We start from the raw sequence: 72,089 nt of genomic DNA on the forward strand, positions 1-72,089 counted from the left end.
TGTGGGGAGTCCAAGCCATAGAAGGCCGCAGTCGAGAGGGACAGAAATTGGTCCGGCGGTGATTGGGTGGTGGTGGTGTCAGTAGTCACGGTCACGGTGGCATCGGGTATTGGGTCTTCCTCATTCTCGACAATCATCAGGAATTGGGGGGGGGGATTACACTTGTGTCCTGGGCTGTATTTGGCTGGGCATCTGAAACATAGCCCTTCTGCACGTCGCTTCTGGAGGGCGTCTTGTGATAGCCTGGTAAAGGGGAGGGTGGTTTGTGGTGGGGGCGTGGTGATGAGCGGGGAGGTAGTAGTGTTGTTCGGAGGGGGTGTTGATGAGGAAGTGGAAGTTGGGCTTGGGAACGAGTTGGAGTAGGACCTAGAAGTCGGAGAACAGAATTTGGATGTGAGTTTTTCTTCAATCAGTTTGGCGAGGCCATACGTTTAATGAAGAGAGGTGGGATGTTGGATGGCAATTTCGTTCTGAATATCCTGGCGAAGCCCGGAGATGAAACAGTTTCGAATGGCCTCGGGGGTTAAGCCATCCACTCGATTGCTGAGCTTTTCAAATTCGGCTTGGTAGGCTGCCACAATGGAGGTTTGCTTTAGTTTAAACAGGTTCGCTTGGTGGTTCTCATAGGAGGACGGACCAAAACGGAGTTCCAGAGCGCGACAAAAGTCCGACCAGGTGGTGAGTAATTGATTGCTTGCTAGATGTTTGTACCAACTGAGGGCTTCACCGGTAAAGTAAAACACAGCCAAGGGAAGTCTTTGATTATTTGGCATGTTATAGTAATCAAAATAATTGTTAGCTTGGAAGATCCAGTCTAACGGGTTGGAGCCATCGAAATTGGGGAGAGAGATTTTGGGGGGTCGAGGTTGGTGGTGTTGTGGCTGTAATGGCTGTGGGGGTTGGTTTTGAGCCTGATTGGTGAAGAGGGTTATGAGAGTGTTCATGTTGGTGGTCAGTGTATCAAGGCGATGGTTGGTGGCGGTGGTAAGGTGGATCAGGGCGGCAAGTTGTTCATTGGTAGTAAGGGGTTCGTCGGGTTTGTTTTCAGCTTTAGGAGGCATGATGAAAGCACCAAATTGATGTATGCCGTTTTGAGAAGGCAAATCTCCCAGAATTCAGATCAAGAAGTGGAGCAATTTTCGTTGTTTTTTTTCATACCTTCAAATGGAAATTACATTGAATTTAAATATGCAAACTACTAACTGAAAACTAGGAATTGAAATTGGTCATGGACCTTATGCTAACTACTCACGTGAGCTATAAACTAGCCACTAATACTAAAAAGTGGGAATGACTTAAACCACTTTTGACCTCTTCTTTTGCATGTCATCAGTCCAAGAATCGAGCAGCTTCCGGATGGTGCGTTTGGGCCTTTGGTGGTCATCTGTTGGGCTGGTGTGTATTAGGCTTGTCTCACCATGACTAGATGAAACGACTAGATGAAACGTGATATTTTATTAGCTGCACAAATTCTCTCTCTATCCACCCCTCCTCTTATTATAACACCGCTTGTTATAACACAAATTCTCTCTATCTCTCTCTTCTTAACAAGTGTTCTCTTGATTATAACACCGCCCTTTAAGTTGCCCATGTCTTCACAATTCTCCTCAGCCACAACCATCACGACCTCTCTTCTCTACCCCACACGAAGGCCGACTTAGCTCTGGGTTGCAATTTCAGCTTTCAAATACTTTAGCTGCTTCTTCATCGGATAGGTCATGGAGGAATGTTTCGTCTCCTATGCCATCTGAAAAGTTAAAATTGGTGGAATCAAAGGCTAAATCGGACAACTGGAAGGAACTATCAAACAAATGGAGGAGAAAATGATTCAATCGGCATCTCACCTACATTCCTATTATGCATTCGGCCAAATCGGAGGCCAAATCAGGAAAACTGGAGGCCAAATCGATGACGCCATCGTTTGAGGTCGGTGTTCTACTCCACTACCGGTGGCGAATTGTTCCTTGTCGGCGTTTCTAAATCCATAATCTCAACCTCCGAAACCCTAGAGAAAATATCTTAAATATCATCTCTCTCTTCACTAGCTTCCATCATCGACCACTCGATTGAAATCCAACACTTTTGTTGCATTGTTAATGTTCTTCATGATCTGTCTCATTTCCTTCTTATTCATCTGAAATTCGTTGATTTTTGTAACTGACGGTTTAAAATCTGAAGATCAAACCGATGTTGTTCTTCAATTGGAGGTAATTCAATTTCTGCTTTGTTCCTTTCTCTTCCCTAGTTTGGGTAATTTCAAATTATAAGGCCCTAAAAGTGATGTTCTACTCTGTTTTTAACATTTCAAGGATTCTTTCTCTCTTGTCCTGTGTAACAAATTTAACTTAGAAGACCATTTACCTTAATCTACTTTTGTTAGTGTTTCTTAGTATGAATTTGGTTTTGTTTGTTTTTGTTCAGCAAAACAAACAAGTTTTAATCGATGATGTTGTCCATGCTGCAAATGAAGATTATGCTGAAATGGCATATGATTTCACAAGACTTGGATTCCTTGCTAGAGGAACAGATGTCTCCCCCTATTATTAGCAGAATTCTATAGGAAAAGGACTTGCTGATTTTAATTATAGAAATGTTACAGGTAATTTTTTCCATCTCTTATATTAACGCACACCAACAGTTTTAGCTTGTGATTTCAGCAACCATAAGAACAGACAAGCAGTAGGTTGTATTACATATATGACTATTGTTATTCACCAAGTGCTTTTCCTTGAACAGAAGTTGGCAAAAACAAAACTTGTTAAAGAAACTCTTCATACAGGTCCAGTAAAAACACCACTCTCAGATTGCTTAGCATGCAGGTAACACTTCCTCATCTATCTTAGAAGTAACTCCCATTAGCCATTATACATCAAGTGATGAATTGAATTGGTAACATTGTTGTAATTTTCTATCTTTCACCTCAGTCAAGGGCTTTCATTGTTGTGCATTATTGTCCTTTTCCACTTCAGGTAAACTCCATTATATTACCACCCTTAAATTTTCTTTATCAATAAATATACAATGAGATACCTTTCTTAAATGATGGGAATATATGTTCATTTATGAATGTGTGTGTGTACATATATGAACATATGTTTATATATTAGCATATGTTTATGTTAATGTAAATATGATCTGGTGCATAAATTATTTGAAGTTCGATTGTCTTGAGTCAACCTAGCCGGTGGTTCTATAAATATAAAGAATATGAACTTATGTTCATTTATGAACATATGTTCATATATTAACATATATTTATGTTAATGAAAATATGATCTTGATGGGAATATGATTTTGATTTTAATTATAGGTATTTCTTCCAATTGCTAACGGAATGGAGCCATTAAAGATCGTTTGTCTTGAGTCAACCCTAGCCAGTGGTTATGTAAGTTGATGAATATGAACATATGTTCACTTATGAATATAAGTTCAAATATGAACATATATTTATGTTAATGTAAATATGAACTTAGTGGAATATGTTTTGATTTCATGATTCGTTGATATCTTCATAAATGAATTTCATCATCCACCTTTCTGTATGCTTATTTTAGATATGAACTTATGTTCAGATATGACATATGTTCATATATGAACACGGATTCGTATTATTGTATGAATTTTCTCTATCTTCCCATGTATGAATTATGTATATTAATGTAAATCTATACTATTTTCATGAGCTGTAAGTATGAAGTTTATGTAATATTAACATATGTTCATTTATGAACATGAATTGAAGCAAAATTAGAAAATGGATATGTTGTAGCGTCTGATTTAGTTTATTGTTATTTTTTTTTTACCATCGTACCTTTTTGCCTTAAATCTAATCTCATGGTCATGAAGGTGGTTGTGTGGTTAGGTGATGTAATTTGGTTATGTGTTTAACCTATCCCTTCCATCGATCTTATTTATTAATCAAATAAATAGTATGATATTTGAGGTATGATACAATTTTAAATGAATAACACGACAATGTTGACTTTGTTAACACTAAATAACAATTTGATTTGATAAAAATTACAATTCTACGAGTTATTTTAATCAAACATAAGATATTTTGACTAACGCGATCATGGTTTCATTGTCGTTCAACTTGGCATGGTTGATAAGCCCCAACTTTACTGGTTTATAGCATAGGGGTATTTCTGTCTTTTATCTATTTATTTTCCTATTAGTGAGTCTACAGCCAATTATGGCTGTTATTGGCTGTTTTGTTAGTGGGAACAACACCTGATTATGTTGGCTGTTATTCCCTTTTGCCTCGTCTCTAGTGGTAGTATATATAGTCCTTTTGTTTTAGAGAGTCAGTAGCTAAGAATTGATTTGTAAAGAACTTTATTCTTCTTTTGTAGAGTCCCTTCCTCTCGAATGAATGAGAATTCTATCCTAATTTTCTGGTATTGTTGAGTGTTTTGTTGCTGTGAATCTGTTACTTCATATCAAGAATATGGAGGGCGTATCAATGGTTTAACTACGATCACTTGATCTGGCGTTTCCCGTTCCGAGAGAATTGGAACGGAATACACAAAGTTTGTGTATGTAGCTGGATACAACTCTGTTGTGAAAAAAGTTAACCAATTTGTGACAATGTGTAAATCTTTGATGATTTCAATATTGTTATCATGTGACCACATGGTATACCAGAGTATTCACATTCACTACATGTATAGGTCTTATCTTGTATGTTGATGACACCATTCATCTTATAATCATATACATAGGTGGTGTTTTTGATGGTTTTCATTCATCTCTCAATTATACATCGATTTTTATGACCATCATCGTCTAGCCATGCACATTGAGTTGAATTTGCACTACATATTCTAACCAAAGTTTCTTGAAAATCATACATTTTGTATACATTACATGTCTCCAAATGTTTAAACTTGGTGTGAGTTTTTTGGTATTGTTTAAATTGTACAGGGTTGAAGTGAGCTTTTGTTTTCTAGGGAAAGGTTCCACCGGGTTTTACAATTTACTATGGTTCCACTACTTCCTGTGATATTTGGTTCATTCAATCATTGGCTGGCTTTTGTTTTGCGTGAATTTTACTCAATGAGTTGGAAAAATACTTTGTTTGTGTGTTTTTCAATTCTTGTGCACTAGGTGAAATTCTATTATGTTTCAGTTTGAGTGCAAAGTGGATTTGATATTTGCTTGAGGCCCTTTTATGATTCTTCATTTATAGATTTGACCATGGTGCGTTGCATGACTATCAGCTTTGCAATTCAAAATAAAAAGCAGCGGTTGCCTTATAAGAGAGCTTGTTTTGTGCTAATCTAAAGATTTGGAAAGACTTGAGATTCCAACACTAGCATGTACTATAAGTATGACTACCAGAAAGATCTTGTCATGTGCTAATGGAAATTTCTGGAAAAAGACTCTGATGCCCTTGCATCCAACTCTCCAATGGACAATTTCACAAAAACCAAAAAGAAGAGAATCAGAATGTAATGAACAAAAGAAGGTAAAGCTATATGGATACAAAACAGCAAAAACTTAATTTGAACCACCATGTCAAACTCATCATGCTGACAAAAGAGAATCTAGATGTAATGCACTAAAGAATGAATCCTGACATAAATCTAGTTAAGAAACATAACATGATCATGCAAAGTAGTTCTAATAAAAGAAAAATAAACAAAAGCTGATCATGTCTTTTCTTTTGAATCCCTTTTGAGCATTCACCATTCTACTAGCTGATGCCTCTTTTCAGATATGCAATCGAGAGATGATCTGGTGTCACATTCACCAGGTGCTACCCAAACAAGGCTGTCCACATAATCAACAACTTTAGCTACACCAAAAAATTTATAACCAGTAATCTTGAAGATTTTAACCTTTGCTGCATTTGGATCATATATACAAACCTAGATAATTTTTGTAAGCATCAAAAAGAAACTCGTTGTGTAATGTGAATCCATATGGATCAATATTACCCCTAAAGTGTGAAAAGACATGGTTTTTCACCCATGAGTCAGCCACCCCATACTCATCCATCACCCACACCTCACATTCACCATCTTCAACACATGACATCACACAAAGCTTTCCACCCAAAACTCCTAAAGCATTAAAGCGTTTATACAAGCTGAAATCCCGTACAAAATCTGGAACAGGAATTTCACAGAATGTCTCAAAACCCAAATCAAATGCCACTATTGTTTGTGCCTTGCTCTCATCAACATAACAAAGCCAATGAAGATGGCCATCATGTCCATCTACACAAACTTCATCTGTTCTTGTAATCCCTGTGATGTGTGATGGAAATCTTTGAGTGATTACTTTCCATGAACCTTTTCGCATGCTATAAACTTCAACTTGCAACCACTCTTTAACTACAAAAAAATTAGTACCTAGTATGGCTGCCACTATCGGGTCCATGAAGCTGGGTGGTTGAAGAAAGCTTGCAAGCTTAACAACTTTGTAGTCATCACTTTTGGGATCAAAACCAAACCGGAAAAGGATACGGATCGGATCATCACAAATGGAAGGCATAGAATATGGGGGGAGAGTTGACACAGCAGATATGGAAGGGTTCCAAATGTGAACAACAAAACGATTACGTAATCCGTAATACAAACAGATTAAGCCATTAACGGACCCAATAACATTGGCGCCTCTAGACTGGAGACTAGCTGGGAGTTTGATAAAATCAGGTAATTCCACATGGGGAGATGTAGATGGGTGTGCTGTAAATGGTTCAGAGTCTAAGTGTAATGCTTCACACTTCTCATAGAACAAGAGAAATTCATGATTGTTATGGACAGAACGATGGAGGTGGGATTTTATAAAAGAGGATTGAGATAAGAGAGCATTCCAAGATTTACAAACAGACCTCATTTGAGCAAGCTGTTTGCCCAATAATCTGATGAATATGTCTGATAAAACGTCGCTTGGAAGGTTCTCCATAGTCGCAAAGTGTTGTGTTGATGCCATTTTCGCGTTAAATGGGAGCAGCTCGTCGATCGTTAAAGCAGGAAATCAAAGGTCACACCCGTTAAATCCAATGCATTTGTATTAAATGCAATGATAATTGCGTTTATACTTGGTGCAAATATAATTGGTGGTTACCAAGACAAAGAACTGAGATTCCCCAAATTAAACATGGCTAACCTTTATTTTCCTCCAATAGTACTCCAAAGCCCCTAACTGACGCTTTGTTTGCCACTATTTTTTTCTTTTCTTTCAGAAACTTTACGTATAGTGTATATTAATTGGGTTTTTAAACATGATCTGTAAGAATTAAGATCACAGGCTTGGTTTAAAACTGGTTACAAAGTTACCGGATAAAAGATTAGATCATAAAGAAGACCATCCAACTTAAACAGGGCCATTTATGGCTTCCAATTCGGTGTAATCCCCTAATCTAATAAATAAGTACCAAATTGCCACGTGTCAATTTCTCAGCCTCCCCCAAGTTATTTTTCCCGCTCAAAATGTCTAAGTGATATTCCGAAATTGCCCTTTTGATCATTTCAACTCACAATGCATAAAATCAGGAACGTGATCTACCAAAAAAATTCAAACTCAATTAAAATCCCATTAAAATGGAAACTTGATTCGTCCACCCGTATTCTCTGCAAGTGCCTGATTTCTCTCGATATTTCTCAATTCCAAATAATTCTCTTCTTGATATTATAGCACACTCCTCCTCCTACTATCTCTCAAAATCCTTTCTCGCTCCATTTATCTCTCAAAACACTAATTGAAGACGAGAAGTCTTCAAGACGCTGTGATTCTCACATGTAAAGTTTGTTATGCACTCTTCTTCTTCTTATTCATCATTCAGTGAGATTAGGTGGAAATCATCATCGACCCTCCCGTTGATTCAACAATCGGTCACATCCTCTCTACGGTAATCACTCTTAATTCTTAGTTTTCATATTCCTAACGACCATCAATATTGTTAACATAATATATATTCAACTCTACTTGATATCGAGGTTGAAGGTCAGCGAGTGGCATAACCCTAAGCTTCAATTTTTTTCTCTTATTGATTCTTTTATTTCATTCCCTATATTCCTGTGTTGTCTTTTTTATTATTATTATTATTGCTTTGAGTTTATTTAATTGACTTATGTATGTATGTGTCTTTAACTTGATTCTAATTGACTAATAATTTGATTAGGATATATAAATTGAATGATAAATCGATCAGGAACAATCTTCCACATTTATATTTAGAATTGGCTTATTGAATGATATAGAAGTAATATGATGGAACAAAAAATGTGGTAATATGATTACCTGATATAGAATCCAATGCTAATAAATCATAATCTGATACAACCCCAACCTCTTCACACAATACAACTATAAGATGGAATAAAAAACTGTGGAAAAGAGGATAGTTCAAATGGGAATGCAATAATATTGGATGAAATTAAAATTGATATTGATACTGTTGCTGATAATAGCTTATTCAAATCGGGGAAACATTTGGTTGATTTTGTGGTTGAGAAACAACAAAAAATGGTAAAAAAACGAACTTGTGAGTTCTGAAATTGACCTGCAACTTTTTTTCAAAGATCCCTATTTACCATGCGGTTTTGAGCGATCGTTTTTTTTTTTTTTTTGTAAGTGTTATTTCAGCTTCATAGTGAGTAAGGGTTCAACAATTTATCTTGCAAAAATTTAAAGAATTTTTTTTACATAAAGTTTGAGTTATAGATCCAATGAATGTTTTATTTCAAATTTTGTTGGAAATTTTAATTTGTCGTTGGGTTCAGGTGTTAGAAGTGGCCGATTGTGGGTTATAGAGTGGTATCATTGAGGGTGTTTGTGACAATTTCTTCAAATGCATTGATTTTAAGGTCATCTTGATTGTATCTTTGGAGCAGCTATTGGAGGTATGTGTTTGTAAATTCACATTATTTACTATTTAATGTAGCTTTTATGTTGTTTATGAATTAAAATTACAATTTAAAAAAAAAAAGAATGAGCTCATCTGTTTTAGTTTTGTATGGAGTTTTCTTTTCAGCTCCTCATCTTATAAAACAGTCAATATATGGTCCTTCAAGGTATGCATCTTGATACATCAAAAACATTTTTAAACTAGATAATGTCAATCAAGGTTTTGGGAGCCACTTAAAGCATGCGACCTTCATACAAAAACATGTGAAGCTAAAAAATTGAACATCAAACTGACTTTTCAAGTAAAGAAAACCAAATTGAAAGAAATACATCAAACAATCAACATTTTGGAATAACTATGTGGATGGGTTGATTTATGCATTCCTAAATCAAAATAACAAATAAATTTGTAGCTATGTGTGGGTTTATAAATAAACTGTACGTTTTATCAAGGTTTTGGAATAACTATGTGGTTGTGGCAGGTAATAAATGTTGAAACGTGTCTTAAATACTTCAATTGTAAATCATGCACACATTATTCATCTACACGTATCATCCTTGTTTTGTTACTTGTGCATAAAAATAAAGATTTATAAATAAGAAGTGATATATGGCAACCAAAAGCAAGAAGAATAATATAATTTTTTTGATCTGATTCTTCTTTGTAGTGTGTAGAGACCGAACAAACACAAACTGATGCACCAAGAGATGAATATGACGACATGCTTCATGCCCTAAGTCCCTGGCATTAGAAAGGATCTGGATTTAGAAAGCCATGGGTTTTGCATTAGATAATACAGATACTGTTGGAGAGGTAAATATTCCAGTTTCTGTTTCGCATCTCATAGGGGTAAAAAGGTCATTTATATAAAATCAATGTTTTAATGTATTAGTGTTCCTTTATTTCTTAATCAACTTTATTAGTTAATGATGTATTTCCAAACAAGCATCAATAAATTAGATTTCCCTCTAAATACTTAATTTTTTTTTCTAACACCTAAAACATAAATTTATTTTGATGGGACAACATGAACACCTGGTGACCTTTTACCTTATAGAAATATAATAATATCAAAGAATAAAAATAAAAATGGTAAATATTTATTAAAAAGGGAAATATATTCATTATACTTGAATAGGAACCCAAATTTCTATAAATCCCTTAAACAATGACCAAAATGGAAACTTTTGGAGCTTTTTGATGTTGTTTGACTTCTTCTTGAAAAATAGACCAAGAACCAAAGTTAAAAGTGGTAAAAAAAAAATTTACAGCTTGCTTGAAGCTACTTATGTGTAACGCCCCGTTCGAAAAGTACTTATTTATGAACTTCCGAGATCAAGAGTAAGGGCGTTTCGGTCTTTTATGGGCAATGGGTTTTATTCGAGAAGGTTTCGGGTAGGGGTGTGTTGCTAGAAGCATAGGGCTTCTCGCCACCTTTTCGTGGATATAAAGTTCGTCGGAAGCGGACTTAGAATAAAGGAGTTATGACACTTTGAAGATAGTGTGAACAATGGTCCCTAAATGAAATATCTGGCAAAGGGGTCCTAGGCATGCATGGAGTGCATGTGTGTAATTGGCTGGGTACGCCCAGCGTAAGCTAGGTTACGCCCAGCGTAGAGTGGATAAATGAACGCGGGTGTTGGGGGCGTACGCCCTGCGTACAAGATGTACGCCCAGCGTACGTCCAGAGTCTTTAAACCCTAATTTGAGGGTGAGCCACTATATATAGAACATAATGGCTTCAACACTAGCCCCCCTATCAGCCTCCCTAACATCAGAAGAAACCCTAGAACGTTCCAACCTCCATTTTTAGAGATCTTGGCCTTGGAAAGCTCATCTTGGTGGTTTAAGCTTGGAAGAGGAAAAGAGGAAGTTGCCAAGGAAAGAGTTGGGTGGCTGGAGCTCGTAGATCTGGGAAGGCATCATCTTCTGGAGCCCTTTTGAGGTATAAAGTCTCTTGCTTGTCATCTATTTTGTGTAGATCTTGGTGTTATGAAGTTTTGACATCATTTCTTGTCCTAAAACCCCAAAGTGATGCATGATGTGAGTTGGTTGAGATTAGCTGTCCTTTCAGACCTTAGGAGAGGTCTTGAGTGAGAAAAATGAGGTCCCAATGGCTTTGGTTGTCTCATGTATGATGTAGGTGGGTCTTAATGGATTAAGACCTTGAGTTAAGAGCTTTATGGACGTCCCAAGTGATAAAGTTTGAGACTTTATGGATCCTAGGCATGTTTGGTCGATGGATCTGAAGTTTGGGCTTAAGAGCTTAAGTCATTAAGAACTTATGAGGACTTTTAGTTCAGCGAGTTTACCCCCCGCGTAAAGTGATGTACGCCCAGCGTACTCACCATTCTGCCTGTACGCTTAGCGTACATGGGGGTACGCCCCGCGTACTCTGTCTGTATGGATCGTGAGTTTTTGGGCCGTGGTTTGGGGCATGTTTGGGTATTTGGGCCTTAGTGGGCCATCAGAAATCATATTATATGGACCAAGGAATATATTTTGGGCTTAGGGTGAGGCCCATTAAGGGATTGGGCCCAATGTAGCAAATTGGGCCATTAGTGGGTCACTAGTGGGCTTGAGAAGCTTACCTAGTGTTGGGCCCTTCATATTATGGTGTTGGGCCTTAGTTATGGACCAGATTGGGTTAAGGGTAAAATGGTCAATTTACCCTTAGAAGGATATTGTTTTGGGCTAAGTGTTATTGTGGCGTTGATAGTTCGGGGAGCTAGAGGAGCAGCAGTGCGGGGATTGTCAGATAGCAGCCAGAAGGGTACCAGCAGTATTTCGGCAGTCGCAAGGTGAGTTATCCTCACTATATCGACAGGGTCTACGGCACCAAGGCCGGCCCTTTAACGGATGGAAATCCGGGTATTGATTGTTATGTGATTGTTTTGTTAGATCTGCATCCTGGTATTTAGGATGGTGTTATGTTAGTGACCTGGTTAAGGTCGGTACCCGGGATATAGGGTAATGTTATGCTAGTGACCAGTTAGGTCGGAATCCTGGTTAGGATGTTGATATGCTATGTGATATGTTAGACTGTTGTCTGGTTGAGGATTGTTATGTGATTATTTGTTTTATGTGCACATGGTTGTTTGACGGGGGTTGGGTTGAGGCGGGTCCTGCTTAGTGCTGTAGGCCAACATACTCAGGGCGGACCGGACATTCTGAAGGCCCAGCGAGCGGTCCGAATAGGCTGAAGGCCCCGAGAGGGCGGACCAGACGTGCCGAGGCTTGGAGAGTGGACCAGGCCGACTGAAGGCCCGATGTGGGCGGAACAGTCATACTGTAGACTTAGAGAGTGGATCAGGTGGATTGAAGGCCCGGTGCGGGCGGACCAATCACACCGTAGACTCGATGTACATGGCTAGACTCGGAGGGTGGACCAGGTGGACTGAAGGCCCGGTGCGGGCGGACCAGTCACACAGCAGACCCGATATGCGTGGCTGTTCCATTTGTGATATGATATGAGTATGTTATGTGTGGTTGGTATTTTTGGGGGTAACTCACTAAGCTTTCGGGCTTACAGTTGTAGTGTTATGTTTCAGGTACTTCAGGAGATCGTGGCAAGGCGAAGGCGTGATCGTACCGCTCCTCATGTTTTACGATTTTTATGATATGGTTCCGGGGGATACTCTGATAATAAACCATTTTGAAAACGAGATGTATGAAGTTAATGGTTTTTGAATGAATGAAGATGTTTTAATTTGACTCAATTTTTATGGGTGTTACAAGTTGGTATCAGAGCCTTGGTTTGAGTGAATTGGAGGAACATTTGTGTGAATCCAGTCTCAAATCAAGGAGGGATTTTCAAAATGGTTTTCAAAAGGTTTTCGAGATAAGTAAAGGAGGATGCAGAGGGTACGATCAGCCAGAGCCAGTAAGTAGACCCCAAAATACCATACAAGCTATTTAATTATGTGATATGTTAGAACAGCATGCTAGTGATAGGCTAAGGATCTTCAGGAATTTGCATGATAGAATTGCCTGATTATATGATGCCTATTAGCCTAGGGTTATCCTTATATGAGATATGCAGCTTTCCCTCTAGGAGTGAGGTTTGAGCGGGTGTGTATATATATGGTTAGAGTGTTGTGGTGACACTTGAGACAAATATGGGTAGGTGTGGAAGGTAGTATGGGCCCGTACTACTGAAAGCACAGGACCCATACGCGTATCAAGGAAGTCACAACTCTCTAGGGTATCGGTTATGAAATAGTTCCCCTGGTGGATATGTGATGTGTCTAAGGGTCTTGTTGGTGTATTGCAGTATGGCGATTACGAGACGTTTCAGGGCAGGATCCGGTTCGGGATCGGGATCAGGAGGGGGTGGTCAGGATGGAGCAGTGCCACCCGATGTCATCGGTCAGATGAGTACGGACGAGTTGGATGCCAGGATTCGTGAGATCCTGCATGATGAGGTTGTTGCTATGTTCCGGGCTGAGTTGCCGGAGATGTTTGGGTCGATCAAGACCGCCATGGTTGAGTACTTTGATGAGCGCTATGCAGCGCTTGCGGAGACGGATGCCACGGCAGCTACAGCGGCTGTAGCAGCGGCAGGGGGAGGAACCGGTCGAGGTTTTCAGTATCGGGACTTCGATAATACGAAGCCCCCTACTTTTGATGGAGTTCAGGATCCGATCGTTGCGATGAGATGGTTGTCAGACGTGGAGGGTTGCTTCTTCACGTGTTCATGCCCTGCGGATCAGAGGGTGAGTTGTGCTCTGAACCTTTTGAGGCTCGGAGCGAAGGATTGGTGGAGGTTGACTACGGGATCTTATTCTGACGCGCAGCGGGCTGCGGTTACGTGGGATCAGTTCCGGGAAATGTTCAGTACCCGTTATGTTCCACGGGTTGAGAGAGAGAGGTTGGCTCAAGAGTTTCTGGAGCTGAAGCAGGATTCAGAGTCGACGACGGAGGTCACCAGGATGTTTACTGAGAGGGTGATGTTTTGCCCGGAGTTTGCTTCGGAGCAGGCTCAGATGTCCCGATATCTGAGTATGCTTAAGAGGGATATCAGGCAGTTTGTGTCTACGCAGAGGTGCGAGACTTTGCTGGAGTTACAGGAGGCCGCTCGGCGGCGTGAATTGGAGATGGAGTTGCAGTTGCGAGAGCAGAGGCAGGCCCCGGTGCAGTCGCAGCCGGCGCCGAAACGGTTCAAAACCGTTGACTCTAGGGGTTGGAGGTCAGAGCAGCCACACTTGTGAGAAGTGTGGGAAGGGTCATGCCGTAATTTGTAGGTCCGGTGGTACGTGCCGCAAGTGCGGAAGGGAGGGGCATTATGCGAGGGATTGCCGACAGTCAGCCCCGGTACAGGATATGAGGATTTGTTATCACTGCCATCAGGTTGGACACTTGAGGTCCAACTGTCCACAGCTTGTTACAAGACCGGTGCAGGCTCCAGCGCCGACCACTTTGAGGATTACGGGTGGAGGTCAGGGTGGAGCGGAGCCTCCGAGGGCTTAGGGATGCGCATTCCAGCTAACGGCAGAGGAGGTCAGGACAGAGCCAGATGCAGCTGCGGGTATGTTTCCATTTTGATATCTTGTTATCTGTTGATTATGTGGTATTGTAAATCTGTCTGCCTTGTTCCGCATGTTTCGTAGTATGATTGAGGATCTTAGTAGTTAGGAGTTGTAGTTAGCGTTCAGGAGGACTCTTGGACAAAAGATAAGGTATATGATCTTGTTGCTAGGAATAGCGACTGCGATGCAAGAAGTGTTCAGTTGGGATTCGAACTTCCTTAGAGTTCGGGTGTACAATGGCGCAAGGGTCATTCGGTGGAGGTTACTCACTCCCGAGGGAGTCAGTTCATGGATAAGAGGGAATATATAGAGTAAGGGCGATTGAGCTATGCCGGTTTTGGGCATCGGTGGTTAGTAATCAGTGCACTAAGTGGGGAGAATTGGAAAATTCTCCGGTAAAACAACAAGTATCTAGGGTTGGTTAGCTGTTTAGATTTATCAGTGTTGTTAGCCGAGAGTGTGGCATGATTAGAGCAAGTGATAGACAAGTGGGGCAGGGAACAGACCATGATTTCAGTTAAGGTAGTTGGTCGATGTGAGGCCTGGGTTTAGGCCATGGAAAGGATTCCGGGAATGGAACTGGAGTTCGGAACCCCAAGAGGGCTAGAACAGACTGCATGGGAGAGATTCCCGGGAAGAATGGATCAGGGTGATGTGCGACAGTCTTTAAGCGGTCCGGATAGACTGAAGGCCGGTAGGCGTACTAGTCAGGCCGAAGGCTCGGGGAACGGTCCAGATAGGCTGAAGGCCCATGAGGGCGGTCCAGACATGCTGAAGGTTCTGAGAGTGGTCCAGATAGGCTGAAGGCCTGGAAAGGCGGTCCAGTCATGCTGAAGACTCTGTATGTGATAGTGGATCGATATGAGGAGAATGAGTAAAAATGTCGCCATGCAATAGTAATCGATATGGTCTGGCCCCAAGTATTGATCATGATGATGGAGATGGCTGGAGGCCGTGCGTGGGCCTTGTTAGTTATGTGATCGGATTCAGAGTATATGGGAGTTAGAGAATAACGGTTGCTCTACATGGATAATGTAGAGCGGAGTATAGCTCTGTGGCACTTATAGGTGCGGTAAGGGTTGATGAGTAGACTTCCTGGAAAGGAAAGGTATGTAGCTCCGGAAGGAGTGTGGGTCCTCTGAGAGGAAGGCATGCAGAGTAAAAGGATGATCGAAGATGCTTCGGTTATTGGTAGTAAGCACTGGGATTGTACCAGATATATGGAAGCACATACGGGTTGGATGCCCGTTGAGATGCCCGTTGTGGCAATGTTGGATGATGCGCATGCATGTGTTCGGTCTCCTTGGAAGAGGAGAAGGTAAGGGATTCCCGATTGGAGATTGGGACAGAAGTTGTTGGATTAGTGTCTAAGTCCATAACTATAATTGGTATATACTTGACCCGACCCGGCATGGTCCATTTGGGTTGCATGGCATCGTGCATTTGGATAGACTAAAATGAGAGAAATAACACTTAAGGTTTATTAATATATTATAAGTTCTAATATATTAATAAGATTATTTAATTAGTATTGATCAAGAATTAATTTAGAATTAATTAAGTGATCAAAAGAAGACTAATTAAATATATGGGTTGATTGTGTAAATCATCCATACTTATATAGTGGGCTAATGCTCCATGGATTATCAAGTTGGGCTAAAACCCATAGGATGCTCCATGGTGTATTTGAACCCATGGATCCAAGGAAATGGAAAGCCATGACAATTAAGGTTTACCCTAATTGTGACAAACTATATAAGCATCTTATTCTTGCAAAATCGGCCACCATGTATGCATGAAGAGGGCAAACCGATTTCATGAAGTGTTCTACTTTCTCTCTAAGTTATTCCAAGTGCATATGATGTTGTGTGAACCATTTGAGGTGTCACATTTGGGGCACTAGGCTCTTGAGCTCCATGGAATCAAGCAGCAACAAAGAGGTATGTATTTCTACTAGTTTTTATATTACTTGTACTTCATAATATGCTAGTTAGGATAAATACCTTGGAAATTGATATTTGCATGTATAATAGAGAAAACATAGATCCAAGGTATTTAGGGTTGCATGTACACCATAGGAGTGTTAGAATGCTCAATTCCCAACAGAAGTAAGGTGGTGTCTTCAGGTGGCACTCAGTTGATGAGCGTTGTCATCAGAGAAAAGAAGCCGGTGACCGGCTTGAAGCAGTTGATCGGAACCCTGCAAGGGAAGAGATGGATTTAGAGATTCGATACCTGTGTTTGAGGGAAACTGAGCCGGTTTCAGATCAGTGGATGCATTGTAGGAGTATCATCCGGAAGTTTGTGTTGCCGTAGGCTTCGAGGACGAAGCCTAATTTAAGTGGGGGAGAATTGTAACGCCCCGTTCGAAAAGTACTTATTTATGAACTTCCGAGATCAAGAGTAAGGGCGTTTCGGTCTTTTATGGGCAATGGGTTTTATTCGAGAAGGTTTCGGGTCGGGGTGTGTTGCTAGAAGCATAGGGCTTCTCGCCACCTTTTCGTGGATATAAAGTTCGTCGGAAGCGGACTTAGAATAAAGGAGTTATGACACTTTGAAGATACTGTCAACAATGGTCCCTAAAGGAAATATCTGGCAAAGGGGTCCTAGGCATGCATGGAGTGCATGCGTGTAATTGGCTGGGTACGCCCAGCGTAAGCTAGGTTACGCCCAGCGTAGAGTGGATAAATGAACGCGGGTGTTGGGGGCGTACGCGCAGCGTACAGGATGTACGCCCAGCGTACGTCCAGAGTCTTTAAACCCTAATTTAAGGGTGAGCCACTATATATAGAACATAATGGCTTCAACCCTAGCCCCCATATCAGCCTCCCTAACCTCAGAAGAAACCCTAGAACGTTCCAACCTCTATTTTTAAAGATCTTGGCCTTGGAAAGCTCATCTTGGTGGTTTAAGCTTGGAAGAGGAAAAGAGGAAGTTGCCAAGGAAGGAGTTGGGTGGCTGGAACTCGTAGATCTGGGAAGGCATCATCTTCTGGAGCCCTTTTGAGGTATAAAGTCTCTTGCTTGTCATCTATTTTGTGTAGATCTTGGTGTTATGAAGTTTTGACATCATTTCTTGTCCTAAAACCCCAAAGTGATGCATGATGTGAGTTGGTTGAGATTAGCTGTCCTTTCAGACCTTAATAGAGGACTTGAGTGAGAAAAATGAGGTCCCAATGGCTTTGGTTGTCTCATGTATGATGTAGGTGGGTCTTAATGGATTAAGACCTTGAGTTAAGAGCTTTATGGACGTCCCAAGTGATAAAGTTTGAGGCTTTATGGATCCTAGGCATGTTTGGTCGATGGATCTGAAGTTTGGGCTTAAGAGCTTAAGCCATTAAGAACTTATGAGGACTTTTAGTTCAGCGAGTTTACCCCCCACGTAAAGTGATGTACGCCCAGCGTACTCACCATTCTGCCTGTACGCTTAGCGTACATGGGGGGTACGCCCCGCGTACTCTGTCTGTATGGATCGTGAGTTTTTGGGCCGTGGTTTGGGGCATGTTTGGGTATTTGGGCCTTAGTGGGCCATCAGAAATCATATTATATGGACCAAGGAATATATTTTGGGCTTAGGGTGAGGCCCATTAAGGGATTGGGCCCAATGTAGCAAATTGGGCCATTAGTGGGTCACTAGTGGGCTTGAGAAGCTTACCTAGTGTTGGGCCCTTCATATTATGGTGTTGGGCCTTAGTCATGGACCAGATTGGGTTAAGGGTAAAATGGTCAATTTACCCTTAGAAGGATATTGTTTTGGGCTAAGTGTTATTGTGGCATTGATAGTTCGGGGAACTAGAGGAGCAGCAGTGCGGGGATTGTCAGATAGCAGCCAGAAGGGTACCAGCAGTATTTCGGCAGTCGCAAGGTGAGTTATCCTCACTATATCGACAGGGTCTACGGCACCAAGGCCGACCCTTTAACGGATGGAAATCCGGGTATTGATTGTTATGTGATTGTTTTGCTAGATCTGCATCCTGGTATTTAGGATGGTGTTATGTTAGTGACCTGGTTAAGGTCGGTACCCGGGATATAGGGTAATGTTATGCTAGTGACCGGTTAGGTCGGAATTCTGGTTAGGATGTTGATATGCTATGTGATATGTTAGACTGTTGTCTGGTTGAGGATTGTTATGTGATTATTTGTTTTATGTGCACATGGTTGTTTGACGGGGGTTGGGTTGAGGCGGGTCCTGCTTAGTGCTGTAGGCCAACATACTCAGGGCGGACCGGACATTCTGAAGGCCCAGCGAGCGGTCCGAATAGGCTGAAGGCCCCGAGAGGGCGGACCAGACGTGCCGAGGCTTGGAGAGTGGACCAGGCCGACTGAAGGCCCGGTGTGGGCGGAACAGTCATACTGTAGACTTAGAGAGTGGATCAGGTGGATTGAAGGCCCGGTGCGGGCGGACCAATCACACTGTAGACTCGATGTACATGGCTAGACTCGGAGGGTGGACCAGGTGGACTGAAGGCCCGGTGCGGGCGGACCAGTCACACAGCAGACCCGATATGCGTGGCTGTTCCATTTGTGATATGATATGAGTATGTTATGTGTGGTTGGTATTTTGGGGGTAACTCACTAAGCTTTCGGGCTTACAGTTGTAGTGTTATGTTTCAGGTACTTCAGGAGATCGTGGCAAGGCGAAGGCGTGATCGTACCGCTCCTCATGTTTTACGATTTTTATGATATGGTTCTGGGGGATACTCTGATAATAAACTATTTTGAAAACGAGATGTATGAAGTTAATGGTTTTTGAATGAATGAAAATGTTTTAATTTGACTCAATTTTTATGGGTGTTACATTATGTCATTAACCCCATATAGTTTTTTTACTCGTGGTATAATTTTTTGTTCGGTATGCTAAATAAGGTTTTTTTTTTAAATTTCCTGGTGCAGTTTTTTTGCCTCATTTTGAGGATGTTTTATCCCCTGGTGCATTTTGTTCATTAGCTCAATATGGTTTATCCCACTCCCCCGATTACATTTTGCATTTTTGGACCATTTTCCATATGTTTTATATAAGACTGTTACTTTCAAATGCAAGATATAGCAATGTACATTCATTTATTATTTTTAATGTTGCATCCTACTTTTATTTCTTCCTATTGTAGCATTGTACTTCGAAACGATCTACCTCATTATTTCAAATTGCAATTCCTTAAATAAAAGTTGAAAGTACAATGATGTAATGAATATTAAATAATGTGTATAAACGTATTTTTTACGTATTTATATCTATTTTTAAGTATTATATAGATGTTTTTGCCCAAAATACCCCAGGAAGTGTTGTTGTTTCTGTTTGTGGATTTGTGTAATATATCATCATACTTCATATTTAATGGTATCATCAAACTCACATTGGTTTTTTTTATGGAATTATCTGATAAAAACAAAAACTACGTTGTTATTATTGGTTGAAAACGCAAGTATGATGCTATTATGGTATAAAAACGAAATTATTATGCTATTATGTGATAAAAATAAAAGTATGATGTTATTATGGGATGAAAATGAAAGTACGATGCTATTATGTGATACAAATGAAAGCATGTTGTTATTATCGGCTAAAAATGCAAATATGATGTCGTGCCCATTCATAAATATAAGTAAGTTTTTATTTTGTTGAAAATTAGAAATATGTTCCTAGATATATGTTAAAACTATTAATTTTAATATGTTAACAGTGTAGTGGTAGAATGGTAAATTTTTTAAAAGGGTAGAATGGTTTTTTTAGTTGTTATACTATGAGATAAAAATGAAAGTACAATGTTATTATCTGATACAAATGAAAAAATGTTGCTATTAAGTGATAAAAATGCAAATATGATGTCGTGTCCTAAATAAATTAGAATCATTTTCTACCACTTGTGTTGTAATAAAATTCAAAATTGCTAACAAAGTATTACATTAAAAATTGCTTAATGTTTACAACTTGATATTAATTTTTTTTTAAAACCCGTGTAGTACACGGGTCTCACACCTAGTTTAGCTTATAGCCGAATCTTTATAAATGATTATAACCGATTTGAAAAGTAATATTATACTTCCATTAGTCATTAGTTTATAAAATTGTTAAAGAAAATTATTCATATCATATAGATATTTACTTATTTAAATATAAAACATTAATATAAATAATTATGAACTCAAAATTATGCTGAACCAATTCACTCACCGTGTTTATAAATGTCAAGAAAAGGCAAGAGGGTCAAAATGTGCTAAAATATAAAAACCTCTAAAAAGGTAATTGGCTTTTTCAACATACCCCATAAACTAGAGGTGTTCATTGTTCAAACAGAAATTCTAATCCAAACTAGATGGATTTGAAAACCGATTCGAGTTTGCTCCTAATGAAGACAAACCAGTTTTCACAAAAACCAGATCGGTCCAAAACCATTTTCCATCTAAAAAGTTGAACCTGTCTAACAAGCTTGTAACGCGACCAGGTTTTTGGGAAACAGGTTTGGAAAACCCATAGCTTCACCATTTTGTTGAATTTGATTTTGTTGCAAGAATTTAATGAAATTTCCATGGCTGTTTTTTGACTAACAAGCCAACACATACCCGACACAAGTAAATTGGATTAAAAATTAGTATGCCCCGAAATGACATAAATGTAATTGGGTCGGGTCACCCGATTGTCTAGTTTTAGTTGTCTTGATATCTACAAATTTTTACTATTAACTTATTGTGTGTATTCAAACACCAACAACATGCAAAGAACCCAGAAGTTGTATGGTTCACACATGGTAATGGTGTTATGTCTACCTCCAAACTAAAGTGATTCTATTGATTTCGTAATCATGTTTACAGACTTTGAGACTCAACGATATTTCATGTGGGGGTTGATTAACAACCAACTGCCTTCTAAGGTGTGTATCTCTTATAGACCTAAAAATGCGTAACCTCATATGAATAGTCTAAAGCCTTCTTATCAATCGTCTAGAAGGCTAGTTAAAGATATGTGAACTTCAACTTCTTTGGTTTCATCACATTAGTAAACATATATGTGCTTTCAAATTGAATTTAGGCTTTTAAACAGGGTTCGTCAAAACCGCTTACACCGGAGGGTATGGGAGGGAAGCTTCCCTCACTTTTTGTGGGTCATACCCTCATTTTCCTCACTTTTCTTTCCCTCACCTAAAACCAAGGAATGGGTGGGAAGCCCTTCCCTCACTTTTTTTTTTCTTTTATTAAATAAAATTAATTTTTTTTTTGATTTATAATTTTTAAATTAATACTAAACATAAAATTTAATTAAAAATAAAAAACATTTCATTAATTAAAATAAAAGTTACATTAAACCTAAAATTTAAAAAACTAGAAAAAAAAAACAAACTAAAAATCAAACAAACCAAGAACGACCTACGAAAAATATTTTTTCAGAATTTTTTCACTCTTCTTCATCACGAGCTCGAGAGCCGGCCCCGAGAGATGATCGACGTTTTCCATCAAAAACTTCATATCCTCCATTTCTTGTCTCTCTGCCCGCTCCTTTTTCCTTGTTTCTTCTTTTTCTCTGTCGAACGCCAAACGTTCGGAGAAATTAAGATTATATCGATCAAACGACGATGTTATTTTCCGCATTTCGTCAATGTCCCCGCTAAAATCAGATGCACCCAAAGAAGTCCCTTTTCCCTTTCTCTTCGCTTTGTCCCTACCCATTGGGCGGACAATTTCTTCTAGCTCGAGTTCGTCATCCTGATTTAAATCTAGACCGACCCGAGCATCGGAGGAGGTTGTGAACCACTAGAGCCCGTTTTCGTTCGCTTTGATTGTTGGACTCCAAAAATAAAATCTTGCTCGTATTTTTTCTACCTAGGACATCGAACCAATAATTTCCAACAATCGTGCCACTTGAATGGTTTTCCGACTTCTTCAAGGTAAAACTGCAAAGCTTCTTGAAGTATTTGTTCGTCCCCTTCGCCACTTTTCCGTTGGGTTTTTAGGTTGTTGTACAACCCGTTTATTTTTGAAACCCCATTTGCCATTTCTTGAAACTTCGAATTCAGTTGATGTTTCGTACGGTAGTCGTCGCCTTTTTCTAGCTCCTCTCGAAACCGTTCTAAAATGCGAAACCAAAAATGTTCTCCCGGTTGTGCGTTTCCTTGAATCGAATCTTCAGAAATGTCAGCCAAGCTTTGACCAAAACTAGCTCTTCGTGTGGAAGCCATGCAGTCGGCTTTTGTCTTCCCGGTTGTGCGACACCCTCGCGCGCTTGTTTTTTCCCTTTACGTCTTTGTGGGGGTGGTGTGGGTTGAGTTTCGGGAACCATCTCTTCTTCTTCTGAGTCATCCAACTCGTCAACAAGTTGGCGTTGTTGGTGGGTTTGGGTTTGAGTTTGAGTTTGGGTTTGGGGTTGAGGTTGATTTGGCGATTGTTGATCCAGAAACACAACAAAGTTTGAAAACATTTGCGGCGAAACATTTGGAACTTGCATCGGGTAATATTGTCCAACATTTTGGTATTGGAATTGTAGTGGGGATTGAATGGGAGCATTGAGTTGGGGGCAATAAACTCCTTGTGGTGATGAATCGATAGCAAAAATGTTTCGAGAATGGATGTTTATACTCGAACCATGGCTTTTTTCCTTCGATCGGAAGTTGGGGTTTGATTGTTGGGATTCATTTTTTTTTTAGAAGAAAGTAGAGAGAGTAGAGGGTTTGTGTGAATTTTATTTGATGGAAAATAGTTGTATATTTATAGGTGTGTAAAAAGGTTAAAAAACAAAAAACAAAAAAAATGGATTTAAATCCATTTTGAATTTCAAAAAAAGAAAAAAAAAATACACCCAATCGCAGCCGGAGAGAGAACGCGGGAGAGGCTCCCCTCACCCTTCCCCGCACCGACGGTGCGGTGTTCCGCCGGGCGGGAAGGTCCCCGCGGGTCTTCCCCGCTCCCATTCCGTCCAGCCTTAGACGAACCATCCCAATTAAATATGGTTCATTGGCTTCTTGAGGTGCATAGAATAGGGTAAGGCCTCCATGTCACATATTTTGTAACCGGATATAGTAAAAAAAATCTATAACCATATAATTAGGCATTCATAGACGGTCATTTGTGTCAAATCGCGTAATTGTGTAAATGTGTTATACCAACTCTCAGGAAACAAAGATAACAACAACAATGATGATTAATTACACTTCAACACTAAACTTAATGTCAATCAATATCAATTTAGAAGAAATCAATATCAATTTATTCATGTGATATATAACATACATGTCTTCTTTCGTCTTAGTGTCAACTAACTATTAATAGAACCTTATTCGAAGCAGAAGGTTTTTGTACATGTTGGAAAATGACTTGATTAGTCAAAACGTGGTCTTCTCGTCGATGGTATCACAAACAACATTTTCGCCAATGATAAACCTATTATTTTAAGGGCTTGTCAATCCAATAAATCCAAATCATCATATTTCTTCTTTTCATGTTTATGTTATGAAAAAAGTTTATCTAGTTTTTTGGTATATATAATCTTTCCATTTGCATCTTCCAAAAAGGTAAAGTGATGGTCATCAACCTGCCAATGTTCATATTCTCATATTCGTCCAAAACTTCGATACCAGTGGTTAGGTGTTCGGTCAACATACACAATACAAGATATGATGACAAATGAAGAACACACATAAATTACATGTTCATACGATTAAGATAATCGTATTATATACATAGTCGAACTAAAAATTCTATTGATTTTGTAATGATAGGCGTTAAGGTCCCATATCACAAACCAAATTGGTATAACCTTATTATCATGGGACAACTTACTTTTAATGAACTTGTTGTATGATGCTTTTTTATGATATCATGAGATAAGTTATTCTTATTTGGGAAATGTAATTTCAAGATCAATATTTTTAAACATCTACATTGACATAGAAGGCAAACGTGTAACAAATTATAACGATAACCTTTTCTAGATTGTAAAATTGTTATTTTTTTAACTACTAACATATATCTTAGGATCAATATGTAAAAATTATGCTATAAATTTATAATCAAATAATATATAAACTATTAAAAATAGAAATTGATTTATTACTCACTAGATTTTACATATTATTATAAACTTACAAACATAATCGTTTAAATGTTATTCTAAACATTTTTTTATGATAAAAGTGAACTGAAAACACATATTGTTTACTATGTAATTATATCTATGAAACGGTTGATCGATGATGACTTTAGAATATTAAGTCATTATCGATGGTGGGAGATTCTTCATAAGTGGATACACGCAAAAGAAAGAAAAGAGAATAAAGTCGGATATATTAAAAGTTTTCTTTAACCATTATTCATGGTAAATTATAAATGGAAAAAGATCTTTTTTATTATTATTTTAAAATATTATTAAATAAATGTTTAAAGGTATGTATGATTTATTTAATTTATAATCAAATAAGAGAACAGACTTACTGTTAAAATTACGTTTTAACTGATAGAAAAGCGTTCCTTTTACATATAATTTGTACTCTAATCTATAGTATGAATTAGGTGTGAGACCCTTATGTTATACGGGTTTGATAAAACAAAAAATTAAATATAAAAGTTTAAACAAAAATTTATTTAAATTTAAAATTTAAAATTTGAAATTTAAAATTTAAAATGAAACATATTAAACATATGAATACTAATATTGTATTTTATTAGTTATTTTCAATTAAAGTAATTATTAATTGAAGTGTAAATATAATGTGTTAATTAAGAAAAGATAAAAAAAATAAGAAAATGACAAATGGAAAGAACATTTAATCAAAAATACCAAAAAATGACATGTGTCTAAGTTAATGAGAGAGTGATATGTGACAAAATTATTTTTATTTATTAGGAAGGATTTTCAATTAAAGTAATTATTAATTGATGTGTAAATATGATGTGATAATTAAGAAAAAATAAAAAAAATAAGAAAATGACAAATAGAAAAAACATTTAATAAAAAATATCAAAAAATGACATGTATCCAAGTTAATAAAAAAGTGAGTGGCAAAATTATTTTAATTTATTAGGAAATGATAAAAAAGAAAAGAAAAATTAAATATAATTGCAACTTATTTGGGTCTCATCGGTCATCATCCTATCTCTCATCCTCCTCAACTTCTATTTCTTTTCCATCTTTGTGACATCGACGTCTTCACCATGTTTCTTTTCCTTTCACAAAGTCTAGGGAAAATGACTTATCAAGGTAATTAACTTTTCGGTATGTTCACATCTGGGTAACTATCTTTTTTTTTACACATCTAAGTAACAAACTTGTTGGAAGTGTTCACATATAACCATTATGACCTGCTGTAGCAGGTTAAATCATAGATGTGAACATTTTCAACAAGTTCGTTACCTAGATGTGTACAAAAAAAGTAGTTACCCAAATATGAACAAAACGAAAAGTAATAGTAAATTACACGAATGGTCCCTGTGGTTTGGGGGAATTTGTGTTTTTGGTCCCTAACTTATTTTTTTAACTCGGATGGTCCCTGCTGTTTATTTTTGTTGCACGTTTGGTCCCTGTCTTACCTAAAAAGACTATTGTGGCCTTATTAATTTCTTTTTTAATTTATTTTCTTATTTATGTATTTATTTTTTATATATTTAAAAAAATTAATAGACCCCGCATATCTTTATCTTCTCACCGTAAACCTGAAACCACATTTGAGAAATTTAATTTGGGTCTCACCGGTCACCATCCTATCTCTCATCCTCCTCAACTTTTATTTCTTTTCCATCTTTGTGACATCGACGTCTTCACCATGCTTCTTTTTTTGGTCCTTCAACTCTGGCGAACCAACACCATAATCCACCGTCTCTTCATCTTTAGTGGGTTCACTGGGTTGTGGTGTTAATTCGACGGAGTTGAAGGACCGAAAAAAGAAGGGATGGTGAAGACGTCGATATCACTAAAGATGAAAAATAAATAGAAGTTGAGGAGGATGAGAGATGTGATGGTGAGGAGATACAGATATGTAGGGTCTATTAATTTTTTTAAATATATAAAGAATAAATACATAAATAAGAAAAGTAATTAAAAAAAATTAATTAATAAGGGCACCATCCGAATTAAAAAAATAAGTTAGGGACCAAAAACACAAATTCCTCCAAACCACATGGACCATTCGTGTAATTTACTCTTAGTTTCGTTTTGTTTATATTTGGGTAACTATTTTTTTTGTACACATCTAGGTAACGAACTTGTCAAAAGTGTTCACATCTAGGATGTAACCTGCTACAGCAGGTCATAATGGTCATATGTGAACACTTTCAACAAGTTTGTTACCTAGATGTGTACAAAAAAAAGATAGTTACCCAGATGTGAACATACCGAAAAGTTAATTACCTTGATAAGTCATTTTCCCCAAAGTCTATTGAGTACAGTTGTTAATGTTGAAGACAAATTACATCCGAGACTAGCGAGGAAAGAAAATCTAAGTGAAGATAAATTTAAATATAAATGTATTATTATGTTAATATATAAGTCGTGTAACAAAAAAAGTTACTTATTATTATTTTTATTATTTTATATATATGAAATTCTTGAAAAGTTCTTCTAATTTTTATATAAAAGGACAAATTACGGTTTAATTTAAAATTATTATTCTTTATAAAAAATAATAGATTATCGGTTAATTTTTTTTTTCAGTTTCGTAGATTTAGACAGAATCTTTTTTGTTAATTTGGTCAAAATATCGAGACTTTCTTAAGATTATATTATTTTTAACCAATAACCAAAATATTAAAACTTTTCTGAAAAAAAACCTCTAAACTATTGTATATTATTATTAATAAATCATTTATAAACATATAGTTTTTTATATTATAAACAAAAAAAAAATATGATAGTTATTATACAAATGGATGAAGCACACATTCTATATTTGATGAATTAAAATCTTAAATAGAAGAACCATCTTTATATTTGATTGAATTAAAATCTTAAATGGAAGAATCATCTCCCATTACTTATAAGTTATAAATCAATGTGAACTTCAAATAACTGAATTTTTTTTAATAGATTATAAAAATATAATATATATTATTAGAGTTATTTTTGAAAAAAGAAAACACAACTTAAAATAAAAAGTTTACTAGAATTACTTGTACACCTTCTTAAGAAATGAATAAATCATTTTCTACTATTTATGTAATGTCATTGAAAGCTAATATTTAAAAATAGTTTATTTAAAGTTAAACCACCTTCTATATTCTTGTTTCCTTTCGTATTTCTTTTTGTTTTATATACTTTCTTTTTATAAGAATAATTAGGGGGCGTCGTACAAAGCTACGCATGTAGTGCCTTTTCTTTAGTTTTCATATTTCAACGGCGCATCCCCATTGTTTGTTGACACCAGGTTGATCACAGAAACATATTTGAGAAGAAGAAGCTCCAAAAATGGTAGATACTCTGAACCACAACCCCTGCAAAAACCCAGTTCGTTGGTGAAGAAAAAACAGAGGGAAAGTCAACTGCGTAAAAACAGAGCAACCCCTTTTTGCCGAAATGGGATCAGATTATGGACTCCCCAGAGACCTTTCAACTCTTCAAAAGGCTCGATCGTTTTACAAACCATTGCTTCCTCCTTGCCTTCAGGTTTCCCTTTCACTTTCATAAGTTCCAAACTGTTTTTTTGCACTTATTCTGATGTTTTCCATTTATATATGCATCATGTAATGGTATTTGATGTGTTTCGATTTCAGGTTGAATTGGCTTTTGAATCGTTTTACTAATTGACAGTTTGATGCACTTATTTCTATTGTTACTTTTACCATTTAGTAAAAGTGTAAAACATATCAGACTTTGTTGTTGATCATTTGTTACTTGATTTCGCTTTTGTGATCAAATTTTATCGATCTTCACAGTTTTACCTGGTTCATCCTAAGATTGGTTTAATGGTAGCTTCACCTAGAACATGATTCGATGATCATATCTAACGACCTCTGTCACAGGGAACTACCGTGCGAGTAGAATTTGGTGATGCGACTACTGCAGCAGATCCTTCTGGTGCTCAGGCTATTAGTCAATCGTTTCCTCACACTTATGGTCAACCTTTGACTCATTTTCTTAAACCTACATCCATTGTTCCCGATGCACAGATTATCAACGATCACCCTGCAATCAAGTATAAATTCCTTCTCTCCCGTTTCCCTTTTTGTAATCTCTTCCACGGAGGGATAAAATGGTAATATTCGTTATGAATTATGACCACCATCTTTCAGGGTCGGAGTGGTTTTCTGTGGCAGACAATCTCCTGGAGGACATAATGTTGTTTGGGGTTTACATGAAGCTCTCAAAATCCATAACTCTTCAAGTACTTTGCTTGGATTTCTAGGTAAAGCTTTTTATTTTTGTTATCATATATGTAAATATTATTAAAGATTCAAGAGAATTGTTCCATGGATGTGATTAGGTGGTTCGGAAGGGTTATTTGCTCAAAAAACCCTTGAGATCACAGATGATGTTCTTGCAACCTACAAAAATCAAGGTGGTTATGATCTATTGGGAAGATCGAGAGATCAAATAAGAACATCAGAACAAGTTAATGCCGCCATGGCTGCATGTAATGCTTTGAAGTTAGATGGCTTGATCATTGTCGGAGGTATGCATGTATATTATATATTTATATAGGATCAAGTTTATCGATTAAAGAGAATCAAGTTCCTTAGTTCCCTCATATCTTTAGGTTCTCTTATGTATATATATGTCTTCATCAATCTTTTGTTTTATCATCTATTAATCCTTTTTTTTTGTTCTATAAATCAAAGGTGTAACATCAAACACCGATGCAGCCCACCTCGCTGAGACTTTTTCTCAAGCAAAATGCTCTACAAAGGTAGCTAAGCTATCATACACCATGATTACAATAACATATCCCACATAGACATAAACAAGAAGCTTAAACACCTTACAAGTTACAAGCCATAAATTGTGAGGCTATTATTGTTAAAAAAAATTTGAATTTTGCAGGTGGTTGGAGTACCTGTTACTTTAAATGGAGATCTCAAGAACCAGTTTGTGGAAGCTAATGTTGGTTTTGATACAGTTTGCAAGGTATCATTATGCATCCTACAATTGACTTTAAAGATATATAATATCATTATAGACATTTCTTGACTATATATTCTAGGTTGACTCTCAACTCATTAGCAACCTGTGCACAGATGCTCTTTCTGCTGAGAAGGTAATCCACACATTTCAAAACAAAGTTTCATTTTCTTTTCTTACTTTTTAGCAAAAATTAAGCAATCAAGAAACGATTTTTCTTCCTTGATCAGTACTATTATTTTGTTCGACTCATGGGTCAGAAGGCCTCACATGTTGCCTTGGAATGCACTCTGCAATCACATCCTAACATGGTAATTGTTACACCTCATTTCTTATTATATTGAGTCATTTATATACGTATATTTACATAGTTTTAACCTTTTTTTTTTTTTGTAGGTTATTCTTGGTGAGGAAGTTGTTGCTTCAAAACTTACCATTTTTGACTTAACAAAACAGATATGTGATGCTGTGCAAGCTCGTGCAGAAAAAGGTCTGTTGTGGGTGTGTCTCAATTATAGATTTATAGTTATTATCATCGGTTTGTCTTTTAAAATAAATTTTCTTTAACAGAAAAATACCATGGTGTTGTTCTACTTCCAGAAGGGCTTATAGAAAGCATCCCTGAAGTTTACGGGTTGTTAAAGGTGATTAAGGGGATGTTTCTTTTTCTTTTTCCTCAATAATTGATTGCTGTATGGATAAATGATGTTTAACTCATTAAGTACATCTGTTTATATCATTTCATATCTTTTTGTTTCAGGAAATCCATCGATTTCTTCGACAAGGTGTTTCCATTGATAAAATATCATCACAATTGTCACCTTGGGCATCCGCATTATTTCACTTTTTGCCACCATTTATTAGAGAAGAGCTTCTTCTTTATCCAGAATCAGATGACTCAGCACAATTGTCACAGATTGAAACAGAAAAGCTTCTTGCTGTACTTGTAGAAGCAGAAATGAGCAAAAGACTGGTACAATACAAACCATGATTCTTTTTATGGTTTCTATGTCATCATGATTATTAAAGATTTAGTTATCTATGAAATATGTTAACAGAAAGAAGGAACATACAAAGGGAAGAAATTTACAGCTATCTGCCACTTTTTGGGCTATCAAGCTCGGGGTTCTCTGCCTTCAAAATTCGACTGTGACTATGCTTACGTATGCTTTCTTTTTATATTTTTTTTGTTTAAATTACATATTCTATGATAAATGTGCTTGTTAACTAACATGGGACAATATATATATATATATATATATATATATATATATATATATATATATATATAACATAGGTTCTTGGACATATTTGTTACCATATTTTGGCAGCTGGTTTGAATGGTTATATGGCCACAGTAACTAACTTGAAGAATTCTTTAAGCAAGTGGCGTTGTGGTGCTGCTCCAATAACGGTTGGTTTTTTTTTTTTTTTTTTTTTTTTTGGTATATAATGATTGATAAATTTGTGAGTATTTGAATATTTTGGAAATTTGTAGGCTATGATGGCTGTAAAGGATTATGGTAGTGCTTCGGGATCCATAACTATTGGAAGACCCGTTGTCCATCCTGCTATTGTGGACTTGAGAGGCAAAGTATACGAGTATGTCACTTTATCATGATTCTGATTCCTGACTTCTCTATTAAGTCGTTCTTTCTGTATTAAGTTAAAAAGAAACACTAAGCATTTATATCTTATTGGTTTAAGTCGTGATTGTGATTGTGTAGGGTGCTTAGACAAAATGCAACAAAGTTCTTAATGGATGATGTGTACAGAAACCCTGGGCCTCTTCAATATGATGGGCCAGGGGCTGAATCTAGGACTGTAAGCTTGTGTATTGAGGACCTGGATTATATGGGTCGTATAAAGGAACTGAATGTATATCTTGACAAGGTACTTTTGAATTTCTTTTATATGATATTTTATAAATTGGAATATGGTATTTTTTTTTAATGATTTTAATTATATTTATGAAGGTACGAAGCATTGTGAAACCAGGTTGTTCTCAGGATATTCTGAAAGCTGCTCTGAGTGCCATGTCTTCTGTGACGGATATTCTTTCTGTTATGTCATCTCCTTCAAATGGCAACATTTAATTAGAGTCATACGTATGAGTTTTAGTATCCTGATATTTGATCAATTGGGAGGTTGAATAATGAGAAATAACCGTGTTTCTGTAGTGAAATGCTGCCATTTTGTGAAGTCTTTGCGGGTTGTGCAAAGGTATATAGATTATAGAGTAGTGTATTAGATTTGACGGAATTTGAATCTGTATTGGTATTAGATAAACATAAATGACACTATTTCAAAGTTTGAAAATAAAACCGAAAAAAGGTTAGATCTTGATTCCAGACCAGATGGATGTGAATGGACTATAAAATTATGGAACCAATAACCGAAACTATTTAGGTAGGTGTTTAGTTTGGTCCGAGTTGAGTTATGGGGTGTTTGGATGTAAGTTTTCAAAGTCGTTATATAATATGAAATAATCAGAATAAGATAATCAGTTATAACAAAACGAGCAATTAAACTGGCATATGGATATGTTTTTTGTTAGGATTTAACGACTTTAACAAACGATAAATAATTTCACATATAAAGTAATAATGCAAACGGAAAATAAGAACACAATATTTAACGTGGTTCACATGATCAAAGCGATCAAAGATATGTCCACGGACGAACAAGAGAGAACGGAAGATTTTATTAATGATTGTCGAATTACTATTTTGTTTAGCTTAGGTTACATGAATTCAAAGGCATCTATTAAGAGCAATTGATCTAAAATTTGCTAATAAGATCAAGTCCAAAAAACTCAACCTAACGGCTATGAGGTCAAATGAAGAATAAGGTTCCACAACTCAACATTTTTGCTAATTGAAGTTGTAATAATAGAATAATGAGTTTTCTGAGTGTTTGATAAAATCTAATTAATGAAATAACCAAAAGGGAAATCTGCGAAAAAGTCCCAAAGTTTTGGGCCAGTTAATGATCTAGTCCTAAATTAAATTTCATTAACAAAAAAGGACAGGAAACCGGGTAATATAATCACCTTAACCCTTTTTACCTTTTCAGCAGGTTACCTCTTCCCTCGGGTTACCTTTTCACATGGAAGTAAGATCGAAGCAAGAATTTGTTGCTTCCTGTGGTAATCTCCCATTCATTCTTCTACAAACACATATATTCAATACATTTCTTATCTCTATCTCTATTGATAATATATGTGTTAAATATGCAGAAAACAACAATAGAGCAAAGAAATTATTAGGTATCATGGGTCTATTCATGGAACAACATTACAGTCATAGTCGACCCATGACTCAAATTGCAGTTTCTATAAAAGATGTTCAACAATCAAAGAAATTATTAGGTCAATCATAGGTCTATTCAAGAACCCATAAACTGAAGTTTTGTAAAAGATGTTCTTTATCCCCCTCAAGAAGTTTCTGCTATTAGAGGTGCTTATGAGAAAATGATGAGGTTTGTTAGTGAACTCGAAGTTGTACCTATATCTGTTGTAACTGAAGGACCATTGGAACCAGGTTTGACTAACTCCCAGTCAACAGATGTACCTAAGGATTCTTCAATTCCATTCCAACTTACCACAACTCAAAACCAATTCCATTACCATATCGTGACAACCCTTCCCCCATCCCAATTCCATTCGACTTCACCTTCACCTTCACCATTGATGAAACAACCTTCTTCTTTTGTCCCCGTTTTTGCCCTTAAACCACCCCTCAATGTACAAAGAAACATTGGAATCCCGTTGCTTCAACCCTTTCCACCTCCCACTCCACCGCCATCACTAACTCCGAATTCCAATTCCGCCCCGTTTTATGGACCATTGACCAGGGAAAAAGTTCGAACAAATCAGTGTTGAGAAGCTTGTAGAACACCATGGAGGGGTTTTATAGGAATGGGTGACAGGGAAGGTTAATGGAGGGTAACCTAAAATCCTAATTATGAATCAGAATCAGAAAAAAAAAGGAAATTAGACATTAGGAAGATAATGGATTGTTTTGAAGACGAAGAGGATCTAGTGTATATATGGGTTGATTTCAATCACCCAATCAACACATTTGAGTAGATCAGTGTTGAGAAGCTTGTACAACACCACCATCTCCATATCTCCTCCCGTAGAACACCACCATCTCACATGTTACCCACCTACAAATCAAATGAAAGGAACTCCATATGGCCTTGGTGAACAAACGAGAGAAATAGAGGTATATTCTTGTTCATCTTCACAATTTTGGTTACCCACCTGCAAATAAAACGAGAGAAAGAGAGGGGGGAGAAGGAGAAACACATAAGAGAGATTTTAAAGCTTGGGTAACCGGCTAATCAAAGGTTTACCGGTTCAAAGGACTAAAGTGAGTATTAGCCGGTAACCCGTTCTTTTTCATTAATGAAATTTAATTTGGGACTAAATCATAAACTGGGGCAAAACTTTGGGACTTTTTCGTAGATTTCCCTAACCAAAATGGGTATCCTTGTATATTTATGAATTATTTCAACTTGAAATATGAAGAATTTTTTTTCTATCAATTACAATAATATCTTTACATAGTATGCATGTAGAAAAAAACTATACCGTATGGTTAGAAAGAGTTAATATATTAGTTTTGTTTTCTTCTTATATAATCATTTTTGTTACAGTTATTACTAAATTAATTATTTAATTATTAATTATTTGATCTCCAAATAATCAAACAGACAAAGATATGATCACTTTAGCTTAAAACATTAAAATAATAATTATCTACTACTGATTATTAATTGAATTACACATACAAATACTCCCCATTTGGCTTTGTCGGTATGGACGAGCTTTGTATATTAAAGAAAGTGTAGGGGTATGGACGAGTTTTGTAGATTAGAGAAAGTGTAGGGGAAAATATGAAAATACAGAAAGGATTCCAAATTTGAAATTCGAAAACCAGTTGCCGTTAGACAACGGGAGAGCGTTCCCCCAACATCTCTATAAATTCAAAACCTCTCTTCACCTTCTTCATTTGAAATCATATTTGATTCAGACAATTTTTTGAGAGAGAAAATGGAGTCCACTAAGACGGCAATGGAAGCTTTCGAGAAGCTAGAGAAGGTTGGAGAAGGAACTTATGGCAAAGTATACAGAGCGAGAGACAGAGCCACAGGAAAAATCGTTGCTCTTAAGAAAACCAGGCTTCACGAAGACGATGAAGGAGTCCCCCCTACAACACTTCGAGAGATCTCGATATTGAGAATGCTCTCCCGTGATCCTCATGTCGTCAAGTACGTGAAATCGTTATCTCATAATTTGCAATTACTTTACTAGGATTTCATGAATTTACTTCTTGTTCTGCGTTTTCACGAATAAGCACAGTCCTATTAGGGTTTTATCGATGAACACATTTCTATTGCTCTATTTTCTGGTTTGTGATTTGCCATGGTTTTTACTTTCTTGGGATTGCGCTTTCTTTACAAGAATCAAATTTAGATACAATTTCTACGGTTTAAACTGCTCTGATCTTGTTGGTTCTTTTTCTCATTTGATTTGCGGATTTACCTAGCAACAATTGCCATATCTATTGTAATCAAATTGAAATGGTATTCACAAATTCTGGATCTGACTTCAATCATCAACATCAAACAGGCTGATGGATGTGAAGCAAGGTGTGAACAAAACCGGAAACACAGTTCTCTACTTGGTATTTGAGTATATGGAGACTGATCTGAAGAAATTCATCAGATCATATCGCCAAACTGGTGAAAACATTCCACCCCAAGTTGTCAAGGTACGAATCTTCCATCTTCCATCTTGTAATTTTCTCAATAAACATACTCCTATGTATTATATTCATCAAATCTATTTTCTCAATAAACACAGAGCTTGATGTACCAGCTTTGCAAGGGTGTTGCTTTCTGTCACGCCCATGGGGTTCTACACAGAGATCTTAAACCCCACAATCTTTTGATGGACAAAAAGACATTGATGCTCAAAATAGCAGATCTTGGACTCGCCAGAGCCTTTACTCTACCAATCAAGAAGTACACTCATGAGGTATATAAACTGTGAAAAAGCTCATTTACATTGCTTAATAAAGTCAATCAACAGTTATCTAATTCTTTCTATCATTACAGATTTTGACCCTTTGGTATAGGGCTCCTGAAGTCCTTTTGGGTGCCACCCATTATTCAACAGCTGTTGACATTTGGTCTGTTGGCTGCATATTTGGTACGAATTAATAAATCTTGAAATAGCAGATCAAGTTTATGACCATTTTAAACTGTCAGAAAACTGATAATCTTGTTCAAATTTGTAGCTGAACTAGTCATGAAGACAGCCATTTTTGCTGGAGATTCTGAGCTTCAACAGTTGCTGCATATTTTCAGGTTCATAGACACATTAACCACATAATCATTTCTCATTTCTTGAATTTCATGTAACACGGATTCTTGATTGTTAAGGTTGTTGGGTACTCCAAATGAAGAAATGTGGCCAGGAGTGAGCAAGCTTAAGGATTGGCATGAGTATCCCCAATGGAAACCGAAGATGATTTCAACATCTGTGACTAATCTTGATGAAGTTGGGCTTGATCTTCTTGCTAAAATGTTTGAGTATGAACCATCGAAAAGGATATCAGCTAAGAAAGCAATGGAGCATCCATATTTTGATGATCTGGACAAGACTTATCTTTGAAACTGCTACATGTGATGTGGTGATGCTTGTCTCGAGCAAAATTGACCTTGTGACCTTGACCTTATTTTGTATGCTAGATTTAGTGATTATTGTGTGTTGGTGATAGCACTTTCTATATGCTTCACAACAGTTTTATTAACTTCTTACTTGTTGAAATTTGGTGATTTGTGTAAGTTGAAATTTGGGGTTTATTTTTATAAAAATGGATCTAATCTATCAAAGTCAATTTTTGTTATTATGGTCCAATATTAAAATACATCTCAATTGATAAAAAGGTTGTTGATTTGAAAGTTTATGTTGAAAATTTAATCAAGTTTAATTAATCTTGAAAATAAACGATCTTTTCACAATGTGACAAATGAAACCATATATGTTTGAAGAGGGAGAGACGGAGACCAAGTTAAAACTTTTTTATAAATATAGATAAAAAATGTATTATTAATTAAAGATTTATAATTATTTAATAAGTCACTATCTGACAATAATGAAAATAATAAAATTTGGAGTGACTATTTGAAATGACAAAAGGAACTTCAACAATAAAATTTTATTTTTAATGAAATTTAGAATATTCTTGAAAAACATTTAGCCTGATTGTTTTGCACATCTTCAAACATGTTTTCATTGGGAGAACCTATTCGTCCATTAGACATGAATAACTGGAAGAAAAAAAAAACACATTGTGCACAAACCAGATTTTTTTCTCCAAAGTGGATCGGTTTTGGTCAACAAAAATGTAAATTGGGTTGAGGTACAATCGGATTGGTTTCTGATGTGATATTACGCCTCCATGTCGTTTCTTCTTGTCCTCTACCAAAATCCTGGAGGAGATGTTATCACAACAAGAGAAACAGGTCGTCAATGTAACATCCTGTTTCGAATTGTTCCCATTTTGAATTGATGATCAAGGATAAAGTGCTATCAAGCTACGGATACCTGAGGGGTCGGGTTTGAGAACTAGTTGGAGTTGGATAAGGTGCCTTGGATTGCTCGGGTATTCAGTTTGAGATTTTGGATCAAAGGGTATTTCGGTAATTTGTTAGCTCAGGTCTTATGGGGAGTGGATCTTGGTTTGGGACATTTTATGGCAGGCAAGAATTGATAATAGTGTTGAGCGTCTCGATACCTTTCTATGGATATATGAATGGTTGGAATCGGAGTTGTATCGAGTAAGTTATAGCCTTCGGAAGAATTAGGGTTTTGGGAAAAGCCCTAGTACACGGGCGTACCAAGGTGGTACGTAGGGCGTACCGAAGAGAAAGAACTACGCGAGGCGTAGCTGGAGGAACGCGTAGCGTATAAGCGAGGACTGGATCGGGATGCACGGCCTCGTACGCGGGGCGTACGAGAAGGTACGTTGGGCGTACGAGGGTCAGATTGAAAACCCTAATCTTAGAGTTGTACCCTATATAAGTATAATGTTGAGCCTCCGTCTTCATTCTAAGTCAGCCCCCACCCTCTAAAACCCTAGAATTCGTCTCTAATCATTCATGGTGGCATTTTGAGCTTATGGAGTCCATTTTTGGAGTGTTTGGCCCATTTCAAGAAGGTGGAGTTTGATGCAAAGATGGGGGATCAAGGAGAAGCTTATGGATCTGGCTTTTGTGACTCATTGTCAGCTTGATGAAGGTATAAAGCTCTGAACTTGACCATTGATATCTTAGATCTCTCATTTGTGAGTTTTAGTTCATTTTGGTCCCAAGGATGAAGCTCTATGGTTCCAAATCCGTTTTTAGGCTTAGGGTTGCCATCCTTGGTGCTAACTGAGTCCCTAAGGCAGAAAGTTGCCATCTTGGAGGTCTTAATGGGTTCATGCAAGAGTTATGATCATTTTCATGGAAGTAGATTACTATACTTTGAGTTTGGGTTCATGTGGGTCATATAAAGTCAACAAGTCAGTGACTTTATGGATTAAGACGTTAAGTAGAGCTCAGATCTGTAATTTGGTCCCTTGGTTTGAAGCATTAAGTGCTTAATAGCAAAAAGGACTTAACAGAGGAGTACGCTGGGCGTACAAGATGGTACGCGCAGCGTACAAGTCACGAACCTAGTATGCGCTGCGTACAGCTGAGTACGCCCTGCGTACTCAGTCAGAATGGGTTTCGCTTATTGGGCTTCGGTATGGGCCAGCTGTTGGGCTTTTTGGAAACTTGGTCCATGGTTTGGGTCACGAGTGTTTTAGCATTTTGGGCTTAAGTGTTCGGATTATTATTGGGCCATCAGAATATAGAGTGTGTTAGACTGAAAAGAAGGATTTGGGCCTCATGGCAAGACCCATGTAGAGGTTTGGGCCCAATTTGGAAATTTGGGTCATTGATGGATTTATGGACATTATAGTGTTGGGCTTTTGTTTTGGGTTTGGGCCTTAGTTTTAGATCTTACTGGGCCAAGGGTAGAATGATCATTTTACCCCATGCATCGATTAAGGATTATGGTATGGTACCCAATTGCTAATTGGGTATATTGATCAGTATTGATAGCTCAGGAAGTGGACAGGAAAGCAGATAAGGATTTCTTTCAGGAAGCTTCTGCATTCGAGGTGAGTCTCCTCACCATACCAATGGGTCTAAGGCACCAAGGCCGGCCCATTATTTGTTATGTGGTATGCTAGTTGAGTATGTGTTATGTGGTATGCTAGTTGATTATGTGGTATGTTAGTTGTCTTTGTGATACTTGCATGGAAGACCTCGGGGGGTTCCCGAGGCACTAGGGTGTAAGACCTTGGAGGGTTTCCATGGCATCCTTAGTCAAGACTTCGGGGGGTTCCCGAGGCACTAGGGTATAAGACTTTGGAGGGTTTCCATGGCATCCTTAGTCAAGACCTCGGGGGGTTCCCGAGGCATTGGGCTAAGACCCTGGAGGGTTTCCAGGGCACCCGGTGTAAGACCCTGGAGGGTTTCCAGGGTATCCTTATATGTTTGTATGTATGATTTATGTGACAGTGGGCTAAGACACTGGAGGGTTTCCAGGGCACCCGGAGTAAGACCCTGGAGGGTTTCCAGGGCATCCCTATTTGTTTATATGCATGACTTGTGTAGTTGATACGGATTAGGCGATTATGTGTGTAAGACCTTTGAGGGTTTCCATGGCATCCTTATATGTATCCTATATGGCTTATGTGATCGATAAGGTTTATGTGATTATGTGGATTATGTGGGGTATGCTCTGGGGAACTCACTAAGCTTCGTGCTTACAGTTTTGTTAATGGTTTCAGGTATCAACGGTTTGGAAAGGAAGGGCTCGGCTTGATCGCAGCACACACACCCGTGTTTTCCGTAATATTTGATTTTGGGATGAACTCTAATAACTGATTTGATTAGCAGTGTTTTTGGGAAACTTGGATTTAAAAGATATATGTGTTTTGACTGTTATGAAAAATGAAATTTTTACCCTTGATTTTTGGGTCGTTACAGTCAGCCTGGGAGAAGGTCCCAGGAGAACACTCTGACGGTCAAGTTCGTCTCTGAGAGATGAATATGTGTTTAAGCGTAAGGCTTGAATGTTTAGATTCGATCCCTTTACGGTTCAAGGCATGTAGCCTTTTATAGTGAGGATCTGGGCACGGATCCCGCTCATGGAGACAAGAGTGTTAGACCTCGATCGGGACATAGGCGTTGATTGGAAGATTGTACCTTTGTCCCCTATCTAAGTTGTGATTGGCTTAGTCACGGTAGTGTTGCGTGCACCCTTATTGGAGTTAGCATGTGTCGGTTTGTCGTATGTTAACTTTCTCGTGCATGTTCGGGACGCTGGACATCGAGGGATAACCCAATGCGGGCTGGACGCGGAAATGGGACGACATATGCGGCCATCTGGCTGGCTATGTGACTAGCGCCTATGGATTCTCTGACGTGTCTGGAAGGCACGCTATCCATTTCAAACATGTATGAACCGGTTATGATTGGTTTGAAAAAACCTATTTTTTGCAAGTTTTACTATTTTACCGAACTTGCCTTTGGTGTTGGAATTTAACGAAACTTTAATGGTTGATCAAAAACGAGCATATAAGTAAAACTTATTGCTAAACCATGAGCTAATATATTTTTCTAGGCAATTGGGATCGTTTAGGGGGTTCAAAACGACATTTTTCGACTTCTAATATTTAAAAAAGCTACATCTCCGGCAGGATAGTACAAAGGATGAAAATAGATTTTGAGAAACCTGAAAAATCTTATAAAACAGCAAAATGAAGCAATAATTGAAGAAAATAATATTTTTTTACTATATGAAAAACGAAAAAACAATGGTTTCACATAAATCGGCGGAAAATGTCATTTTAGTGACACGTATGTTATTTGCTTGCAAAAGACGTAGCGAAAAATCAACTTGGTATTTCTTTTGATAAATAAATATATCCATCTTTCTTAATAAAAGAGTAGTTTTTCTATGCCACATGTCGATTTAATAGCCAAATCGCCAACATGCTTCTGCAACATGTTATCACTTAGTTTCAATTTCAATTCAATTTATTGACTAGCACCCTTAAAATCAGTTGTTTGTTTGTTTCCGAGTAACTGACCAGTAAATCGGTTACTGATTTCATTACTTAAATAAACATAATTAGAAATCCTGCAAGTTTTTTTTTGTTGCGATTCAAACCTTACCCAATTTTCGGTCTACCATCTTGCATTCTTCCCAAATCTATTACCTAAATTATGTGATCTCCTCCGATCTCTCACACGTTAAATATTCTTATGATAACTGTTTGTGCATAGCCTTTATCCTTCTTCGCCACTCTTCTCATGTAACTTTTTATTTTTGGGTTTAGGCAAAAACGGGATCACATCCTCAAATTGTAAAGAATGATACAAAGGAAAAGAAGTTAAACATAGGTAATATTTTTTTCTAGTATTATAATTAAATATAAAATATGAAAAAACCAAAAAAACTACCATTTTGAAGAAAATAAAATTATAAAAACTAATAATAATTATTATTATTAATAAAATGTTATTACATTTTACGAGAATAACTTTGGTGGTATATCACAGACAGTGATTCTATAATTTTTCGGAGGACTCACAAAAGTCGTTGGAGTATGGTAGAATAGGACGAAAGACAGTTGAACATCCTAGAGATTTCTAGGACATCGAAAAAGAACCAGAAACATAATGGAAGCCTTGTAAATATATTATGATCTTAGTAGATAGATCTAGAAATATCATGATAGTACAGGATCCAGAACCTTCCATTATGGAGGTATAAGAACCCTATAAATAGGGATAGAGCTATTTGTTGCATTTCAAGTTCGTTAGTACATCATAAAAATCAAAGTTAGCCTGAATTAGTCGAAGAAAAGCTAAGTGGCACATGATATAGACTAGTCGCAAGAGTCACCTCGTGACCAGTAGGTCAACATCCAATCATTGATCTTTTGTATCAACGAACTGAGGAATCGACATATTCATTGTTAACCACAAATAATGTTGACACTTTGCGGTGAAAAAGTGTGTGCCATAAGCTGCTATCTAATATCCCTTTTCTCCACGACATTAAAAAAAACTTACAAAAACTTTGTGCAATATGAATATCATATCGATACCTACATATAGATGCACAAATAGCTAGAATGTGAATGTTCAATCGAGCAAAATATTGTGTAACATGTCTGTCGGTAGTTTCTCGTTCAAAGGTTCGAATAAAAAAGGAACAATGATGAAGCTAACTTTTCGCATGCTTATTATGTAAAACAAATAAATTTATTAACAGATTAATCTCCAAGACAAAAGTAAGAAAAAAGTACATTTTAACAATTTTTATAAATAACTAGAAGGTTTCCCCACGCTTCGCGACGGGCGGAAAGTCTTATTTTAATTTTTGGATTTTGTGTTTTGTATGGCGAAGGGGTCCCGTTCTTCAAAACGATCCTAGTTGTTCACGAATATATGTAACACTTGATTCATCTTTTTTACTCCATACCAGGATGTAAAGGATGTAAATGATTATGCCATCTAGATCGAAAGTACAATGTTATTTTATGATTTTAAATTGTAAAAAATAAAAGACAAGTCCTATAATGTCATAGCATCACTTTTACGTCCCCTTGCATTATCAGGAATTAATCCGACATTGAAAGTGTAAACTATTCATTTAGTCCGAAAAAGAAAAAGTGTTTGTGTATAAAAATGCACACCATTTAACTATTTAGGTAATGGGGACAGAACCTAATCTGGATAGATATATAAGGATGTTTTTACCTAATACATACCTTTGTACACCAAGTTTTGGCTCTAATTTAACGAAAAGAACTCAAAAGGTGGTTTGTGGATTCACCAATAACTCCACCATTGCAAGAGAGCCTTTTTTCACAACAACATGAAGTGGAGAATTTTTGTCTTTGTCTTGTAAATTTGGATCCATCCAAATATCTAAGATCCATCTAACATATTGAACATCACCATTAGCAACAACCAACAATAAGAAAGGAGCAGCATCTCCCTTCATCCACTTGACCCCTTTCTTTAGGAAGAAGAAAACCATTTTACCATGTTTCCTTTTGATTTCCTCCAACACAGGGGTATTTCCAAGATCATCTACCACATTAAGACAATAACAACAGATTCACATGATATTGCTTATGGGTGGGATGGAGTGGTGTGAGCTAGGACTTTTTTCTTTATAAAAATAGTGAGCACATATGTTCTTTTTGTTTTTACCTAGCCATGGATGACAGAATTGGCATCGCCATTTGCATCCCTATTTTGTTTTGTATTTGTCGTATTATCACTCGTATATATAAAGAGAAAAAAAAAATTATGGGCAATATCAATGTGATTGTAATAATCATCTCTATCCCATTTGTGGGATGTATGTCCCCATTGCCTGTAAAAAAAAATCCACAAACATTCACCTAATTGGAATATGTAAAAGGGCTTAATGAAAAATGTACTTTCTATTATTCTATTTGCAAACTTATATTGGAAAACGTTGATGAACAATCATTTATCATACCTTTCGTTCTAGTTTCTGCAACATTTCATTAGATGATGTTAACTCCCCTTCCAATTCATTGATTTTTATACTAAATTCTTCATCACTTTACTATTGTTTCTAAATTCAAAATACCAATAACTTAGCATAAGTCTACAAACAATAAAAATTCACACAACACACTCATCATTCAATAATAGGCCTCCATAGAAATTTAATTGAAAGAAAGAAAACAAAAAGTGACCAATTTGAGAAATTACATAAAAATAAAACCAATTCCAAGTTCAAATCAAAACACAAATTCTTATGGAACACCCATTTGCAGATAATACCTTCAAATCTAAAATGAAACCTTACCTTTGGTGCTTCTGTGGTGTGTTCATAAATAGAGGAAAACCTCATCCAGTTGAAGCTTACATCAGTACACGAAGAGAAATGAAGATTTCAAAAAACATTATTTTAGAAGGAAAAAAGGAGATAATGCCTTCAACTCTGATTTGTAGATAATACCTTGAAATCAAACCCAAAATGGTCTGGAGATGGAGATAAATAATATCTTCAACTCTATACCTTCAATTGGAAATGGTAGCATTAGGGAATAGTGATTTTAAGGTAATTTTCCATACTAAACTAGTCCCAAGCCAAGTCTAATTCACATTTTGGGAAAAATATCATTTTGCCCCTACCATGACCCATAACCCTCATAATTTACCCAATGGGACACTTGATAAAAAGTCAAAGGTCAACACAGTGACCTTACACACAGTGTACCAAGGCTCTACATTGGGCGTAGAGCAAAACGGTAGAAAACAAGATCTGGGTTGGCTACGCTAGGCGTAGCCAGATTTACGCTCAGCATACACGGCCAAAACTCAAGTCTTAATTTTTAATCTCTTAATCATTAAGACGCTTTACCCCAACTTCATATCTGACCCTAAAAGACATTCTAATCCATAAACTCTCCAACTTTATGCATTTTCATGGCTAAAGAGAGCTTAATCCTAAAACTATAACTTCTAACGTCTGAATGGAAAGGACCAAGGTTGGAATTTTATGACACTATGTACTCTAAAACGTCTGAAAGGACAACTCAAATGGTCTGGAGCAGTCCATACTCATAAAGACCAAGGTTTTGGGATAAAATGAACATAAACTTAATCTTAATAAGATCTAGCAAATCAAGCCTCAAGGTATGAACTTTATACCATCTGGAGATGAACAATGAGGTGTAGTGTTAGGGCGTGTCAGACCCAACAAATAATAGGGGTACGATATACTCCAAAAGAATCCCACTATATTGCACTAAAAGGTAGTACAAGGCAAGAAGGGTCGATCCACAGAGACACGGGATAATTAGTCTATACCTCTTTGCGCAAGGTACTATGGTCACCAACAGTAAAGAGGAGGGGGGGTTTGAGTGTAATGATGTAGCAAATCAATTTAAAACATGAGTAAACAACTAAACCAATGAATTAAGTTCAGATTTTGTAAGGACTCCAACTCCATGTATGACAATCTAGCAATGTGAGTCAAAGATGACAAGACATTTGTTTCATTCTATCTAAGTTGGTACTTGAAAGTGTTAACAAGCTCTAACACTTTCCATTCACCACATTAATCAATCAAAACAAGCTCTTTGATTAATCCTAACCTTACTAACCTAATCTAAACAAGCTCTTAGAAGTAGATTAAAAGATTGCATTAAGCTTATTGTGAATGTTCCCAACAACACCCAATACTCCTCATAAGCTCGGGAGCGTAAGAATGTGTGAAAAGATTTACACTAAATTCATTCATAAGAAATCAATTTAATGCTTGTTACTTAGTTCAATTCACAAAACAATTACGGATTTTGCAAAATGAATAACTTGAATGACCTAACCCTAATTCAAATGGCCAATAAGAATCATTATTAGAATCAAATATTCGATTGAAGTAAAATCAATTTCACTAGATAGAAATTAAACACAAACATCAGGTCATATGATTTTATTCACAACCAAAAAGTCAAAACATGAAATTGGAGAAGTTAGGGTTCTAGCCACACATGGCTAGAACAAGATCACAAGTCTAAAAGATGAAATTAAGTGTAATTACAACTTACAAAAACGAGAATTAATGTTTCCAAATGATTAATGGACAAACCCTTGCAAAAACCTTCGAAATCCCCTCTCAAAATATGCTCTGATATGTTGTGTCTGTGTAAAAATGGCCCTCAACCCGTAATATGAAAGATAGGAAAAACTGCCAAAGTTGGTTTTTGGGTCGAACACGGCCCGTGTTAAAATAGGCTAAACTGACACGGGTCGTGTTCAGCAGCCAACACGCCCCGTGTTGATTTGCACTAAACTGACAAGCCCCGTGTTCAGCATGGTCAACAGCTCCCATTTTGGTCAAACACGCCCCGTGCCCACTTTTCAGTGTAAATTCAACACGCCCCGTGTACCTCTCTGACTCCAATTCCAAACTTGATTTTTCCAACTTTTTCGTTCTTCGCCCAATCATCCCGAAATCTTCACCAATGCTTCCCGGCACTTCCCAAAGCGCGTTCCAACCTCTGGTTTACCTGAAAAAGACATAAAAGTGTGTAAATAAGGTTGTTCTAGAGACTAACATGAATATGATGAAATGCAAGAAAAAGGAAGAACAATTGTGCTAAATAGATGCATGAAATGGGACTAAAAGGTGTGCAAAAAGGTGCACAAATAGCACCTAACAAATCTCCCCAAGCTTAGACCTTTCTTGTCCTCAAGAAAGAACAAGAACCGGACAAACATGACGATTTCTAGATGGCAAAAAGAAACATAGAAAAAAATGTGGACAGAAAGATCCTAAAAGCTAAGAATGAATGCATGCGATGAAAACCATGAAAATGAAACATATGTACAAAAGATACTTAAGGAACAAAAATTGAACCAACGAAAGATTTAAGAACACAAGTAATCTTTTTATTTATTTTTATAAATATGGACATATACGATCAAACCTTACATCAATAGGGCTCCAATCATTAATACCTAGGCGACCATCCTGCTTCCTTCCACATATCACAGACTCCCAAGGTGAGGAAGACCCGAAACGGTGTAATCCAATAATCCAACCCTAGTTTTATTAAAACTTTATGCCTTACTAAGCTTTATGGGTGAAAATAACATAGTCCGGATCTCATGTCCTTAAGACTAGATGGCCAAGAATCAGAATCGACGCATCCTTAAGAACCCGTCACGGCGAATCAGCTTTCGCTGAAACAGTGAGCCCACCCGAAGGGGCCCAACTCCTATGCTTTCACTTTTTCGAGAGCCACAAGTATCACATCACACAATTCTTCATTCGCCAAATTTGACTTTGAATTGGCTTTTGATTTGATTGAACTTTGATTTGTACTTCGTTTTGAATTTGGATTCTTCAATCTTCATTTTTGGAATTTCTTGAGATTTCTTCGTTTTGGCACTTGAAATTCTGATTTGGGTACTAGATATGACAATTGTACCCTTCCTTCTTTCTTGACTGTGTGGATCTGATACTTAAGCTCTCTGTCACCGCGAGGGTAACGCGTGTCAACAAATAGGTCCGTGTTCTGTGGGTCCAGAGTTGCCGATAAAGATTCTTTTTAAACATTCAGAAGCAAATCATCCTAAAGCTGTTATTACCGCCCAAAAAACGTTTCAATATAATTTCTTTTTATTATCTAAGGCTAGGGTCTCGAATTACGGTGTTTGGGTCCCCTAGGTATGACAGCTGATTCTACACTTCCGGTAACTATCCGGTCGCCTCGGGTATTTTTTTTTTTCATTTGATTTCTCGTTTTCCCACTTCATGGAGCTATTGTATGTAAAGAGTGTCATCATCTCGTACATTTTTTTTGTTTTTTTTGTTTTCTTTTTTTTTGAAAATGCATGCATGAATATGAAATGCAAAAAATGGTAAAATGCAAAAACTTGAAATAATTTTTTTTTTTTTTGAAAATGCATGAATGAACCTAGTGTACAACTCTACCCCTCCCCAAGCTTAAAGATAAGCATCGTCCCCAATGCTCGGAGAGGGCGGAACAACCTATCTAATCACCGGAAGGTGGTGGGGGATGGTAGTCGGGTTAGGTAAGAGTCTAAAACAGTCACAAGTGCATACATATTGAATTTTAAAGCAAAATATGAACGATTAAAGATATGGAAAGAATTTACCGAATCGTTCTTGGAGACTAGCAATTATGGTGAGAACCTTCTCTTCATCTTCCCCATGCTATCCGTGAAATATTTTTGGAGCCCGAGATTCAATTTCTAGGCATAAAAACAAGTTTAAAACCATTTGGGACATTAAAATTTTGAAATTTACCAAAGACTAAAAAGTTTTAAAAGAAAGGACAAAAATACCCCCGGGTTGCCTCCCGGTTAGCCGCCCTTGTTTTAAGTCGTTGGCTCGACGTTGCCCCCGAATATGCTTCGTTCTAAGTATGTGGGCCTCTCCAACACATCAATCTTCTTGCCACCTCCTTCAACGGAACCTTCAACCTTCCTTTGGTTTTCTTTTTGCGCATAAACCAAAAAGGACTTAACCCTTTAATATCAGAGATTGTCCACTCAATCCTTTTTTGGTATTTGTTCAGCATGGTTATCAACTCACTCTCTTCCTTCTTCGATAGTTTATTTGAGTTGATGACCGGTTGAGTGCTCTCCTTCTCGACATGTATTAGCTTTAAAGGGTCCGATGGAGTTTTTGCTCCCGGATCTAGTGCTTGTTCCACCGGTGGAAGGAATTGGGCTTTGGTGGTAAGTGGCTTGGGTTTCATATCATCAGTCCTCATATGCTTCTTGTCATCAACAAACTCCAAAATCTCCCGCACCTCATTATTCATATCGAACTCCTTTGCAATCTCCTTGGCTTTGTCCCTGTCTAGTTTTTGTGACAAAACTAACTCTAGAAATTCATTGTTAGACAAATTTAAGCCCTTTTTAGTTAAGGGCTGGATCAAATTGACAAAATTAACAGATTGAACATCAGAAGGAACCTTTTTTGCTTCATGAACATTAAAGTTGATAACTTCACCATCAAATTCCATACTCAAAGTTCCATTGTAGACATCAATTTTTGGTTTAGAAGTTTTAAGAAAAGGTCTACCCAAAAGTATGGAACTTGAACTTGGAGAGTCATCATCTCCCATATCTAAGACATAAAAATCAGCCAGGAAGACAAATTCATCGACTTGCACTAACACGTCCTCTAATACTCCCTTTGGGTGTACCAAAGACCGGTCAGCAAGTTGGATGATCACACCGGTTTTGCTCAATGTTCCTACACCAATTGATTTGAAAAGAGAATATGGTAGGACATTTACGGATGCACCTAGATCAAGCATAGCTCGGGGTACATAAAGATTCCCCAACTTGCAAGGCACGGTAAAAACACCGGGATCCTTGCACTTCGGGGGCATCTTCTTTTGCAAAACCGCGGATACATGCTCCCCAACTGTTACGACTTGATTTTCTTTTAATTTCTTTTTAGATACACAAAGATCCTTAAGGAACCTTGCATATCTAGGTACCTGCTTGATGGCCTCGAGGAGTGGAATGTTGATTTGAACTCTCTTGAACATTTGCATGATCTCACTCTCCTCCCGTTCTTTCTTCGTGCTCTTTAATCTTTCGGAAAATGGAGCAGGTATGGCTTTAGACTCAGTGATGAAGGGCTTCTTTTCGATTGTTTTCTCTTCCTCCTTCATTTATTTGGTTGCCTCTTCGACCACTATTTCCTCTTCCTTTTGATCAACCGACACTTTTGGATCATCATAGCTCTTTCCTCCTCTCAATGTGATGGCACACACGTTGTGCCTTGGGTTTGTTTCAGTTTGTGCAGGTAACTTTCCTTGAGATTCTAGTTTGCTTACGGAAGTGGCAAGCTGTGAAACTTGTTTCTCTAAGTTCTTTATGCTTGCTTTTGTCTCTTGTTGTAAAGCTTGTGTACTAGTTGCCAAACTCTTCACTATGTCCTCTAAGGACATACTTGATGAACCCGATTGTTGAGGAGGGTGTTGTGGTTGCCTTGGCTGAAAGTTTTGTGGTGGAAAAGGTGGTCTTTGTTGGTATTGATGTGGTTGACTTGGTTGATAGTTCCCTTGTTGATTTCCTCCCCAACCTTGATTGTTGTTCCATCTTTGATCACCTCGTGACTGCTCATATCCCCTTTGGTTTAAACCAGAATAACCTCCCATGACTTTCGCTTCTTCATAATCCTCATCTTGAAGTTGAGGGCACATGTCGGTTGGGTGCCCTACTTGAGTACAAATACCGCAAGGGCGGGGTGTGGGTTGCACACCTTTGTCTTTGGCTAGCATCATTACAACTTTTGTAAGCTCGAACAATTGAGCTTCAATTTGAGGAGTTTGGACCTCCTTTACACCTCGGGGTGCATCCGTGTACCATTCTTCATCATGGGTTGAATGTTTAGAATCTTCATCCATGTTCTTAATTAGATTGCGGATTTCGGTTGGAGTCTTATCGGGTAAAGAGCCGACACTAGAAGCATTAAGAAGTCTTCTCTCCATTGGAGTCATGCCTTCAATGAAATATTGGAGAAGCTGATACTCGGTAATTCCATGTTTGGGACAGCGGGCACAAAGTTTCTTGAATCTCTCCCAATATGTGTGGAAAGCTTCTCTCTTGTGTTGCTTAATTCCAATGATTTCCCTCCGTAGGGCTGAAGCTTAATTCCAATGATTTCCCTCCGTAGGGCTGAGAGGGGTATGTCCTCCCAAATGTTGATGACCGGGGGAGTAGATGAGGAAGAAGTCCCGGAACCCGGTTGCTTCTTACGAAGCTTGGCTTGCTTCCTTAGCTTCTTTGCAGTCTTCTCTATCTCCGAGTCAATTGGCAATGGCGTACATGTACGAAAAGATCTTGGCATAAAACAATTAGTAACACCGTGTCCCCGGCAACGGCGCCAATTTGTTAGGGCGTGTCAGACCCAACAAATAATAGGGGTACGATATACTCCAAAAGAATCCCACTATATTGCACTAAAAGGTAGTACAAGGCAAGCAGGGTCGATCCACAGAAACACGGGATAATTAGTCTATACCTCTTTGCGCAAGGTACTATGGTCACCAACAGTAAAGAGGGGGGGTTTGAGTGTAATGATGTAGCAAATCAATTTAAAACACGAGTAAACAACTAAACCAATGAATTAAGTTCAGATTTTGTAAGGACTCCAACTCCATGTATGACAGTCTAGCAATGTGAATCAAAGATGACAAGACATTTGTTTCATTCTATCTAAGTTGGTACTTGAAAGTGTTAACAAGCTCTAACACTTTCCATTCACCACATTAATCAATCAAAACAAGCTCTTTGATTAATCCTAACCTTACTAACCTAATCTAAACAAGCTCTTAGAAGTAGATTAAAAGATTGCATTAAACTTATTGTGAATGTTCCCAACAACACCCAATACTCCTCACAAGCTCGGGAGCGTAAGAATGTGTGAAAAGATTTACACTAAATTCATTCATAAGAAATCAATTTAATGCTTGTTACTTAGTTCAATTCACAAAACAATTACGGATTTTGAAAAATGAATAACTTGAATGACCTAACCCTAATTCAAATGGCCAATAAGAATCATTATTAAAATCAAACATTCGATTGAAGTAAAATCAATTTCACTAGATAGAAATTAAACACAAACATCAGGTCATATGATTTGATTCACAACCAAAAAGTCAAAACATGAAATTGGAGAAGTTAGGGTTCTAGCCACACATGGCTAGAACAAGATCACAAGTCTAAAAGATGAAATTAAGTGTAATTACAAATTACAAAAATGAGAATTAATGTTTCCAAATGATTAATGGACAAACCCTTGCAAAAACCTTCGAAATACCCTCTCAAAATATGCTCTTATATGTTGTGTCTGTGTAAAAATGGCCCTCAACTCGTAATATGAAAGATAGGAAAAACTGCCAAAAGTTGGTTTTTGGGTCGAACACGGCCCGTGTTAAAATAGGCTAAACTGACACGGGTCGTGTTCAGCAGCCAACACGCCCCGTGTTGATTTGCACTAAACTGACATACCCCGTGTTCAGCATGGTCAACAGCTCCTATTTTGGTCAAACACGCCCCGTGCCCACTTTTCAGTGTAAATTCAACACACCCCGTGTACCTCTCTAACTCCAATTCCAAACTTGATTTTTCCAACTTTTTCGTTCTTCGCCCGATCATCCCGAAATCTTCACCAATGCTTCCCGGCACTTCCCAAAGCACGTTCCAACCTCCGGTTTACCTGAAAAAGACATAAAAGTGTGCAAATAAGGTTGTTCTAGAGACTAACATGAATATGATGAAATGCAAGAAAAAGGAAGAACAATTGTGCTAAATAGATGCATGAAATGGGACTAAAAGGTGTGCAAAAAGGTGCACAAATAGCACCTAACATGTAGATTCTGGATCCAAGAGCTTGAGTGCACCACCACCTCTTCAATGATCTTTCTTCACCACCAAGAACACTAAAAAATCACTCAAAGACTTTAATACTCACTCTCAAGGGCTAGGGTTTCGATATTAGGGCTAAGAGGAATGGAGGCTGGTCATAAGAAGGTCCAAAGGGGGATAAGATGCTTAAATAAGGGAGACAATCCTAAAAATTTAGGGTTTAGGAGCAGCACGAGTACACCGAGCGTACTCACATGTATGCCCAACATACTCAACCTCCACCACGATCCTTTTTAGAAACATACGCCCGTCATACACATCAAATTTGGGATGAAATATTTCCCGACCTTTGTCATGAATCACACTCCTTAACGTATTGAGCGACATCTTTAAAAATTATAGGCCAATAAAAACCTGTATCAAAAACCTTTTTAGCCGTGTATTGTGCTCCATGATGTCCTCCGGTGGGCCCGCTATGACAATGTCTCAAGATTTCTCGACTTTCTTTCCCGAACACGCATCTTCTTATCATACCGTCGGCGCAGCTTCGAAAGAGGTATGGCTCATCCCAAAAGTAATATTTAATTTTAGAAAAGAATTTCTTCTTTTGTTGTCTAGTCAAATCCTTTGGAATATAGTCACTTGCTCAATAATTTTCTAAATCTGCATACCAAGGTACTTCACCTGCTATAACCATAAGGTACTCTTCGGGAAAATCATCTCCAATATTGTTATCTTCTAATTCTTCCAAGTGCGGGTTTTCGAACCGTGATAAATGATCAGCTGCCACATTTTCCATTCCCTTTTTGTCTCTAATTTCAATATCAAATTCTTGTAAAAGCAATACCCAATATATCAATCTTGGTTCAACATCTTGTTTAGCAAAGAGATAGTTGAGGGCAGAATGGTCAGTAAATACAATTGTTTTTGACAAAACTAGATATGGGCGGAATTTATCAAAAGCATAGACCACCGCGAGTAGCTCCTTCTCGGTAGTAGTGTAGTTTTCTTGAGTGGGGTTTAAAGTCTTACTTGCATAGTAGATAGGCTGAAAATGTTTGTTAATTCTTTGTCCCAAAACAGCTCCCACCGCATAGTCACTAGCATCACACATTAATTCAAAAGGAAGACTCCAATTTGGGGCTATCATGATAGGAGTACTAGTCAAATTTTCCTTTAATAATTGAAAAGCTTCATTGCATTCTTTAGAAAAGTCAAATGGGGAATCCTTCAAAAGAAGTTGAGTCAATGGCCTCGTGATCTTGGAAAGGTCTTTAATGAAACGTCGGTAAAATCCTGCATGGCCTAGAAAGCTCCTTACCCCTTTTACATTAGTTGGACGTGGCAATTTAGCTATGGTATCAATTTTTGCTTTATCCACCTCTATCCCCAATCTTGAAACCTTGTGTCCTAACACAATCCCTTCATTTACCATGAAGTGGCACTACTCCCAATTTAGAACTAGATTTGTCTTCTCACATCTTGCCAACATTAGGTCTAAGTTGGATAAACAATCGTCAAATGAAGACCCAAAAACCGAGAAGTCATCCATGAAAACCTCCATAAATTTCTCGACCATGTCATGGAAGATAGCCATCATACACCTTTGGAAGGTATTCGGTGCATTGCATAACCCAAAAGGCATGCGTCTATATGTGAATGTCCCACTTGGGCAAGTAAAAGTGGTTTTTTCTTGATCTTGTGGGTCAATTGGAATTTGGAAGTACCCCGAGAAACCATCAAGAAAACAATAGTAAAGATGCCCGGATAGCCTTTCAAGCATTTGATCGATGAATGGTAGCGGAAAGTGATCCTTGCATGTAGCATCATTAAGCTTTCGATAGTCGATGCAAACGCGCCACCCGGTTACGGTTCTTGTTGGTAAAAGTTCATTCTTCTCATTTGTCACAACCATCATTCCCCCTTTCTTTGGCACCACTTGAACGGGACTAACCCATGGGCTATCGGAAATGGAGTAAATAATTCCTGCATCTAAAAGTTTGACAACTTCTTTTTTAACCATCTCTTGCATGTTTGGGTTTAAACACCTTTGGTGTTGAACAACCGGCTTTGCACCTTCTTCAAGAATTATTTTATGAGAACAATAGGAAGGACTTATTCCTTTTATATCGGTGATTTTCCATGCGATGCCTTTTTTTTCTTTAGAACTTGTACTAATTCTTCTTTTTTAGCCTTGGTGAGGTCGGAAGCAATAATAACAGGCTTTTGATTACCTTCTTCAAGAAATGTGTATTCCAAATGTTCAGGTAAGGTTTTCAGCTCTGATTTCGTGTTCTGTACACTGAACATGTCGAGTCCATAGAGGGGACTCATCGAGTCTAGGATAAAATCTTCGACTGATCGTGATTTTCCTGATGGACTCGTCGAGTCGGATTTTCAGAGCTCCTGATTATTTCTACGTATTCAGATTCTTCAAGCATTCTCTCTATCTCTTGTAGGTCCCTTTCAACATCAAATTCGTCTTCAAGGGCATAAGTGGATTCGCTTGGCTTGTCTTCCTTTAATTCTTCCATTAGCTCATCGAAAACATCCACCGAGAAGGCCGTGTCATCACTATACTTGGAATGTTTCATTGCTCGATCAACGCCAAATGTGACTGACTCTTCTCCCACCCGGAGGGTAAGCTTGGATTCTCTCATGTCTACTATGGCACTTGCGGTATTTAGGAAAGGTCTTCCAAGAATGATCGGGACTTGATGATCTTCTTCCATATCTAGGACTATGAAATCCACGGGGAATACAAATTTATCAACTTTTACCAATAAGTCCTCATATATTCCCTTTGGAAAAGTCACCATCTTGTTTGCTAAATGTATTGCCATACAGATTGGTTTCGGCTCCGGAAGGTTCAACTTTTTAAAGAAAGAATATGGCATAAGATTCACACTTGCCCCCGAATCCGCCAATGCATAACTTGTAGCTAAGTTTCCAAATTGGCAAGGCAAAGTTAAGCTACCCGGGTCCCCCATCTTCTTTGGTAATTTGTTCAACATTGCAGCTGAACAATTCTCATTAAGCACCACCTTGGACACCTCTTCCAACTTCTTTCGATTAGTGAGTAGCTCTTTTAGGAATTTTGCGTACTTGGGCATTTGTGCAACCGCTTCTATGAAAGGAATGTTGATTTGGAGGGCTTTGATGTGTTCCAGGAACTTTTGATAATCTTCATTATGCTTTTCTTGTCTTGCCCGACGTGGAAATGGCAATGGAGGTTGATATGGTTTCAAAGGAGGATCATTTTTCTTTTCTGACTGTGGACTCGTCGAGTCCTTCTCCCCGACTCGACGATTCGGGTCGACTGACTGGGATTTCAGGTCTTCTTTCTGCTTCTCCTGCACCTCTCTTGTTTCATCATTTGTTATAGTTATAGGTGTCAGAGGGGTAATTATTTTCCCACTTCTAGTCGTCACAATGTTAATGTGAGCACCTCTTGGATTTTTCTCGGTATTGCTTGGAAGTTCACCCGGTGCTCTTTGATTGATTTGTAGTGCAAGTTGGCCTAACTGTTTTTCAATGTTTAGTATAGAGGCCTGCTGATTTCTCATCAATGATTGTTGCTCTTTCATCATGGCTTGTTGTTCCCTAATTGCAGCATCGGTTTCATTGTGTCTCTTTTCGGATGCAGCTGCAAATCTTGTGAGCATGTCTTCAAAGTCCATCTTTTTATCTTGCACCGGCTCTTCCTTTTGATAGAAACCTCTTGTCTTCATCTTGTACTTTTCCTCATTTGTCTTTTTGTATTCATCATATGGTAGCCACTCCTTTCTCGGTTATCTCCAATCCTCGTCATATCTATCGCCACTTGAATAGCATACTTGTACTTTCCGGTTCCCATTCTCATCCATATCACAATCCTTAGTAAGGTGAGGCCCGCTACAATTGTCACATCCCACCCGAATGGCATGGATGGATTGATCAATCTTTGTCATTCTTCGGTCTAAGCTATCCAATTTTGCCATCATTGTCGCTATATTGTCGGACACCGAGTTCACCGCCCCTCGAGTCAAATCATTCCTTGAATTATGGTATTCCTTAGAGTGCTTAGAGAATTCTTCAATTAGCTCCTTTATGACTGCGGGGTTCTTCTTCGTGAGTGGTCCTTGGGAGTCAAGGAGCTGCCTTGTTGTAACATTTACTCCATCATAGAAAATGGAGACTTCTTGTTGAATGTTTAAGTCATTGTGGGGGCAATTCCTCAACAAGCCTTTGTATCTCTCCTACGCCTCATATAGTGACTCGCTCGGTTGTTGCTCGAAATTGGCAATGGCTTTCTTCAATTTTGCTATTTTTGAAGGAGGGAAAAATCGGTCAATGAACTCTTCACGCATTTTGGCCCATGTGGTGATGGACCCTGGAGGGAGTGATTTTAGCCAATCTTTCGCGGCTCCCTTAAATGTCATCGGTAACATACGAAGCAGAACGGTCTCGCGAGGCACATTAGGAATGTTGAAGTAGTCGGCTATGTCGTTGACCTCGTCGATATGCTTGTATGCGTCTTCGTGATCTTTCCCGTAGAATGGGATGTCCTTGAGTTGAGCGAGTATGTGGCCATTTAGCTTGAAGGTAGCAGTTGCTGGAATCACAGGTTGCATGATTCCCGACCCGGTATCATCACGCATCCTCTTCTTGTATTCGCCCATGGTGATATCAACAATGTTAGCCATGGTGTTATCGGGTTCGCCTTCTTGGTTGCTTTCTTCTTCGGTTTCTGTTTCGGTTTCGTATTCGGTGTCTTTTGGATTGGGATCTTGTTTAAAACTCTCAAGCTTGCTTCCCTCGCTCTTTTGACTACTAGATTCACCCACTTTCTTGCTTTTCTTCTTTCCAAAGACCGATTTAAGGTCCTTGAAAGGTGATTTCTTTGGCGGGTTAGTGTCTTCAACGGCTTGATCCTTGTCCTTCCTCAAAGCTGATTCCGGATTTTCAAGATGTGGTACCAAAGATGAATTCGATCCTCGGGTCATAAAATACCTGAAAGAAATAGAAAACACGCGTAAAAAGAACAAAAATGAAATAAAACGAAATTGAAAATTTTACGAGGGACTCGTCGAGTCAGTTCGACTGGACTCGACGAGTTCAACAGAAAATTTCAAAAACTAAATAGATTACTAAATAACTAAAACTAGATAACTAATTAACTAAAATGGTAACTTTGTGCAAGATAAATCTTACACAAAGGATCGATAACTCTAGCAATTAAGATAACTAATTAAAACCGTCCCCGACAACGGCGCCAAAAACTTGATGTGTGTAAAATGCACTAGTTTAATCCTACTACTTCAAACACAAATAAACACACGAAAGGCAATGTACTTATCGTTAGCAATATAGTTCAAGCAAGCAGGGTATCGAACACAGGAACGGTAACAGCTAAATTAAATACTAAAATTACCTAATTAAAACAAATAATAAAAAGAAGGGGTTTTCTCTAGTTTTGCAAGACTAGAAACTTAACAATTAACTAATACTTAAAAAAACAACTAGCAGCTAAGGAAATTGAAGATAACTAGATTCAATAATAAAAGAGACTTCTGTTTAGGTTCCACTCACTTGTTTCTATAGTTGATTTAATGGCAAGTGCAATGGATTATTTTGTCATTGACTACCGATAAATGTGATTAGACTCGTGTTCATTATTACTAATCCTTAGAAAACAAATTAATTTAAACAGTGACCAATTGGTTAAACTAATGAATTTCCTAGTATTTTGATTCGGGTTAAGTAAGACTTGTAATTTAGCTAATTAAATGACTAATTTAATCAACATCTTGTATGGTTGTTCATCACACAATCTTACACATTAACTTACATGTTTTCTATTAATCTTAGGTTCATATTCACTAATACTAGGCATATAATGTTGTTTTCACATAAATCATATGAAGCAAGTAATTAAGAGGATGTTCATGCAACTTAATAGACTTGGTAATTAACAGAAAAACAGTTATTTTCAACACATAAGATTCGATTACAAGCTTAGCAAAACAGTTTTCACCAAATCAAATAATCCACACCATAAAATCAAACTATATTAACAAGCTAATCTATCCTAAACAGAAGTTATGAGTTTTAGCTCATAATTACAGCAAATAATAACTTAAAAACGAAATCTAGAAGTAAAAACATGGTTTTGTTCAATAGATTAAGAAGAAGAGAGTATATGTTGCCTTTAATCACTCTCGAATTGAACTCTAGGGTGAAATCTTCGAACTCCAGAGCTTCAGTAACCCTTCAATTGCAGCTGAGTCGCCAAGGTATCCAAAGAGAAGTCCTTGTCTCGTGAGTTTATTCCCTTTATATAGTTTTCTGAAAAAAAAAGGGTGACTCGTCGAGTCCATAGACCGACTCGCCGAGTCCCTCACTTAAAATCCGTGCACGGTAAGGCACCCGATGGTTCGCGAAGATTCGTGTCTACTCGGCGAGTAAACGGCCAACTCGCGAGTTCTTCATTCTTTTAGCTTCATTTTCTTCTTTCTTTGTTCCCCGAGCTTCCGTTTGCTATTCCCGCTTCCTTTTTAACTCGAGCATGTCTTTTAGGCTCCAAATACAATTTAAACACAATACCTTTTGTTCAATAATTAGAACAAATTAGCCAAAAAGTATTAATATTTTAGACAAAATATGTAACTAAATATGTACATATCATACAACATCAAAAATTAGGTTTTTCCTTTACCCCTCGTACGCCCAGCGTACGAGGTCTCGCACCGCGATCCAACCCTTGCAGTACGCTAAGCGTACACCACATTACGCCCATCGTAATGCCGTTCGCATCAGTATGCCCCGCGTACTAGGTTTTCCCCTCAAACCCTAACATATTCTGAAGGCCACAACTTCTTCGTTATAAATCCGATTCCGGCGATCCATATATCCATGAAAAGTTAACGAGAAGCCCTACACTTTAATCAACTCATAATTGCCTTAAAATTTCCCTAACAAACATCCCTGATCACCACCACGAAAATACCCTTTGGCTCCAAAACACCCTTTGGCTCCAAAACACAAACCAAATACCCGGATCATCCAAATTACATCATCTACCTCCGAATGAGCTCAAATCTGAATTCTTCAAGGGACCTAGGTCAGCTAATACCCAATCCCTGATCATCACCACGAAATGGGAAACGATTCGAAATAGGGCGTTACACCTACTTAGTACGAAATAAGTTTTCAAGATACAATTTGTAGTAACTAGAGCATGACTCTGAAACTTGATTGGAGACGAAGTATGACTCATCTCTCGATTGAACTATTTCAACAATATTTTATTCCTCTTCTTAGGCAAACAATGGCACTAAGATGTTATTGAGGATCAATTGTGATATAGTTCCACAATCATTAACATGATCATAAAACATGATATTAGAGTATTCTCCTTTCCTTTTAGATTGGAGAGACTTTTATCTTTCTTCCTAATAGATTCTTCTTATTCGTTCTGCTAGTCTTTGAATCATTTCAAAGTATCAAAATTATGCTTAATCTTATAAACACAACCATATTTACCAAAACATCAGTAAATGATGACGAATAAAGTTTTCATCCTTTGTGGTGGATCTGAATAATCCACATCAACATGTACTAGATCCATTAGTCCTTCACTTGACTCACATAAACATGTGATCAATGAATTAGTCATAATCTTTCAACGATCAAGATTCTCATGTATCACGCAATTCAAATTGCATGACTCCAAGTTTCTTTCCAATTGATACTTAGTGATGATAATTTCTTTTTCACTTTGTTAATTATAACATTACCACAAGAGATATAATAAAAATCAAATCCCAATTAATATTGCTAATAATAGAAATGTAACCAATACTTTAAAAAATGCCATTGTAACGAAATATATAAAGTAAGTCAACTAGATAACCAAAATTTCACTTTTATTGAAAATAAACGAAAAATTGAACTTGTCCTTACAATGAATAAAATGAAAACTATGTTTCTAAACATTTTCTAACCAATCTATTAAATTATCCTAACTCCTAGGTAGTAGCTCCAAATTCTAAATATCTAACCATACGACCGAAGTTCACGATCTGATTTAGCTCACTCTTCTTAAGCATCCTTCTTTCTCTTAGATCCTACAATAACATCAAAATGTGATCATCACATTCAGAATAGGAACTTGTTAAAATAATGGAGTTATATAATGGACGTACCTAAAGTAGAGTCACATGACTTGAATTTACCATCTCTGAGATCTTTCAGATACTTTGGGCAGCTTCGCAACCAATGCCCCTTCAATTGGCAATAGAAACATATGGAATTTTTAGGGATAACACATGGAACTATCTCAGAACTAGTCTTTCTCTTTATCATACGATCAAACGGTTTAACCTTGGCCGATCCATTTCCATTGGGAAGAGAAATCTTTTCTAGACCACCATTTTCACCATTGTCAATGTCCATGAAAACTTTGGAATTTGACCCTTCAAGCACTTTTGCTTCGCTTGTGCTCTTAACCATTTCTGCTTCAGCAGCAATCAACATTTGGGTCAGATCAATTAGGGTTACGTCGAGGTTCCTCATATAAAAGTTCTCAAGGAACTGACCATATTACTTAGGAAGCGAAAGAAGAACCAAATCAATGGTTTGATGTAACGCCCGCACATTCGGGCTAGTCAATTTAGAGACAAGAAGCATCAAAAATGAGTTATTGATGGAATATTATTTATAAGGATTAATCTTAACCAAGTGGTAGTATATGTTACAAGGGTTCCGTACATATAAAGAACGCCGAAATCCGAGTTATAACGAATAAGTTATGGCCCGTCGAAGTTTTACGGCAAAACCGACACGGCACCGGGAGACGTAAATAGTGAATTTATGATAGAGGACTTTTTGGCCTTATTGATCTAAACAAAATTTATAGTATACGTTAAACCGAGAGCGTGCATTAAAAGAACGCCCAAATCTGACTTCGTATGAGGAAGTTATGAATTTTCTAAGATTTGGCATAACAGTGCACGACCCGAAACTCGAATTTTAGATCGAGCGGTTTTTGGCCTACGCGACCTAAATGAGATTTGAATATCTCATTAATAGGAATTCAACGATAAAAAGAAAGACGAAAACGGAGTCCGTATGAAAGAGTTACGAATTTTTCGCGGTCATGTAACAGTATAATCTCCTCCTACTGTTAAATTTAAGATCGGTCGAGAATTAGCCAACGGAGTCAAAATGAAATTTGTAGATCTTATTTTTACCTACGCGTGGATATAAAGAACGTAAAAAACGGAGCTCATATGCGAAAGTTACGGATTTTAGAAGTCGGAAGTGTGTTGTGCGAAAATGTGTGACGTTGCACAATCTTGGCCATTGCTTTCTCCCCAAGTCTTGCCACCAGATGGTGACATGTGGCACCAAGTTCGGCCATATTTCACCCTATAAATAGAACCTCTCTCACCCTCATTTTCTTCACACCTTTCCCATTCTTTCTTCTATCTACACTCTTTCTAAACCTCCCAAAAACTCCCCTAGCGCTAGAAGAAAGCCCCGGAGCGCTCGACGGCTCCGAGAAGAAGAGCTTTCGGCTCGGAAGTTCTGCCCCTGCAGAGCACGACTTCTAGCCAAACCCCCTCGTAGGTAAGATACGCCTACCTAATTTTTAATATAGCTTTTATTTAAATATAGTAACGTTATTAGGACCTTATAATAATTATTTGAGTTATTATTATGGGTTATATAAGTGTCGTTATAATATCTTTTTAACCACTCGCGGTACGGAGAATCCGGTTTGAAGGGACGCCTAGGTTGTTGGATTTCAGAAGTGATATATGCCAAAATGATCCTACCTTCCGGTATTTTATGTATGGCCCCTGTCTGTACATAGTGGTTGGAAAATATTGTTTAAATGCTTATATAATAATAATAATAAGACTAATAATTAGTCACGGTAAATATTAGACTAAAATCTAGTGGTAATAATACTAGGTTTCGTTGAAGGAAATTATTTTAAAGTAAACGAAGCGCTGTCCGAGTACCGAGTCACCACCTTATCAAGTGAGTGCATAGTTACTTTCATCTTACACATAGATATGAAGTATTTTATATACATTACGTGCTATGTGTGCATATAACCTGTATACTTTCTATCTATGCTGGATGAACGATTTTATACATGTTTTAAATAATTTAAACTGTATATGTATTTTATATCTACGAATATGTTGGGTAAAACATTGGTAGATGAATGATGAGAGATGAAAGATGATATGAGTGAACATTGGCAGCTATAGACTTAGTGCCTAATAAATAACATCGGCAGCTATGGACTTAGTGCCTATTGGATAAACGCCGATAGGTATGGACTTAGTACCTGTTAGATAAATGTTGGTAGCTATGGATTTAGTACCTATTAGATAAACACTGGTAGCTATGGATTTAGTACCTGATGAATGAACTTTAGCAGCTATGGAAATAGTGCTTTACGAACGAGCATTGGCAGCTATGGACTTAGTGCCTGTCATATGAACCCTGGAAGCGATGGACTTCGGAATGAACGAATGCAGGATAGATGATTCTTAGGGTAGACCTTTAAGAATAACGAAGATAATGGGGATGGGTAATTGGGTTAATTGTTTGACGATTAAACATAATAATTATATTATTGTGGGTTGAAAACCTTATGTACTCACCAGGTTTCCCAACCTGACCCACTCAAGCTTATTTGTAGTATCACATGTGTCGATATGAAGTTACATTACACTGAGAGATTAAAGAGATGTAGATCACTAGTGTAAATGAATGTAAGTTCTGTTTATGCTTATGTTTTTTGTATTGACAATGACATCCCAAATGTTTTAAAATGAATAAAAAATACATTTCTTCGGAAATGCTTTGATAACGTATTTATCATGTTTTACTGGGAACAAATTCTGCAACATTTTTTATCAAAAGAAGTACTCTGATTTTTTTTATAAAGCATAAACAAAATCGGTCTTTTCTGGCCGTGAAAATGGGGATGTCACATTTGATCCCTTGGGAAAACTACACCCACTCTATCCAATTTGTCAATGTACGATTTCATTTCCAGAACATGCGCACACATAAAATTTCCATATTCATGTCTACATGCCAATAGGGCATGAGTAGTTTTGTATCTTTCAACTCGAGGAAAACGTGACGTAGGGAGAGTCACTGGAGGAGGGGGTGGAAGAGTTAAAGAAGCATGATGTCCAGTTCCACCATTTCGCGAAGAAGAGTACACATTTTCACATTGATTAGAAAGTGAAAGATCATCTTCAGAAGAAAGAGGAAAAACATTTCCAAAGGAATGAGGAAGACCATTAATTTCTTGACTTGACATCTATAATAGGTAATAAGAGAATTCAAGTTAGTTGATTTCAATCCGTAATTATTAACCCATAAATTTAAATTAAGGCTGTGATCCATATTTTTTATTCGAACTTTGAAGAGGGATGACGTAATCAAATTCATATCTATTTTAGGTAGGTAAGGCTTTTACCAATTTCAATCTTATGAAATTACTAAATATTTTTGAGATACATTGAATCTAATCAATAACATGCTTGATCTCAGATTATGTTATCACTTTTGTGACTGGAATGTCGAGGATCACAAACGAGATGTGAATAACCATGCAAATTAGCTTGATACTCTTGATGTCATTTATCATCTTATTATAATGTGCCGGTTAGCTACACGCGCTCCATTAATCAATGAGATACCCACTACCACTCTTTATTAGTCCCCCATTAGTGTGCCAGTTAACTACACATTTTCCACTAACGACTTATAAAGTGTAATGTGCAATTTCATGGGTTAGCATACAAATTCACATTTTTCCTAAAGTAACTAAGATTGGGAATTTAATAAAAAGGTTTAGTTACTTTTTAATTCATTATACTTATTAATGAGAATTAATTTGTCATATCAAACCCGTTCAGCTAACGACCCTCCACCACACATGAGAGCGGTGGATGAGAGTGGACACCCATTCAACGACCATTTTATAGGTCGCTTCCTTATACCCTCTTTATAGCATGGTTTTGTGAATGAGGCGTACTAGCGATTTGACTGTCTATTCTTATACATATAATATATATATTAAACTTTTAATTATATACATAGTATATGGTGTATTTTAAAACATTTTAAAATTGCAAAGTTTAATCTTTTAATAAATTAAACTTTTAATTTAATTAAATTTAAACCATTTTATGGATTTAATAATTATTTTTTAATTAATCACTCAATTAAATTAATAATAAGATCCATAAGGATAATTTTTAATGTTACGTATATTATAAGGTGTATTTTAAACTTTTCAAAATACTAGGTTTATAATAAATTTCAAAGATTAAAATAATTTAAATTTAAAATAAACCAAATAATATTTGACATTAATTATTAAGTTCAATTAATATTTGAATTAATTATTTATACATTTAAAAAATCAATCATATTAATCAGTAAATAATTAATCAAGCAAAGACTTATCTCATAATTTCTAGGCCTTTATTTTTTCATCATATATCCAGTAATTTCGGATTTGGAAGAAAAATATAGCATATAATTACCAAACAAAAGCAGATTAGGCAGATAAGCTTCAAAAAATCATATCTGAGCCATGCTCACGTCGTGAGCTGTGACAAAACCGAAAAACAGGTTTCTTTTCTTTTGATCGATTCACTGGTGTGCAAATATATGAAAGATAGCCATAGGCTCTGATACTATTGATGGGTTATGGAGGTTACAAAACAATGCTCTAAGCAGAAAAAACATTTAAACAATTAAATGGTTAGGGCACATGCAACCTAATTAGGATCTATGTCTTTCACATATAGGCAATATACGATGAACTATCATCCTATAAAATTTTCCTGTGAAAATCTAATTCATAAGGATGAAAAACTTACCTTGCTGATTTTTGTTACGAACAATCTTGAATTCCTTCTTCAAAGCTTTTGGCAGCAAGTACCACAAGTGTCGTGCATCTGATGGTTCATACCCAAGCTAGCAATTAGGATATTGAGGAGAGAGGAGAAGGAGTTTCGGCCAACCTTTGGGATAATATGAGTGCCAAAAATCCTAGGTCTAAGGGCCTTTATATAGTGCAAGTAGGAAACCCTAGATAACCCCAAAACCAATAAAATAACATTATCTTATGTTGGTAACTATCCAACTTCCTAATTATCCTCCAAAGATAAGTCTAGACTCCTAGAATCCACCTCAAAATCGTCCAATGTATTAAGGATGTTCTAGAACGCCTCTTGCTCAACTATTGAACAATTACAATTTAGTCCCTACACGTTTAATTAATTCAATTAATCCCAAAATTAATTTCAATTAATTTCTGATTAATTATCAATTAAATATTACTATTTCTAATTAATATATTATTCTCACAATATATTAACAAGTTATTTATTTCAATTTATTAATCAAATAATAAATTAACTCTCTCTCTAAAAACATCTTATCCAACTGCTAGGTTTGACGACTGTGCTACCATCAATTCAAGTTTATACCAATTATAGTTATGGGCTTAGACACTTGATCCAACATGTTCATCCAAATCCCTCAAACTAGGGCACTGATACCAATTTGTAACATCCAAATTTTCAAACCAAAATTTTCATTTTTATTTAACTAAAAACATTGTTCATAGAAACCATCTCAAGAAAATCACAAGTGTCAAATACAAATCATCATCATAATATCAGAGTGTCCCAAAATATCCGAAATCAGGAACTGTAGGTGAATGTGTACAATCAAGCTTTCACCTTCCCACGATCATCAGAAGTACCTGAAACATAATTAATCAACAAATATAAGCACAAAGCTTAGTGAGTTCCCAAAAGTATCACATACAACACAACACAAATAAATAGTTATGGGTTATCAGCAACCCTTGAGACTACCCGAAGTCTTAGTGGGCAAATAGCACGCTATGTGGATTATCAGCAATCCTGGAGACTACCCGAAGTCTCAACACACATAGTAACACATATCACAATAACAACAAATAGACCCAGCTAGTCAACACATATATATATATATATATATATATATATATATATATATATATATATATATATATATATATCCTACTACACAGGTAAGTATAGTGAGGAGACTCCCTCGTACATATGACTGATAGAATCACACACAAACTGTCGGAACTAGACTCCACCTGTTAATTACAGAAAATAACCCTAATTAACAATTAAGGTAATTTTCCATACTCAACTAGTCCTAAGCCAAGCCTAATTCCTATTTTAGGCAAAAGACCATTTTACCCCTACCAAGACCCATAACCCTCACAGTTTACCCAAAGGGGCACTTGATAAAAAGTCAAAGGTCAACACATCGACCTTACGTGTGACCTACCTAGGCTCTATGAAGGGCGTAGAACACAAAGGCAGAAAACGGGATCTGGGTTGGCTACGCTAGCCGTAGCCAGATTTACACTCAGCGTACACGGCTAAAACTCAAGTCTTAATTTTTAAGCTCTTAATCATTAAGACTTTTTACCCCAACTTCATATCTGACCCAAACATGAATTCTAATCCATAAAATCTCCAACTTTATGCCTTTGCATGGCTAAAGAGAGCTTAATCCCAAAACCCTAACTTATAACACTACCAAAAACTCCATAACTCATGCATGAATGAAAGGAAAGGACCAAGCTTGCATTTTTATGATACTATGCACTCTAAAACGTCTGAAAGAACAGCTCAAATGGTATGGAGTAGTCCATACTCACAAAGACCAAGGTTTTGGGACAAAATAAACATAAACTTAATCTTAACAAGATCTAGCAAAACAAGCCTCGAGGTATGAACTTTATACCTTCTGGAGATGAAAAATGAGGTGTAGATGCTGGATCCAAGAGCTTAAGTGCGCCACACACCTCTTCAATGATCTTCCTTCACAACCAATAACACTGAAAAATCACTCAAAGGCTTCAATACTCACTCTCCAGGGTTAGGGTTTCGATATCAGGGCCAAGAGGAATGGAGGTTGGTCATAAGAAGGCCCAAGGGGGAATAAGATGCTTAAATAGGGTACACAACCCTAAAAATTTAGGATTTAGGAGCAGCACGAGTACGCATAGCGTACTCACGTGTACGCCCAACGTACTTAACCCCCATCATGATCCTTTTTAGAGACTTACGCCCAACGCACACTTCATATACGCCCAATATAATTGCTTATTTTGCAAAATTTTGACATTTAAAGGTTGAAAATGGAAATACCTGGAAACGGGTGTTACAGACACACCTGCAATAAACAAAGAAGAATTTCAGTAAGTCCTACTGTGAAACAAATTTTCACCAAACCTCCACACGTATATAACAAATAAAGGAGATCATCAGCAAACGAATCAACACCGATGAGCGATTAGGGTCTCTTTGATTTTGAATGAAGAAAAAAAGAGAAAACAAAAGAGTGGAAAATTAATCGTAAAAAACCTAGAAGAAGCCAGATGGTTGGAGAACGTCTCTCTGTATGCATATGATTGGAAGTAATAGCGACGATAGGGGGAGCAAATATGACCAACTCCAATTTTGAGCCAACGCTGAAGAAGTTTAGCCGGCTTATGAATGTTACTGTTTATAAGCCTTTTGGTTATTAATAATATATATAATAATAAGGGATATAGCACGTCGTAATATTGGTTTAACAACTAAATATCCGTAGATGAAATCTTTATTGATTAAGTAAAAAAATAATTAATATTAACAAAGATTCAGAGAGTATAATCAATAACACATGGTATTATCATTTAGATAAGGAATATTTAATGACCAAGTAAAGAAAAAAAAGTAAAAATGGTATTCAATGGGTTCGGGACTTGGCTTTGATACAGCCACGAGAGGATTAGGACACACGACTTTATAATAAGGGATATAGCACGTCGTAATATCGGTTTAACAACTTAATATATGTAGATGGAATCTTTATTGATTAAGTAAAAAAATAATTAATATTAACAAAGATTAAAAGAGTATAATCAATAACACATGGTATTGTCATTTAGATAGGGAATATTTAATGACCAAGTAAAGAAAAAAAAGTAACAATGGTATTCAATAGGTTCGGGACTTGGCTTTGATACAGTCACGAGAGGATTAGGACACACGACTTTATAATATTGTCAACTTGTATTTTGCTATAAATTTCAATAAACTAGTATGTATTTTACTTTCAAGTATTCAGTTGGGTTGAAGGGTTCAATTCTTAAAACACTCTGATTCTCGAGTATTTTAATTGTTTGATACTAAGATGGGAATTCAATCGTTTTGACATTTTCATTTATACACTGGTTTGGCTTGTTTAGATAGTTTTATCTTAGTTCATAGGTTACACTAAAATGGAGGAGGATTGTTGGTGATTTTAGTGTCACAAGACATTTTGTGTAATTGGAATTAACATATGCGCTAAGGGACTTATTATTTGTATTCTATATTATATGTGTGGTGAATGCGGAGTGCATGCATATATAAGATCGAATTATAAGTCGGTGTGACAGAATGACAGGGTCTTAGGGGTAGCACCCTTAGCGGTAATAAGTACTCTATATTATATGTTTGGTGAATGCGGAGTACATGCATATATAAGATCGAATTATAAGTCGGTACGACAGAAGGACAAGGTCTTAGGGGCAGCACCCCTAGTGGTTATGGTAAGATTGACAAATCTCATCAGTTTTAGAAACCATTAATTATGTCATTAAATCTGCGATTGTCTTAACTAATTTAAAAGACGAAAACCCTAATCTATCAAGTATAAATACGACTCCTCGATTGAGTTTTCAATATACCCTACGAAGCTTTTATTCTTCTATAAACAATCTCAGAAGTCTCCAACGATTTGGCTTACGTTTCTGTGCCCAGACTCGTGAGTGTCCATTTGGATTATCCTATAGTGGATTTCATGTAACCTGAACATAGAGTAGAAATATCAGTTTGGAAAGTGAACTCGCACAATCCATTGATAATCCGGTTCACCACCATAACCCTACTATACCCCAACAAATATTGACATACTTTTATTTGATTTTGATTCTAATAGTTTTTTAGTTAGATTTTTATTTTATTTGTTTATTTATTGATTGTTTTTCAATAAGTATTTAGTCAGATTATGGTATTTTAGTCATTTTAGCCTTTAGGGCTATTTTAGTCATTTTAGTCGGTTTAACCTTCAGGGTATATTAGTCATTTTAGTCGGTTTAGATTTTAGGGGTGTTTTAGTCAGTTTAGTCAGTTAAGTTTGTAGGGGTATTTTAGTCATTTTGGGTAGTTAAGTCTTTAGGGGTGTTTTAGTCATTTTGGGCAATTAAGTTTTTATGGGTGTCTTAGTCATTGTGGACTTATAAGACCTTGGACCATTTTAGGCATTAGTTCTAATCGGAGTTAGGGGCATTTTAGTCACTTATATCTTTTTAGTCGTATGGGTTATTAGGCGCTTGAGTCATTTTTACCATGTAGGGGTATTTTAGGCATTCTGTACATATTGGCATTATGTGGTCTATCACTTGCGGAATGGAAGACATTTTACTGGTTAAAGGTATTTTGGTATTGTTATACACGTAAAAGTATGATGTTAATAATGGACACAAATTTGATTAGTAGCAGTTAACATGAATTTGTGGATATCATAGTAGGTTGCTATTTATTAACATAGCAAACAAAATCCAACTGCATAACATATTAAACAACAAAAATTAACTTTTTTTCATTTTTTGGTTAAAGACAAAAGGAGTTTATAGTGGTCCCATTTTCTACCTCGTGTGTTAGAATCTTCCTTTTTTCCCTTTTCTTAAGTGAACACTTTTTGGTCCCTCTTTTTTAAGTTAAAAACACTTTGACTTTGGCATGTGGTCCTAGAAAGAAGTTCCAAATATAAGGGGGTGTTTGTATTGAGACATCATGCACATATAAAGTTATAGCATGAATGGTATTACTTAAACATAACAATTTCATTTCATAGGGTTTGTTTCAACATCTTAATAGCAACTTACATATATTAGATGATATACAAAATTAATCGTTGCTACATCTTAATAGAAGCGATTACCACCACAAATAGGACCACAAAATAAGAACAAAAATAAGCAACCTTCACAACACCAAAATGACAAGCCCAAGAAAGAAATGTAACTTAAAGTTCTTCACTCGGTAAAAGAACTTGTAGGTTAAAACCCCCACCCCAACGACAACGACAAATCCCAAAACACATTTGGCTTTCTTGAACTTCTTGTTGTGGACGATTAGCTTGACATATGTTGCTTGAAGTGAAAAGAAGTGATTTTTGAGATCATAAACCATATGTGAGACGTCCATTTTGTTGGATTAGGTGTCTAAGCCCATAACTATTATTGGTATGTATTCGACCCGAGAGTAGTATGGTCCATTTGGGTTGCATATCATCAGGACAATTTGTTAGGATGGACTTTTGAGAGAAGAGGTTATGTATGATTTATTAATATATTATAAGTTCTATGAAGTCATATGTTTTAAATAGTATTGATCAAGAATTAATTTGGAATTAATTTAGTGATCAAAAGAGACTAATTAAAACTATGGGGACTACTTATGGTAATTAGTTATATTTATATGTGTTGGGCTTATGATCCATGTTGGACCAAGTTTATGTATGGATACATAAAGAGTTGGGCCACATGAACCATGGATCATAAGATCCATGGATATGGGTTTGGGTTATACCCATGACTCTTAGAATTAAACACATATAAATACATATGTTATGACCTAAAACCGAAACCCCCTAGCCACCCTAGTGTGTGTGTGCATGTTCTTGGAGTTCATGAAGATTTTAGAGTGCATGGAGATTCTCTCTCAAGTCCTACCTTTGTCCTTGATGTGTTGTGACTTCATTTGAGGCTTCCACACTATTGGGGCTAAGTTCTTAAGGCCAAATACATCAAGACTTCCAGCCACACAAAAAGGTATGTTACACTATCTAGTATTTTATGTAGTTTGTATGACAATTGCATGCTAGCTATAGGTTCAATACCTTGGAAACCATTTGCATGTATAATTAGTGAAAACATAGATCCAAGGTATTTAGGGTTGTATGTGCACCATAGGATGTTGTATTATACCAAAACCCAACAGTGGTATCAGAGCCTAGGCTTGTTTTCACTTATACTTGATGCAAACTTGTTTTTTCAAAGCTGAAACTGTCCATACCATGAAAATCGACGAGTTTATGCAAAAAACTCGACGAGTTCATCATTTTGGACATGAACTCGACGAGTTCCCCAAGGAACTCGACGAGTTTTGGGTGCTGACAGCTTGCTTTTTGATGTTTTTGGCTGGAATTGGACTAGGAACATTACCCTAAGCTGTTTTTGAACTTGTAAACCTGTTTTTGATGTGGTAATGTTCATGCTAAACCAATTTCAAAGATAATTGTAAATAGATTCATGTTTTGTATTAGTTTAATGGTTAGGCTAATTTCATGAAAAAGTTTGATTTGAATTGTCTTGTTCTTATGCGTTAGTCTAGATTAATAGACAAGTTATGTGATAATTTGTTTTCAATCCATATTAATCTTAAAGTTGCTCATAAAATGTGTTTTTGTAACTTGTACTCAAGTTATATGAAAAGTCACATTTATGATCCTTTAAAACTCATAATATTTCCATAAGTTAGGAAAAATGAAGAGTCTTATTTTCTTGAATGATTTTAAAGTCTTCCATAACTTGTCCTCAAGTTATGGAACTTGAAGAGTTTATTCATTAAACTACTTTAAACTCATAGGTTATGAAAATGAAGAGTTTATTTTTCCTTAAATGTTTTTTAAAGTCTTCCATAACTTGTCCTCAAGTTATGGAACTTGAAGAGTTTTTATTAAAACTACTTTAAATTCATAAGTTATGGAATTGAAAAGGTTTTTGAATTGTTCAAAACTTGCCCTCAATTTTAATAGTTTAAAAGGTTTTTGAATTGTTCCAAGTTAAACCCTTAGAATTTTAATAGTTTAAAATTCAACCCTTATACTATTATAATATTATAGGTTTAATATTTATATATATGTATAAGAGTAAAAGTCAGTCTTACCGTTAGTAGGCCTCATTCACGAAGCCGGTCTATAAGGGGGGTATAAGGTTACTGCCTATAAAATGGCAGTTTAATGGGTGTCCACTCTCACCCACCGCTTCCTTGACTGGTGGAGGGTCGTTAGCCGAACGGGTTTGACAGGACTATAATTCTCCCTTCATTAAAAGTATTAATGATAAATACTAAGTAACTAAACACTTATAAATTCTCAATCTTAGTTACTTAGGAAAATGTGAATTTGGTGCTAACCCATGAAATTTACACTTTGTACCTTACCAAGTCGTTAGTGGAGCGTGTGTGGTTAACCGGCACACTAACATGGACTAGTAAGAGTGGCGAAGGGTAACTTAATGTTTATCATAGGTCGGTGGAGCGTGTGTGGTTAACCGGCACATCGATTAGGTGATAATATTAAGGGTACCAAGTGAATTTGCATGGTTATTCACACCTTGTTTTGTGATCCTCGGCATCCCAGTCACAAAATCTGAGAGGGAACAATCGAGATTGAAACATGCCACTGAAAAGTTCAATGAATCTCAAAAGATCTAG

At 37.0% G+C, this 72,089-nt stretch overlaps 3 protein-coding genes, 1 long non-coding RNA gene and 1 other non-coding gene across 5 annotated transcripts; 4 read left to right on the plus strand and 1 right to left on the minus strand.

Annotated features, from left to right (window-relative positions):
* Window positions 1-1,479: 1,479 nt before the first annotated feature.
* Window positions 1,480-3,542, plus strand: LOC145128805 (uncharacterized). Its single transcript, XR_013717105.1, has 5 exons — window positions 1,480-2,207; window positions 2,422-2,599; window positions 2,737-2,819; window positions 2,925-2,969; window positions 3,311-3,542. It is a non-coding gene; the product is annotated as an uncharacterized LOC145128805 (long non-coding RNA).
* A 1,993-nt stretch (window positions 3,543-5,535) lies between these two features.
* On the minus strand, window positions 5,536-6,961 carry LOC145134303 (F-box protein CPR1-like). The gene has a single exon (XM_079069168.1). The coding sequence runs from the start codon at window positions 6,940-6,942 to the stop codon at window positions 5,860-5,862; it is 1,083 nt and encodes a 360-aa protein (XP_078925294.1). The 5' UTR covers window positions 6,943-6,961; the 3' UTR covers window positions 5,536-5,859.
* A 20,682-nt stretch (window positions 6,962-27,643) lies between these two features.
* Window positions 27,644-31,777, plus strand: LOC145132293 (pyrophosphate--fructose 6-phosphate 1-phosphotransferase subunit alpha-like). The gene is made up of 16 exons (XM_079067030.1): window positions 27,644-27,969; window positions 28,326-28,498; window positions 28,596-28,708; window positions 28,787-28,975; window positions 29,142-29,209; window positions 29,344-29,427; window positions 29,504-29,557; window positions 29,652-29,732; window positions 29,818-29,911; window positions 29,992-30,065; window positions 30,182-30,394; window positions 30,480-30,584; window positions 30,719-30,835; window positions 30,920-31,023; window positions 31,149-31,314; window positions 31,398-31,777. Exons 1-16 carry the CDS (start codon window positions 27,880-27,882, stop codon window positions 31,515-31,517), a joined length of 1,845 nt encoding a protein of 614 aa, XP_078923156.1. The 5' UTR covers window positions 27,644-27,879; the 3' UTR covers window positions 31,518-31,777.
* Window positions 31,778-34,417: 2,640 nt separating this feature from the next.
* LOC145132682 (cyclin-dependent kinase B2-2-like) lies at window positions 34,418-36,327 on the plus strand. The gene is made up of 6 exons (XM_079067568.1): window positions 34,418-34,698; window positions 35,060-35,201; window positions 35,294-35,467; window positions 35,548-35,641; window positions 35,730-35,799; window positions 35,875-36,327. Exons 1-6 carry the CDS (start codon window positions 34,481-34,483, stop codon window positions 36,104-36,106), a joined length of 930 nt encoding a protein of 309 aa, XP_078923694.1. The 5' UTR covers window positions 34,418-34,480; the 3' UTR covers window positions 36,107-36,327.
* A 19,323-nt stretch (window positions 36,328-55,650) lies between these two features.
* On the plus strand, window positions 55,651-55,757 carry LOC145135083 (small nucleolar RNA R71). Its single transcript, XR_013719563.1, has one exon. It is a non-coding gene; the product is annotated as a small nucleolar RNA R71 (small nucleolar RNA).
* The last annotated feature ends 16,332 nt before the right edge of the window (window positions 55,758-72,089 follow it).

This window comes from Lactuca virosa, chromosome 8 (genome assembly GCF_052849685.1).
Source record: "Lactuca virosa cultivar CGN04683 chromosome 8, Lactuca_virosa_CGN04683_v6, whole genome shotgun sequence".
NCBI classification, from domain to species: domain Eukaryota; kingdom Viridiplantae; phylum Streptophyta; class Magnoliopsida; order Asterales; family Asteraceae; genus Lactuca; species Lactuca virosa.

What these genes read in the sequence shown, in the direction of transcription:
- LOC145134303 (XM_079069168.1), bottom strand. Translation starts at nt 6,942, where the DNA reads ATGGCATCAACACAACACTTTGCGACTATGGAGAACCTTCCAAGCGAC.
- LOC145132293 (XM_079067030.1), top strand. Translation starts at nt 27,880, where the DNA reads ATGGGATCAGATTATGGACTCCCCAGAGACCTTTCAACTCTTCAAAAG. An exon ending in TGCTTCCTCCTTGCCTTCAG is followed by an intron (nt 27,970 to 28,325) that starts GTTTCCCTTTCA and finishes CCTCTGTCACAG; the next exon opens with GGAACTACCGTGCGAGTAGA. An exon ending in TGCAATCACATCCTAACATG is followed by an intron (nt 29,733 to 29,817) that starts GTAATTGTTACA and finishes TTTTTTTTGTAG; the next exon opens with GTTATTCTTGGTGAGGAAGT.
- LOC145132682 (XM_079067568.1), top strand. Translation starts at nt 34,481, where the DNA reads ATGGAGTCCACTAAGACGGCAATGGAAGCTTTCGAGAAGCTAGAGAAG. An exon ending in TTCCACCCCAAGTTGTCAAG is followed by an intron (nt 35,202 to 35,293) that starts GTACGAATCTTC and finishes CAATAAACACAG; the next exon opens with AGCTTGATGTACCAGCTTTG. An exon ending in TCAAGAAGTACACTCATGAG is followed by an intron (nt 35,468 to 35,547) that starts GTATATAAACTG and finishes CTATCATTACAG; the next exon opens with ATTTTGACCCTTTGGTATAG.